The sequence below is a fragment of the Furipterus horrens genome, unplaced genomic scaffold (assembly GCF_987537825.1).
Source record: "Furipterus horrens unplaced genomic scaffold, mFurHor1.1.pri manual_scaffold_4, whole genome shotgun sequence".
NCBI classification, from domain to species: domain Eukaryota; kingdom Metazoa; phylum Chordata; class Mammalia; order Chiroptera; family Furipteridae; genus Furipterus; species Furipterus horrens.
In genome coordinates, this window is record NW_028327174.1 from 32676855 (window position 1) to 32748943 (window position 72089).

At 38.5% G+C, this 72089-nt stretch overlaps 2 protein-coding genes across 2 annotated transcripts in view; one reads left to right on the forward strand and one right to left on the reverse strand.

The window, feature by feature from the left end:
* Positions 1-18573: 18573 nt before the first annotated feature.
* Positions 18574-39976, forward strand: CMAS (cytidine monophosphate N-acetylneuraminic acid synthetase). Its single transcript, XM_090272908.1, has 8 exons — positions 18574-18918; positions 27868-28010; positions 28154-28309; positions 31196-31329; positions 32994-33088; positions 33467-33638; positions 34435-34588; positions 39418-39976. Exons 1-8 carry the CDS (start codon positions 18659-18661, stop codon positions 39606-39608), a joined length of 1305 nt encoding a protein of 434 aa, XP_090129034.1. The 5' UTR covers positions 18574-18658; the 3' UTR covers positions 39609-39976.
* A 20452-nt stretch (positions 39977-60428) lies between these two features.
* LOC150011488 (sulfotransferase 6B1-like) overlaps positions 60429-72089 on the reverse strand; it is an 18079-nt gene continuing 6418 nt past the window's right edge. Inside the window, exons 4-6 of the mRNA XM_090275482.1 lie at positions 66424-66518; positions 66094-66280; positions 60429-61688 (exon numbers count right to left, since the gene is read on the reverse strand). Coding sequence (XP_090131608.1) covers positions 61570-61688; positions 66094-66280; positions 66424-66518 — 401 coding nt within the window. The 3' untranslated portion in view covers positions 60429-61569. The remainder of the gene's footprint in view (positions 61689-66093; positions 66281-66423; positions 66519-72089) is intronic.

The window sequence follows — 72089 nt, forward strand, 5'->3', positions numbered from 1 at the left end:
TTTTATCATCTGTGGGAAAGATTTCTTCTCAAATTTTCTGCAATTTTTTTGCAAACAATACCTATAAATAAAGTTAACAAAAACTCAAAGGAAAGTGGCCTGTCATAGTGTAGATAGTCAAAGAAACAGTTCAAACTATTAGAACCATAAAGGTATTTAGTGCTAGAACCCAAAGGGATCAAAATAGATTTAGAATTGCAATCACAGTGACTAAGATACTGGTCATGTAAAATATGACCCAAAACAAGTGCTTCCTGTAGGTGCTCCCTTGACTCACACCTGTAGTGAGGTGGGTAAATATCTATTCAAGCAGCTAGCCTTGATTCACAGCTTGGCCTTGCCAAGGCACCTCCAAGCCCAGCACAAGTAGGATTCATCTGCCCATAAGTTTGTAGCTCATGCCAGATGGCCCTGGGCAGAACACAGGTGGTAGCTGACCTTGACCTATGCCTTCCAGGAGACCCCAGAGCCATTATAACCAGTAAACAGCTTCAGGCTATGTCGAAGCACCATGATCCAACCACTTCCACAAGCAACACACTCAAGGGGTGAACTCAGCAATCACCAGAGCCCTGCTAAAGTAAGTCCTGCTCTGCGGCTCCGTGGGGTGGGCCCCAGCACAGCTAATCCTCCATAGTGGTTGGAAGTCAATGATTGGTGATTGCAGCCAGTTCTTGCAGCTGATCAGCTTGGGGTTAAATCCCCCCTCCCCCATTGATGTTCCAACAGCAACCAGGGCTCAACTGCAACAGGAGGTTGCACACAACCCACAGGGTATGCACCTGGAGTGCCCAGCTTGGTGATAAGGGGGTCTGTGCCATTGGACCTTATAGGATACCTACTACATAAAGCCTTGGAGGCATAACAGCTCTACCTAACACATAGAAACAAACACAAGGGAGGCTGCCAAAATGAGGAGGCAAAGAAACTTGTCCCAGATGAAACAACAGAACAAAACTTTAGAAAAAGAACTAAACAAAATAAAGACAAGCAATCAACTAGATGCAGAGTTCAAAACTCTGGTTATAAGGATGCTCAGAAAACTTAGTGAGAGCTTCAACAGCATAAAAAAGGATCAGTTAGAAATGAAGGGTACACTAACTGAAATAAAGAATAATTTACAGGGAATCAGCAGTGGAGTAGATGAAGCTGAGGATCAAATCAGCAATTTGAAACATAAGGAAGCAAAATATATTTTGTTAGATTACTCCTTTCTGCCAGTGGACACTGCTGAATAGGCGTTGGTTGTTGAAGGCTCCTCTCCCATAGTGGTCATGTCTGAATCAGAGTCTCCCAAAGAGCTGAAACAGCTACAGAAGCTCTTTATTGGAGGTTTGAGCTTTGAAACAACAGATGAGAGTCTGAGGAGCCATTTTGAGCAACGGAAACACTCACAGATTGTGTGGTGCTGAGAGATCCGAACACCAAGTGCTCCAGAGGCTTCGGGTTTGTCACTTACGCTACTGTGGAGGGGGTGGTTGCAGCTGGGAGTGCAAAGCCACACAAGATAGACGGAAGAGTTGTGGAACCATAGAGGGCTGTCTCAAGAGAAGATCCTCAAAGACCTGGTGCCCTGTGGAAAAGATATTTGTTGGTGGTATTAAAGAAGACACTGAAGAACTTCACCTAAGAGATTATTTTGAACAGTATTTGGACCCATTAAAGGAGGAAACTTTGGAGGCAGAAGCTCTGACCCTTATGGTGGTGGAGGCCCATACTTTGCCAAACCACGAAACCAAGGTGGCTATGGCAGTTCCAGCAGCAATAGCTGCTATGGCACTGGCAGAAGGTTTTAATTACTGCAAGAAAACAAAGCTTAGCAGGAGAAGAGAGTCAGAGAAGCAACAGGGAAGCTACAGGTTACAACAGATTTGTGATCTCAGCCAAGCACAATGGTAGCAGGGCCTAACTGCTACACAGAAGACCTATTTTAGACAATAGTCGTGTGAATGGGCAAAAACTCAAGGACTGTATTTGTGATAATTGTATAGCAGGTTATTTGTTTCTGTTCTGTGAAAAGCGTAAAGCATTCCAACAAAAGGGATATTAATGTAGTGTTTGTTTGTTTGTTTTCTTGCACCCATGCTGCTGATTTCTAAATGTAATAGTCTGATCATGATACTGAATAAATGGGTCTTTTTAAAAAATGTGCTGTGTAAAGTTAGTCTACTCTGAAGCCATCTTGGTAAGTTACCCAACAGTGTGAAGTTAGAATTCCTTCGAGGTGATGCCAGGTTCCATTTGAAATTTATTTATAATCTGCTTGGGAACAGAAGCCATTGTCTTCAAAAACCTTAGTGTAGTTGAATTGATAAGTTACTGTTCTGTGACCTGGAGTTCACCATTAAAAGGAGCGCCCAAGCAGAGTCATGGAGTTTATTTGGTTATTAGTGATTGTTAGCACATCCTATGCAATATATCTAAATTGAATTATGGTATCAGATAAAATTGTAGATGGGAATTAAGTTTGTGTATAATCAATTATCATGTGAAATCAACAAGTGATTTAATATCCTCTTTAAAAAAATAGCAAAAAGAAAAAAATTCCCAAAAATGAGGATAGTGTAAGGAGCTTCTACAACAACTTCAAGTGTACCGACACTCACATCATGGGGGTGTCAGAAGGAGAAGAGAGAGAGCAAGAAATTGAAAGCTTATTTGAAAAAATGCAAAACACTTCCCTAACTTGTTGAAGGAAATAAACATAGAAGTCCAAGAAATGTAGAGACTCCCAAACAAGATGAACACAAAGAGGCTCATAGCAAGACACACCATAATTAAAATGCAAAACGTCAAAGATAAAGAGAAAGTTTTAAAAGCAACAAGAGAAAAGCAATTAGTTACCTACAAGGGAATTCTCACTAGACTTTTAGCAGAATCTTCAACAGAAACTTTATAAGTTAGAAGAGATTGGCAAGAAATACTCAATGTGATGAAAAGCAATGACCTAAAACCAAGATTACTCTACCCAGCAAAGCTATCATTTAAATTCAAAGGGCAGATAGAATTTCCCAAAGAAGAATAAGCTAAAAAAAGTTAATCACCACCAAAAAAATATTATATGAATTGTTAAAGGATCTTCATTAAGAAGACGAGGAAGGAAAAAACAATAAAAGTTATGGACAATAAGATGGCAAAAAATAGAGACTTCCGGTCAAGATGAGGGCATAGACAGACACGCTGTGTCTCCCTCCACAACTAAGAAGTAATAGAACTACCTCAAAACTAGAGACAACCAGAAATTCCAGAAAATCAAACTGCATGGAAGTCCAGCAAACAAAGATATAAAGAAGAAATACTCATCCAGACAGGTAGGCAGGGTGGAGTCGTGGCAGAGAGGACACGGTGCGGTGGTGGTGGCAGCAGCGGCAGCAGCAGTGGGCCAGCAGAAAGTAGTCACATGTTTTAAAAAGTCAGGAGGGACACCTGGGGAGCATTCCCAGATCCTCACCAGACCTAGCAGCTCATGGTCCCAGCACCAGGGAAAATCAAGCCTCATGTCTTCTGACTGTGCAGACCAGTGGGGATTGGGGTGGAGGCAGAAACTGCCGGTCTTAGCAGAGTCCACTTGTTTAAAGGGCCCCCATGGTCCTAGAACGTCCGCAGACCCACCCACTCTGGGAACGATGGCCAGGGCAGCAACTAGAGGGGAGCCAGTCTGGTGCGGTAGTGAAAGAGGTGCCTGGAAAAGGGGCGAGTGCTGGGAAGGTGGCATTGTTCTCTCTCGGACCCCTCCCCCACATACAGCACCACAACGTGGTGAAACGAGTTGCCCTGTACTGACGAATCCCTAACGCTCTATCCCGTACAACGTAACAGGTGCAACAGCTCTACCTGGGACACAAAGGCAAACAAACACAAGAGCCTGTCAGAATGAGGAGACAAAAGTATGGCCCAAAAGAGGGAACAGATCAATGTTCCAGTGGGAGAACTAAGCTATGAGGAAATAGCCAACCTAACAGATGAGGAGATAGACAACCTAACAGATGCACAGATCAAAACACTGGTAATAAAGATGCTCACAGGCTTGACAGATATGCTTGAGTACAACAAATGCATAAGAGAAGAAGTGAAGGCTATGCTAAGTGAAACAAAGGAAAATCCACACAAAACCAATGGTGAAGGGAAGGAGACCGGGGTTCAAATCAATGATTTGGAACATCAGGAAGGAAAAAACAGCCAATCAGTGCAGAATGAGGAAGCAAGAATGGAAAAAATGAGAAAAATTTTGTGAAGGAGATGGACATACAGGTCCAGGAAGCACGGGGGGTCCTGGGCGAGCTGGACCCAGAGGAAACCACATCAGGACACATCATGACTGAGATGTCAAAGCTGAAAGATAAAGAGAGAGTCCTGGGGGCAGCAAGAGAAAGGTGGAGAGTTGCCTACAGGAGGTTGCCTGTAGGACTATCAGCTGATTACTCAGAGGACACGTTGCAGGCAGGAAGGGACTGGCAAGCAGTATTCAATCTGATGAAAGGCAACCTGCAACCAGGATTACTCTATTCAGCAAAGCTATCATTTGTAATGGAAGGGCAGATGAAGTGCTTCCCAGACAAGGTGAAGCTAAAGGAGTTCATCATCACCAAGCCATCATTATAGGAGATGTCAAAGAGACTTACTTAAGAAAAAGATCAAAACTATGAACACTAAAATGACAACAAACTCATAATTATCAATAACTGAATCTAAAAAATAAAAGCAAAACCCAACCAAGCAAACCAGAATAGAAACAGAATCATAGGTATGGGGATCATTTGGAGGGTTATCAATTGGGAGGGGGAAGGGGGAGCAATGGGGAAATGGTGCAGGGATTAAGAAGCAAAATTGATTGGTACGAAATAGACAGAGGGAAGTTAAGAATAATATAGGAAAGGGTGACGCCAAAGAACTTACATGCACAACCCATGGACATGTACTAAGGGGGTTGAGATTGCTGGAGGGAAGTGGGGTACTGGGCAGAGGGGAACAAAGGGGAAAAAAATGGAACTACTGTAACAACATAATAAAATATACTTTAAAATGGCAAAAAATATAAATCTATCAACAATTGAATCTAAAAAATAAAAGAAATGAACAAGCAGAACAGAAATAGACTCATAGATACAGAGAACACTTTGATGATTGCCAGATGCAAAGGGTGTGGGAAGGATGAGTGAAAAAGGTGAAGGGATTTAAAAGTACAAATTGGTTGTTACAGAATAGTAATAGGGATGTAAATCACAGCATAAGAAATACAGTCAATAATATTCTAATAACTATGTGTGGTGCCAAATGGGTGACAGGTTTACTGGGACGATCACTTCATAAATTATGTAATGTCTAAGCACTGAGGTGTACACCTAAAACTAATATAATATGGTATGTCAAATGTTACTGAGAAAGAAAAAATGATGTAAAAAGCTTTAAAAAACACCTTAAATCTAGCTGAATAGATAAGATGTTATACAAAATTAGAGTGAAGTAAAAGTAAATTATAGTTGATATTTAATCAGCAACGCTAAGATCATTGTATCTTACCTTATTTAATCTTCACCTTTTTTTGAGGCGGTAGAGCATCATACTGGGTAAGACAATGGCCACTGGAGCCAAGCTGCCTGGCTTTGTTTCCTACCTCTGCCATGTATTCATAACCGAACAACCTACATGTGAGGACAATGGAATCTAGTCAGGCTTTCTCATCCCGGATGCCCAGGCGTGGGCTGCCAGAGATAAGAATTAGATAGGCATGCGCAATACACTTGCAGTTATATAAGCATTGATGTCATGTTTTGGCTAGTGGCCAGCTTTCTTTATACATAATATAGAAGAGGTGGAACCCCCATGGGGTGTTCATTTGTGGGAGAGTTGGGGCAGGGAGCGAGCGGACAAGCGTAGGCCGAGCAGCAGCGAGCACCGAGCAAGTGAATGGCTTGGGTGCAAGCAAGAATGCTGTAAGGTTGGCAATAAAGGAACTGTCAGAGACCCCAACTTTGACTTGCATATTTCATCCGATTGCTGGACAAAAAAGAATCTGCATTCATTGGCACGACACTACATGAAACCTTGGCCAAGTTATTTAATATCTCTGGGCCTCAGTTTTCTTCATCTGTAAACCAGGAATAGGGATTATAACTGCCTCATGGAACTGTTGTGAAAAGGGAATAAATTAATATATATTAAGTGTTTAGCATAGTCAAAAACACAAAGTAAGCAGAAATACATTTGAGGTCTTTTTAACTATTACCCTCATTATTATCATAACTGTTATTGTTATTTTACAGTGGAAAAAAGTATGGCTTAAAGGGTCCAAGTAAATTGCCGAGGCTCATACAGCCAAATGGAGCCTGGCTCTAAATCTTGGTTGGTAAGGTTTCGGAGCATAGAAAATAGAGAAGCAGAGGATATCCAAGTTGTAAATAAGCCAAGAACGCAACCCTTCAAGCTTAATTAGCTTTTTCTTAGGACCCTCACCATTCCTAGACCATAAAATACCCCTTTTCTCTATGGCCTCAAACATATTATGTTGGTAAATGTTCAATGACCACCTCTTTGGAAGAAAAAAATGATGTGTACATGAGCTCATTGAAATTTTTATGTGTATAGAGAATTATTAATGCACAATTTACAAATAAAATTTAAATATATAATAAAAAAGATTAAGTAGATGAGGCAAAATAAACTTTCTCAAGCTTTGTAGAGCTTTAACACTTAGGAATACATAAAGTTTTTTATATTTTATATGATATTTTATATATACCCAAAGACATGAGAAAACTTTCACTCAAATAGATTGAGTCTTGACCAGGTTATCAACACTGGGTAAGTTAAGAGCTGGTAAGAAATACTGTACTGATGTTAAGGTAAAGAACCAGGACAAAGAATTGTATTGATGTTAAGGTGATGAGACCAAAAATATGATACTCATTTGATACAAGTTCTCTTTCTGATTCTTATAGCAAGAATGAGGCAATGTGCCATGTAGAAAGAAGGTAATTTTAAATACCTAGATATTATGCATCTTATTAATATCTTGGAAAAGTTTAGAGAAATTAAAAATTATAATTATAATAGAAGAATATTTTTAATAACTAATTGCTGCAGTTTGAGTTGAAGAGCAGACTTTCACATAAAACAAAATAAGCAAACAAAAAACCCCTGCATTTCTCTTTGGAGAATATGCCTTATATGTTGGTGTGATTATAAAGGTGAATTTCCCCAACCAACCTTTGTAAGCAGAAAAAGTTTAAGACATGGAAACAACTGAAGTGTGTCCTTCAGTAGTGATTGGATAAAGAAGGTGTGGTGCATATACAGTACATTCCTACTCAGCCAAAAGAAAATATGAAAACTGCCATTTGCGACATCGATGGATCTTGAGAATATCATGCTAAGTGAAATAAGTCAGAGGGGAAAGGTTAAGAACCATATGATTTCGTATGTGGGATATAAAACTGAAAGCAACAAGTGAACAAACAAGAAAAACACACATACAAAAACTCAGACAACAGCATGGTGGTTACCAAAGGGAAGAGGGGATGAAGGGTAAAGGGGGTTAAATATATGGTGATAGAAGATTTGCCTTTGGGTTGTGAGCACACAATGTAATATACAGATGATGTATCATAGAATTGTATCCTTGGAACCTGTATCATCTCATAACCAATGTCATCCCAATAAATTTAATTTTTTAAAAAATAATAAATAAATGAACAAGTTCCTAGAAAGATGCAAACTACTAATACTGACTCAAGAAAGAAGAGATAATCTGAATAGACCTATAACAAGTAACAAGATAGACTTAGTAATAAAAACTTTGCACAAAGAAAAAACAAGGCCCAGGTGGACTCACTAGTTGCACATTTGTGCCTTTGAATAGCATCTCCCCAATTCCCCCACCTGCCTTTCTGCCTGTAGAGTCTTGAAGCTCTTAGCTAGTGTTTTTGTTCTCCTCTCTACACTGGTAAGAGTATAGCCCCCCGCCCCAAGAAAAGAAGAAGAACAAGAAAGAAGAACCTCTTTCACACAGCACAGACTAATACACAGAGCAAAGCTACATTCACACATGCACATACATAGCCAAGGACAAATATGACACACATTAGGGTGAGTGTCTGTGAGAGGAAGAGCGCTTTGACTGATGTTTAGGAATGAAAAGGGAAATAATGAGAGACAGGCCTTTCATAGATCAACAATAACAAAAAAATAAGGAACAGAGGACTGTCATCTCAAATATCAATCAGCACCTGAACTTAGGAAACAAAGTTTTCTGCAATCAAGTAATAGGGAGAACATGTCAGTATTTTTCAAATATCACCAGTATTTTCACAAGAGGATCACACTATAATAACTTTTATTTATTGATTTCCACTGATTTTTCTTTGGGCACTGTAAAATTCTCCATTTTCTCCATTTCCTGGACTTTGTAATGAATTTCAGATCAATTTTTTAAGTACTTGTCATTTTTCTTTATGCTTAAAGATATGGATGGTGAGTTTAAAATGGCTGCCTTTCTAGGTTTAATTTTGTGTCAGTGGTTAGAACTCAAGCACATTTTCCTAGTATAATAATATTATAAATGTTAGTGAAAGAAAGTACCAATGTATCACATGTGAAAATAAAAGCATGAATATGACTCAATGCATGAAGATTGAAGGAAGTTTACCTTATACATTTTAGTCACCATATGTCATATTCAATAATTTACATATCTATTCTTCTCTATGAAATGTTAAGATTCTTTACAATCGAAGTTGTGTGGGGTTATTTTTGTGTGTGGGGGTGGGTTTTTTTTTTTAATTGTATCACGCACCACAGTAGTTAGGAAATTCATTCTGCTTAGAACAGGCCCTCAATAAATATTTCTTGGATGATGAGGTAAATGGCTATATGCATATCTTGTGGCTAATAATGTATAAAGTGAAAAACAGAGTTAAGCCCTTGCCTATTCTGTCATCCCATCGATATCAAAAGGAGCAAGAAATTAAATATTTGAAAAAGGAGGCTTTCAATGCCATTCTCCCTTTCTCTTCCACAACTCAAGCCTACTCGGGAACACAGAATCATTTGACTTCATAGATAAGAAGGCCCTATTCATGGTGCAGGTGACCAAACACTTGTAAATATAAAGAAGAGTGGGGAAAAAAAGCTCTTTTATTAATATGACCCTATATATCCAAGAAACATTTTTTAATGTACCCAAAGTACAGAAGTACTCAGGTTACTGAACTCAAAAAAACATTTTGATGTGTTTCAACCTTTGATGGTCATTAAACAAATTCTCTAGTCCATAGGAATGGAGCCACCTAGTGGTAATAATGTACCAGCACCCTTTTAATTTGAGGTCTCAATACATTTCACCTTTAAAAGGCCTACAGTATGTGCCTTGCCTTTCCTTCATCTCTGGAAGAAGTATAAATAAGTCCTGGAAAGCAATTTGACTAAATAGATCAGGATCCTTAAAACTGCTGTTATCCAAAATAGACAGGAGGACGTTAAGAATAGTAAATAAATAGAGAAACCAAAGAACCTGTATGCATGACCCATGGACATGAACTAAGGGAGAGGGGAGAGATTACTGGAGGGAAGGGAAGTACCAGGCAGAGGGGGAAAAAGGGGAAAAAATTGGGACAACTATAATAGCATAATCAATGAAGTATACTTAAAAAATAAAATAATAAAAAGAGTGCTCAGATATCTTCTTATGAAATGTGAAACATGTGCCAGCTAATACATTAACATTTTCTTCTCCAATACATGAATATTTCGATAGCTCCATTTATCAGACTTTTATATGCTATTAACTCTGTTAAATGCTTTTAATACATTGTCACTTATTCTCAAAACAATCTTATTATGTGGTCATTATTATATCTCTGATATTGCTGAGAAAATTTACTCATAAAGGCTAAGCAATTTTTTCAAACAACTAGTAAGTGATAAAAGGAAGATGTGAACACATAGACCATTGAGCACAAAGCAAGTGCAGGAGACAGTCTGTCTTCTGGAATCTTTCAATCCCATGCAAAGGTCTGTACTCCATCCACACATCCCACTGTTGCAGTTCAAAAACATACAACGTATTAACTGGGGCGTTCTGGTATTTCTGGCTTCCTCCCAGGGTCACAGACTCCCACATGCTTGAAAGGAGCAATGCTGCCCAGTCCCATACCCGCACAGAGAAGGAGTAGTGCACATGACCAGGGAACTGGGCAACTTTGTGACAGCCCTTGTAGATTATTCACCTCCATCCCCAGCCCCCTGTTTCCCATTACAGAACCTTCAGAAATGGGACTAGACCTCTGTGCCCTGGGACTAGCAGCTGTCTTCTGCACAAGGAAACATCTAGGGACAAAGTTCAGATCAGACGACCCACCTTCTTTATCCTCTGATCAGGGGTGACACTCCTGTGTCTCTACTTGCTACATGGCTCCTTTTGGAATACCTCCTTCTTGCCCTATACCGGCCTTAATGTTTCTACAGCAAGTGCACAATGAACAGTGAAATTCTCTATCAGCCTCCTATCAGGAAGTGGTTTAAAAGAGCACCTGATATAATCAGCACTAGCTCACTCCGAAGGCCTTATGGTTTACATAGCTGTTCCACCATCTTGCCCAAGGACCCCATCTATATAAGACAAGGGAACGTGCTAGGTACAGAAACATCTGCTACTGGATCTTATCTATTCTAAATATGGTGGTCTCTCTGTTCTTTCCTCTCCCATTCAAGTCAGCCTTTAACTAGGAAATCATTCAACCCTCAGAGCACAGGGTTTTAGAATCCACCTTAAAGAGTTTCAGACTATGCATTTGAATCTCGCCTTGATCACTTGCTGTGGAACTTTGAACAGGAGTTAAAGTTACTTAGAGAGCTAAGTTTTCTTACCTGCAATTGGGGATGATGGTTAGGGTTGTCATGAGAATGAAGTAAAACAATGTATGTAAAGATTCAGCAGTCTGCATGGCACAAAGTTCTCAACAAATGTTGACTATGATTATGAATACATCCCTCTTTGTTAACATCATCAAAATGGGCATTTTTAATTATTTATCATTGTGGAGTATTGTACCAGACAAGCATTCTCCATTCAGGGTTAGGCAAAACCTTCCCTGGTTTTGTTGGCCTTAAATCTAGTCTTTGAGGGACCTGTCCCATAACTTTAGGGAACACTAAGCCCTGAGTGGCTCCCTTCCGGATGGCAGTTATAGTATATCTGCTGCTCTCCACCTTCTATTCTCTCATGCCCCTCACAGAAAAATGGTTGTGTGTGTCTATGAAGACCTGATATTTTGCTCCTTAATTGTGGACAGGCCTTCATCAAATGTTTTTAATACCACAAGAACTCTGCCACCTTCAAGCCTCACCTTATTGAATCTTCCCATAGTGTTTAAAGACTGAGGTAGCTGAAGGCCCTACTGGTTCGGAGCTTAATATTTCTGAAGCACCCCACCTCCCCCTTTTTTTTCCTCCTTCTAAAATCATTATCAGCAAGGGTTTGGTAGTGAGAGAGAGATAAGGGTTCAGTGAGTCCTTCAAGTCTTGCAGATAATCTAAGCTTCCATGGGAGCATTTCCCTGCAGATTAACTCTTTTCTTCTCTGTTTCATGTGACTTTATTTTCTACAGTTACTTTTCAACCTGCTTTTTTTGGAATAATTTTTCTACCATTAACATAGCCATGTTTTCAAAAATTATTTCTCTTGCCACAATTTTTTTTTAAATTTATGTTTATCCCAGGTATTAAATGTCAATTCGAATCTTAATAATTATAAGGCCACAAGTACCAAACCATTAGCAACTTGTGACTCAATCAGAATTCTTTCACTCTGCTTATTATTTCTACTTGAGGGGCCTTGAGTTCCAGCAACAGGGTCTGGTCACAGTTCAAATTTCTCTCCTTCAGGGGCTGCCATCACATCTTCTGGGGATGCCTATGATTCGGTGACTATGTGAGCTCTATTGGGGCTTTAAAAAATACTGTACCACTTATTGCCTATTTGGAGTTATTAGTCTAGTTTTCTGAAGATTCTTCCCAGAAATCTGGGGCTGAGGTGGATTTCCTCCTTCTATCTTCAGCTATAATAAAAGAAAGGGGGAAGAAAGAATGGAGCCAGGGAGGCCCAACTCCTAGGTTATGGTGATTTTTAAAATATGTCCATAAACTCATTAGTGTGCCCCCCCTTCTAAGTAAAGCCCAATTTTCCTCCCTTTGAGTGTGGACTGGACTTAGTGACTTGCTTCAAAAATAGAATGAAACAAAAGTGACAGCATGTGACTTTGGAGACTATGTCTTTAAAAGGTACTATAGTTTCCATCTTGGTCGTTCTGCTTTTCACTTTTTCTTGAATCACTTGCTGTCGGGACACCAGCTGCCATACTGTGAGCTGCCCTATAAAGAGGCTCATGTGGAAAGGAGCTGAGAGAAGCATCTGGCCAATAGCCAGCAAAGAACTGAGGCCCTCAATCCAAGAGACGGCAAGGAACTGAGACCTGCCAATAGCCATGCGGATGAGCCATCTTGGAATTGGATTCTCCGGCTCCAATCAAGCCCCGAGATAACTGTGGCCCCAGGTTAGAGCAGGGCTGAACCCTCATGAGAAACTCTGAGCCCCAATCGTCCCTCTAAGTTACTCTCTAACCCTTAGAAACTGTGAGATATATATGTTTGTTGTTTTAAGGTCCTAAATTTTAGGGAAATTTATTATGTAGCAAGAGATAACTTATACATAGCAAGTAACAGCTGCCAACACATCCAGATAACATAGAATCTTAATTTAGATTCAAAGAAAGATAATCACTACATTGTAATCCAGCAATTTTGTTTATGGAAATCTTTTCCAGGAACTCTCACCGGGTTTATACACCAAGTTATTAGGGATTATTACCTTACATAAAAAATGTTGAGCAGTAAGAGACTGCTAAATAAATTATGGTCTGTCAACTTTAAGTAATTTTAAACAACATTTAACAATAAGTTGAAAGACCTTATAATGATACAAACAACAACAAAAGAATATAAAGTTGCATGCATATTGCACTTACAACTCTGTAAAAACCTATTCATTAAAAAACTAGTAAGAAAGTCTTAGCTTAGCTCCAGAAATAGAAGTGAAGTATTTAGGGTCTGTAAGACTCTAACAACTGCAACCACTGTGACGCAGTGAGGACTTTCATTTCCGTATGCATATGTAAGACGACCTTTGAGGACTCGCAGAAATATGAAAAGAATGAGACCTTTATACAGAACTAAGATTCTTGCATCACCAGACACTGTTATGGCTTCATTCCTACCCATGTGCTGGTGAAATTCATCAACATTAACAAAATTAAAATGAACAGTACAATTCACTGAAATTTCATAATGGGCCATGGTCTGAGGTAGGCACTTTTATAATATCTTAATTAATTCTAGGGTAAAAATGATTCCTAAGCCAGAACTGAGATATAGACATGACTGTCAGATGATGCTACATGACACCCCTTCCACCATTTCTATTCATATTAAATTAATCTACATATTAGCAGAACGAAGCATTCTAGTAGCCAATGTGACCACAGAGGCAAAGATAGGAGTGATTCAGCCACAAGCCCAAGAATGCCAGCTGCCATGAGAAGCTAGAGGGAGGTGGCCTTGCTGACACTTTGATTTTAGTCCAGTGATATTGGTTTTGAACCTCTGGTCTCCAGAACTATGAGAGAATACATTTTTTTTGCTTAAAACCACCAAGCTAATGGTAATTTGTTATAGTTTTCATAGGAAACTAACACATTAGTGTTTTCTTGAGGATTTTTGTGTTGATACTCATAGGGCATATTGATTTGTAGTTTTCTTGAGATATCTTTGAATACTGGCCATGTAACCCACATAGCTAAACTTGTACCCATAAAATTTATGTTCTCTTTTGTTTCTAGCCAAAGCTAGTCCTTCCACCTAAAATTTGACCACCTCCCCTGAAGTCTACTCAAAAAAAAAAATTGCTTCAGCAATTCTTTCCACTTTCTTCTGCATCATTAATTTTTCCCTTTCCACTTTCTTTTGCTACAACACAAAGCTGCTATTATGTCTGACCTCTTAATTAAAAAATAAAATAAAACCCTCTTCTGACCCCACTTAACCTTTCAACTACTATCTTTTTCCTTCTTGTTCTTCATGCAATTCTTTATTTAGTTGTCTGTGCTTACAATCTCTACATTCCCTCTTCTCATTCCCTCCTTAATCCACTCCAGTCAGGGTTTTGCCAACACCAAGACAATGAACCTGCTTTCTTTAAGATTCTACATTGCTATATACAAGTTCTTTTTCTAGCACCATCATAATATTTGATATATGTAATTGATCACATTTTCCTCATTCTAACATTTTTATTAATTTATGTTTCAGGCTATCACCCTGGTTTCCTCTCTGTTTAGGCCATTCTATCTCAGTGTCCTTTTCATTTCCTTAACCTCTGCATGGTGGAGAGACCCGGACACACACCGTGGTCTTTTCTATCAACTCTTTTATTCTAGCTAATATATAGCCTTTCTCTTTTCTACTACCATCTCTGACTACATGTCATCTAATATTAAGGCTTTTAATACTACAGTAGTCCCTCTCTATATCGTGGTTCACTTATCGCGGCCTCACTATATCGCGGGATTTTTTAAAATACTGTATTTAATTATTTATTGTGGATGTTTTGCTATATCGCGGGATTTCGTGGTACTGTTTAATGTTGTTAAAGTTATGGAAGTTTAAGAGTGTAGAATATGTTTAAGAACATAAATAGTGTTTATAAAAGTGTGGAAAAGGTTAATAAGGGAGTGGAAAAGGTTAATAAGGGACTGGGAATGGTTTATAGTGTGGGGGAAGGGTTTATAAAGCCTTAAAATACATATAAATACTAAAATAAATGTAAGGTTCCTACTTTGTGGATTTTCACCTATCGCAGGGGGATCTAGAACATAATACCCGTGATAAGTGAGGGAATACTGTATCTATATGCCGGCGACTCTGAAGTTATATTTATATTCTAGACTCTCCAGTGAAGTCCAGACTAATATATTTAATAGCCCACTTTAATATCTCTTTGGATGTCTAATAGGTGTGTTATAAAGGACTTGTACAAAACAGAATTCCTAATTCTGCCACCAAACTGGTCCTTCTTACTCTTTTCCATCTCAGTGAATAGAGCTCCCTCTTAGTAATAGGTCAAAGATGCTGCTGTCACTCTTATCTCCCTCTTTTACTCTCTCCCTTCATCTGAACTGTCAGAAAATACTATTAACTATATTTTTAAGATATATTCAGGAATTGAGCACTTTTCATTAATTTCAATGGATTTCCAGTGCCCTAAACTGTACCTGATGCACAGCAGGCATGCAATATTAATTTTTTTAAAGAATGAATGAATTGTGTTATGTGCTTGCTCTCTATAACTTTTTTGAAATGCTAGGCCCATAATACCTTTATGTGCTATAATCGAGCCCATGTGTTCCTCTATTCTCATCTTTTCCACTAACCAACAAGTATCACGTGCTCCAAGTGTAGCGACCTACTTCATATTCCCCAATTGATTATGTTGTTTCATTCTTCTTTGCCTTCCTCAATGCTGTTCCCTCAACCTAGAACAGTCTTACACTTTAAGAATACTTCAAGATTCATCTCAGCCAGCAAAAATATCATTCTAACATAAATATTTCTCTGCTGGTGCTTGCCTACTTCAGCACACATAAATTCTACCACAGCACAAACCACACTCTGCTGATGTTGGCCTGTCTCCCCATCAGAGCTCTGAGCTCTGTGTCTTGCTCATCTTGCTTCAGTATTCTTAAAGTACAGCACAGAGCCTGGCTCCCAGAATGCAATAAATGTGTGCAAATGGATGAATAAAAGGATTCTTACGCATATTGCATTTGTTCATATATGGAATCATAAAACGAGGGATAATAAAATATATTTTTACTATAAATATTAATGAATGATTCTTTGGTGGCATTTGACACTTACCTTTAATGGAAGAATGAGCTGAATATTTGCTTTGGGAGTGGTTTATTTTTATTCCTCCAAAGAAATCCAAAGGCAAGCAAACATTTCCTCTTCCTGGCACAGGTCTCTCTCTTGCTCTCTCTCTTTTTAAATTTTATTTTATTTTGAAAGAACTCTTAACATAAGATCTACTGTCCAACCAATGTCAAGGTGTACAATACATTAGTATCAACTATAGGTACAATGTTATATGGCAGATCTCTAGAGTTTATTCATCTTGTTTAACTGAAACATTATGCCCATTGATTACAATGAAGAAAAATATATTAAATGAGTATATTCTAATTTTATTGAAAAATGTTTGTCAACCTTTCTGTGCCATATATTGAACTAAATGAATCACCTGCTTTTGCTACTTCTCTCTCTTTCTCTCTCTCTCCCTCTCTCTCTTTCTCAAGATTGAGACAGCCAGTTGTAAGCTCTAACCAAAATTGTACTGTAACAATACAAAGAATTAAAAGATGTTTTATTATCATAAGGTTGCAACTACTATGTACAGAAGTATGTGGAGGCAGCGACTGGGAAAGTAATATGAAATGCAGTTCAATGACATTTACTGAGTACATACTGTGATCCACACATTGTTCTGGATGTGATTACAAAGAAGGAACAGTCCCTTTCCTGGAGGAGTTCACAATCTCATTGCATTTACTCAAATTGTTGTAATCTCCTGTGATAAGTAACTGTGTGCCATTTTCTCTGTTCCCAGCTTGGAGGACACCAATGTGCCACCAGAGTCAAACTGCTTAGGTTTCAGTGGCCCATTAGAGTTTATGAGTTTCTAGGGAATTACAGTGGAGAATGGTGACTGTATTATGAGTGGGAACTAAGGTAGTTTTTTGGGTGAAGAGAAGAAAAGAGCTTTTGGTATGTAAGAAGCAAGTATCTTTCTCACATAGTTACCAAAAAAAAAAAAATATATTGGTGTTTCTGAAGCACAATAACTGCAAATGTCCTATTCAAAGAGCCAGTGTATGGGCAAACTGACGCTTGAGCTGTAGTTTTGGGGATGATTCTTGGAATCTGGCTCCTTCTTCAGATACAGCATTGGTATTGGTTCATAGCCATCCTTCCCCACATCCAAGAAGAACACAGCTTTTTCTACCAGAACCAGTCCCAGAAAAGGCTGGGCCATCTCCTACCTCACAAGCAAAAAGATCTAAAGTTTTCAGTGCTTGTTCTAGGACCTAAAACACTAAAGGCTTATTCTCTATCTTTCACAAAAGACCAAGACCTGAGAAGCAAAAATGTCTTTTTACTCTCCTTGAGAAGGGACAGCATTGCCACCACTTCCCAATCCTTCTGGATGTATTAGCCTCTGTGTAGGACAGACAAGGAAATTCTCTACTTCCAGACACAGGCCTGCAAAAGTGGTGAAAAACAAAATGTTTGTTAGGTCAGAGGTACCCTCCCAAAAATCTATTAATACAGCAGGTGTGTGTGTGTGTGTGTGTGTGTGTGTGTGTGTGTGTGAGTGTCCATGTCTTTGAACCTCTCAGCTGGATCAAAGGATTTAATGATGCCACCAGGGCTCTTTCTTTTTTCTCTCTGCATATCTTGGCCCTGATTTCTTCAGTGTGAACATCAGTCTGCCAGCCCATTTCAAAATAGCAACTTCCCTACCTTCTTCCCTTATCCTGCTCTGAGGATTCAGGTTTATTTGGCATTTAGTACCCAAAAAACTCAGCAAGAGGAAGATTCTTTTTTTCTCAGGGTCTCTGGGAAGGATTCCAATGGGCTCTGCCTGTTCCCAGACCACAGCTATGTTCAGGAGGATCAGGTACTTAGATTGACTAGCTAGGGTCACACACTTCCATTACAATGCAGAGGATATGAGTGGAAGGAAGCCCCACCAGGTAAGACAAGTACCAACTCCTAAGAGGGAAAGAATTTTAGCAAAAAACAAAAACAAAAAAAAAGAGTAAAACCAAAAAACCAAAACCAAACAAACACATGAAAATAACTAGAACAGCTGTTTGTTATCCTAAGAGGAATAGTCAGGTTGGCTTCCAGACTTGTCGCTGGGTAGTTCGTGATGCTGATAAGAAACTGCAGAGGCAGAAGCAATTTGAGCCTATAGGGAGAGATGAGTTTTTAAAATGTTGACTTGAAGATAACTGCAGGACATTCGAATGAAGTAATCTCTTGGAAGTAATGAGTGTCAGGAGCATAGTAGAAAGATATATGTTGAAAATATAATATTTTAATATAAAATTGATTCGTGTTAGGATACATCAGGGTATACTGTGGGAAACTCACCACAGTTTTTACGTGGGTAAATTCTTTAGCAAAAGATCAATAATCTATGCTGACTCTTTTAGAAGTGTCCGTACAATTTTATCCCCTCACCCTCCCACCCCCCTAACCGCCCCAGATGCTGCACTTCCAGTCATCTCAGGATTCTGACTGCTAGGCTTGGGTTTGGAGTCCCGGTTACTCGGCCTAAGAGACCCCGGCAAGGCAGTCAGAAACTACAATTCCCAGCCTGCTCTGCGAGGGGGGCGGGATGAAGCGGGGGCGGGGCGGGGAGGGGCGGGGCCAGGAGCAGCCACCCGGCGATCGGTGAGGCGGGGTGATCCAGCGGCGCTGAGCTGAGGTGGTGAGAGAGGAGATCCCGGATGTGGAGAAGCTGGGGAGAAGGCGTGTGGGGAAGATGGACTCGGTGGAGAAAGGGGCTGCCACCTCCGTCTCCAACCCGCGGGGGCGGCCGTCCCGGGGTCGGCCGCCGAAGCTGCAGCGCAACTCCCGCGGCGGCCAGGGCCGAAGTGTGGAGAAGCCCCCGCACATGGCAGCCCTAATTCTGGCTCGGGGCGGCAGCAAGGGTATTCCCCTGAAGAACATTAAGCACCTGGCGGGGGTTCCGCTCATTGGCTGGGTCCTGCGTGCGGCTCTGGACTCGGGGGTCTTCCAGAGGTGCGCATGTACTAGAGCGGGCAGCGCGGCCTGGGTGGGGGTCCGGGGTGGGAGTCGGGCCACGGGAGAAGCATGGGCTGCGGGGGGCAGTCGCTGCTGGAAGGGGTGTGCGAGATCCGGCGTGTCTGGGCCCCAGCTGAGAACCCAGGGAGAACGGGCTCCAGCTTATTCCTTGTTCTGTAGCTGCTAATGGTCTGACCTGGGACAGTTCCGGTCCCCGCCCTTGTGAATGCCACCCATAAACGCGGAAATTTTATCTTAACCGTCGTCCGTCCGCAGCTCTTGTTGACCTCACTGGGTAAAGGAGGCCACTCCCGTGAAGTGACAGTGATAATATGTGAACTCTTTCAGGCAGGGGCCATTGGGGATCCACGATGGCTCAGCGTCTGATACCCACTTGGTGCTGATCCATTAGGGAGGCATCAGGTTCATTAATGGAGTGGGGTGTAAATGTGAAGGCTTTCGAATTTTAAGCTCAGCTTGGAGATCCTTTCCTGACCTTTGAAAAATACTCTACGCTGTCTGCCTGTGAGTCAGCACAATCTAGGGCTCCCCACATTTGTACACAGGCGAGAGACAGTGGGAAAGGGTAGAGCTGGCTGTTATATAAGTTCGTAAGTGGTTGTATCATACCTTTGGAACCTTGGCTGCCCTAAGGACAGTTTTATTGTGCATCATATAGAGACATTGCCAGATGCCATAATGGTTTGGAGTTACAAGCTGATGTCATTCATAAAAGATGGGAGATAGAATTCTGTGCCAAGAATGAATTTACACATAGTAACTTCAGCCTAATTATATTTGAATGTGTTATTGTGGTGAGTAAATTATTTTAACCTTCGATGTTTGGGTTTTGGTTTGTAAAGAGATGACTGTCTTTGAAGCATATTAATTACCCAAGTTTATAGACGTGATTTTCATTTACTCCATCTTGTTTAAAAAGGACATACCAAAAAGTATAAATTACTAATTTCTTTATTGTTTTAATCCAAAGGAAGCCTGGGTGGAGTGAGGTAAATAGGAGCTGGCACCCAGGAGATAACACTAATGTGGCAGGAAGTGTGCAAAGCAGAGATAGAGAAAGACGTGGGGATTTGGTTCAATTCAGTAAACACTTGCTGAGCCCTCATTTCTGCTATATTCATCCAGAGGAATAATACCAGGGTGAATGTGACATGGTTCTTTCCAGTGAAGCCCACAGACTTCTGAAAATGTTTATCTCCTTATTAAGCGTATACACTGAAAAATAAGGACTGAGAAGGTGCATCCAAACTGCAGCGATGTAGTAAAATGAGCTAGAAATCAGAATTACAGGTTGAGAGGAACCCTCATTGACAACTCTTTGCTTGCATATGTGAAGAAACCCCTTTCTAACTGGCTAACCAAAAAACAGTAAGGCTTGTTTGAAGTACCGTCAGATTCAAGGGAAAAAATTCATTCAGCAGATACAGGAGTGGGCAAAAGTTTACAGTTGTGAGTATGCAAAAACACAAGAGTTTATTCTTGTGTTATTATTTATTAAGTATTGTATTATTTTCCATATGGGCAACTATAAACCTACTTTTACCAACTCACTTTATTTATTAACTATTATTTTGTGACAGGCACTGTTTTGTGTCCTTAACCATAGGTTATAGCGATAGCAATAGGGCCAGTCCCTAGCCTCATGGAGCTTGCATTATAATAGGGAGAGACCAACAATAGACAGACAAATTAAGGTACATTTAACAGGTGGTAATAAATATTTTAAAATTAAAGTAAGGTGATGGTACACTCTGTCACCAGAATCCTCTGTTTCTTTGTTCTTCTACATAGGCTCTCCCTTTAGGGTGTCAAGGTGGTTGTGTTGAGAACTACAGAACTTTCCTCACACGTAACAACTCCGTCTAAACCTCTGTACTCAACCAAACTCCAGCATGGTTTCTAGCAGCGTAAGTCCATGTTCTTAGGATGGTCCCAGCCCCCCTTAAAAATACCTGCCTGAGAAAACTCAATTCTGCCAGGAGCATTTACTTTTCTTTTAACATATAGCTTCTGAACTCCCCTCTTACAGCAGTTACTTTAGAAGGCTTGCAATTATAAATCTCTTTTCTGCCCTTTGAGATCTCAATTTACCACCCAAAACTTTCCTCGAAGACCTGACAGCCATCTCTGAAATGTGAGCATTCTGACAGATAACTCCCTCAGTCCCAGTCCCTGGGGAGGATAAAGGTGCCTTGCTTCAGCTTGCACCTTGCCTCCTGTAAAGTTAGGAGTTTGCTTCCCTGGGTAAGCACCAGTTAACAAACCCAGAATGGCCTAGTAACACCCCTCAGTGCCTTTCCCTTAGCACACCCCAGCCTTGTTTAGGGGAATTTAAGTTGAATTCATGCTGGATTCTTTTCCCTATTGCAATAGTTAATGAACAAGTAAAACCTGTCCTTGCTGCTATAACTAGTGTCTGGTTTTGTTTATCCTTGACAGTATTCCTCGTATTCTGCCAGGGTTGAGTCTAGTCAAAAAGAACCTTCCTCTTTACAACTTTAACGTCGATTCCATTGGGTCTCATTGGGTCCCTTGCTCATCCCTGAACTAGTCACTGCGTCTCTGCAAACACAGTGCTTGTCTTGGTATAGTTTCGCCCTGTCTTCCACTCCTGGAGCGAACAATGAAGCACCTCTGAAACAAAGACAGTGAGGTTCATCAAGAGAAAAATTGGAGTGCAGTTACCAAAAGAGAGAATAGATGCTGTAAGTCAAAACCCAATAAACAGCCATTACGGCAGACATTGGGGATTTTGCTATGAAATTATTGGGAAACACATGCGTACAAGTATATTGAACAGTGATTTTCCTGTTTTCATTTCCTGGAATGCATTTGTTTAAAACTCCATGAAAGAATAAATGACTGGATTATTGGATTAACTTTTTCTGTGCCAGTTTTATTTAATACATCTAGGCTACAGTATAAACTCCTTAATGTTTTATACTTTCAGTCACCTATGGTATCTGTCACTGTACCAATAGTAGTAATTAGAAGTCATAAAATTAGTACTTCCCTTACTAGCAAAAGAAATATCATCTTTCTGAGTCCCTTTTCTAACTTAAAATATTGTCTGTTAATGTGATTTTCCTCTGTAAGTCACATAGCTGCTTGCTACCAGGCATCCTGTCTAGGGATCTGGAAAGTTTAACTCAAAAGTTAATACAAGGAACTAGCTCCACTTCCTCCGTGAAGCTTTTGCTAATCCCCTCTGTGGAAATTAATCGTGCCTTTGTTTCCCCATGTGTGGTAGTAGTGTTCATTCCTTTATTTAATGCATGCGCTGTGCTGGGAGGTAAGACCATAGACCCTGGAGTCAAGGTGTATGGACGTATTAAGTGCAAATTTGGGTCAATCAGTGTCTCTGTGCCTCTGTCATCTTCAGAATAGACTTGTGTCTGTATCATAGGCTTACTAAGGGAATTAAGTGAGATAAAGTATATACAACCCTTAGATTAGTGCCTGGAATACAGTATGTGATCTATCCTTGACATTTTTCCCTTGCATTGAAGGGTTTTACAGTCTTCATCTCTTCCTTGGACCAGTTTTTTTACTGGTAAAATGGGAAAGTTGTAATTATTCTCTAAGTTTTTTTTAATGCTAACATTCTTTTGAGCGAGATTTGGCCTAGGGTGAACCCGGCTCTACTAAGAGGAAAGCTTCTTGTGAGTAGATACTATCTTACTCACTTTGGTTTGCTTTGTATTTCAGAACTTCAATTAAAATGTGCTGGTTTGAATTTAATTGACTTATTCTGAAGCTGCAGTTATCGAGTTTAGAGCAGTCTACCTGCCTCTCATCTTCTCCTTTGTTTCTTCAACAAACATTTACTCCAGGAAGGAAATGAAGGAAGTCTGACCGATTTGTGTTTTTCGGGACTGGAATATACCTTGGAGATTATTTTGTTCAAATTAATGATTTGACTCTACTGAGGCAGATTTTTCTGGTCTGATCAGAATCAAAGCTCGCAATACTTTGAAAGTAACTAACTTGGATATTTAGCAGTCAAGAAAAATGCTGGGATAGTTTTCTTTTCATTTAGTAAAAAGTTATTGTTAGAGCTGAGTTTCTAAAAGCTTGGTTTTCAACAATGGCTCAGTTCTAAGTAAAACTCAGAACAAATTTGTTTTTTTAATCTATTGCCTAACATACTTGTAAGAAATAAGCGTTTTTAGGGTATAGACTTAGGACTAATGAAAGGCTTATGTTATGTTTAAAACGGCTGCCTATGATTTGAAATAACTTTTATAGCCACCATGGTTGAAATTCCAGTTTTTCCTGTTAGATGTAGTATGACTTCAGGCGAAGCTAAAGCCTTTGGCATTCAGATTTTGACATTTACTCTAAACTTGTTTTTAAATTTTATGTGGCCTGTCTGTTCACTTGCTCATTCTTTCTCTTTTGCCCTTCCTCATCTGATTCCCCTAAACCAAAGGAAAATGATCTATTTACTTAGACCCTTTAATAATAGATGACGATCATTGGATTTTAAGTGCCATTGCCTTACGTAACACATACAAATTAGACATTTGGACCTTTGCTGGTCTGAAAACAGAACTTCAATTTTCCTTCCAACAGAGTCAGTGTGAGGATTAAGTGAGACTGTAGATGTTTTTTATTACCATTTCTATTTTATTATTTTGAACCATGAACATTTAGTTAATGTTCATTCTGTGTTGTGGTTTATAGTTAATCCTCAAAACAACCGTATGTGATAATTACTATTATCACCTCTATTTTACTGAAAATTGAGGCTTTGGGAGATTATGGGTTTTGTGTAGTTATATAGCTAGTATTAGTGGAGTCAGGACTTGAACCCCTTCCTTTAGAGCCCATACTCTCAACCACTTGCTATTTCATTTAAAAAATATGTATTAGCACCTGTTATACAGCAGGCACTATAAAAATATTTTGTAAAAGGTAAGAATTATATAAAGGTTAGTTATTGCTTCCTTACCTCTCTTAATGACTTAAAGGGAATTATAGTACTGTGTCGACCTCTGTCTCATGGTCTGGATATCCCCAGTGTCCAGGCTAGTGCCAGAATAGGACTAAATAGACATTTCATGAATGAAATAATTAATGAATGATAAAAGACAGTAAAGAAGAAAAACAAGCAAACAAACCTCTTCTAAAACCTTTGTTTTTTAAATTTATCTTTTAAGCACTTAATAACGATCACTGAATCCTGTGTTGTTGAATTTTCATACAGAAGAGATCAGGATAATAAAGTAAATAGCTTCAGTAATTTATTTCAATTAGTGATGTAAATTATATGCCAAAAGACCCATATTTTTGGTTTTACTTTTCACCTTTAGCTATATTCTATTATCTTACCATCCTCCTTCACCTCTATTTTAAAAATTCACTAGGTTTTCAATAGTACTTTACTTTTTATATACCTTTGACTGTGACACTTCTCTATTGAAAAATCTATCCTCAAATTTTTTCATATTTTGAGATGGAGGAAGATGGGGTGAGAGTAACAGAAGTAGATATGAGATACCTGATGCCTAGCCAGTGCCTCATCTTATTTAATAGGATTCCTTAGAAAAAATTGGGGGGTAGGGGGTGGAGATTAATTGACTTTACTTCTAGATTTAAATTTTCCTCCTGCAGATATTAAAGGGAATAAATGAAATAAAGAGATGTCAGAAAATGTTCTTTACTTTCTTTTCACTCTAGGCAGTTAAGTGGAGATACTGTATTTGACACTTGTAGTTCCTCTTCAGAGAATGTTGAATGAAGAGGATAAAGAAAGTACATGCATATATCAAAGACTATAAGTCATTAAATTATCTTTGTGTAATACGCTGTTAAAACATTATGGGTAGAGACTTCCACCAAGATGGAGGCATAGACAGACACGCTACATCTCCCTCCACAACTAAGAAGGAATACAACTACCTCAAAACTAGAAACAATCAGAAGTTCCAGAAAATAAAACTGCATGGAAGTCCAACGAACAATGATATAAAGAAGAAAAACTCATCCAGACAGGTAGGAGGGGCAGAGCTGGGGCGGAGAGGACATGGTGTAGTGGTGGCGGCAGCAGCGATAGTGGCAGGCTGGCAGAAAGCACAGTTACAGGTTTAAAAAAGTCAGGAGGGACACCTGGTGAGTATTCCCAGCTCCTTACCAGACCACGAAGCTCAGGGCCCCAGCACCAGGGAAAATCAAGCCTCATTGCTTCTGACTGTGCAGACCAGTAGGGGTTGGGGCGGAGGCAGAAATGGCCAATCTCTCAACAGAGTCTGCTTTTTTAAAGGGCCCCCACAGTCCTAGAACATCCCCAGACCCATCTATCTGGGAACAACAGCCAGGGCAGCAGCTAGAGAAGGACCAGTCCCATACGGAAATGGGAGAAGTGCCTGGAAAGGGGCACGTGCTGGGCAGGCAGCATTGTTTCCTCTTAGACCCCTCCCCCACATACAGCACCACAATGTGGTGAAAAAGGTCACCCTGTACTGATGAATCCCTAAAGCTCCGCCCCTTACAATGTAAAAGGAGCGACAGCTCTACCTTAGACACAGAGGCAAACAAACACAGGAGCGTGTCAAGATGTGGAGACAGAGAAGTATGGCCCTAAAAGGGGAACGGATCAAAGTTCCAGTGGGAGAACTAAGCGACGAGGAGATAGCCAACCTAACAAACAAGGAGATAGCCAACCTAACAGACACAGAGTTCAAAACACTTGTGATAGAGATGCTCACAGGCTTGAGAGATATGCTTGAGTATGTCAAATGCACAAGAGAAGAAGTGAAGGCTATGCTAAGTGAAACGAAGGAAAATCCACACAAAACCAATGATGAAGGGAAGAAAACCAGGGTTCAAATCAATTATTTGGATCTTAAGGAAGAAAAAAACAGTCAACTAGTACAGAATGAGGAAACAAGAATTGAAAAAAATGAGGAAAGGCTTGGGAACCTCTGAGACAACTTTAAACATGCCATCATACGAATCATGGGGGTGCCAGAAGGAGAAGAGGAAGAGCAAGAAATTGAAAACTTATGTGAAAAAATAATGGAGAAGAACTTCCCAAGTTTGGCAAAGGAAATAGACATACAAATCCAGGAAGCACGGAGAGTCCCAGGCGAGCTGGACCCAGAGGGGACCACACCAAGACACATCATGATTAAAATACCAAAGGTAAAAGATAAAGAGAGAATCCTAAAAGCAGCAAGAGAAGTGGAGAGTTGCCTACTAAGGGGTGCCTATAAGACTATCAGCTGATATCTCAAAAGACACTTTGCAGGCAAGAAGGGACTGGCAAGCAGTATTCAGTGTGATGAAAAGCAAGGACCTACAAGCAAGGTTACTCTATCCAGCAAAACTCTCATTTAGAATTGAGGGGCTGATAAAGTGCTTCCCAGATAAGGTAAAGCTAAAAGAGTTCATCATCACCAAGCCATTATTATAGGAAATGTCAAAGGGACTTAAGAAAAAGAAGATCAAAACTATGAACACTAAAATGACAACAAACTCACAACTATCAACAACTGAATCTAAAAATTGAAAACAAAATCCAAGTAAGCAAACCAGAATAGGAACAGAATCATAGGTATGGGGATCATTTGGATGTTATCAGCTGGGAGGGGGAAGGGGGAGAAATGGGAAAATGGTGCAGGGATTAAGAAGCATAATCAGTTGGTAGAAAATAAATGGGGAAGTTAAGAATAATATAGGAAAGGGTGAAGCCAAAGAACTTATATGCACAACCCATGGACATGAACTAATGGGAGTGGATTACTGGAGGGAAGGGGAGCAAAGGGGAAAAAACATTGGAACTACTGTAACAACATAATAAAATATACTTTAAACAAACAAAAAATAAACATGGCTAGAGTAATATTCACTTCTTCCATTTATAGCAGTGGGAATTTATAAAGGTCCCTGACACTCTTCAATAGAGACTTAACACACCTCTCCATAATGGCATTTTGTTTTTAGTCATCATTCATTTCAAGTCTAAATGAGCAGCTGTGTTAGCTGCAGTTAATAGAGCTGTTAAGCTAAAATCTCCTGAGCCAATCTGGTCATGTTCTAATTGTTATCAATGGGCTGGAACCAGCTGATTGTGTTCAATTATTTACATACCCATTAATAACTGGCAAAAATAGTTGCACATTTTTGTTATTTTTGAGCCCAGACTTATCATTTAGTCTCTTCTAAGGTTAAAACTTCCAGTTTCATGGTTTGGCAAAGCCAAGTTCATTTTTTTAGCAAGTATATTAAAATACTTTATAAAATATTTTAGATTTGAATGAGGAATAAGAAGGAAAATATGTTTAATTTTCTTTAAATTTGAACTTCTAGAACTATTGTGCTTAATATACTAGTGGCCCTAAAAGTACCAAGTGTCTTTCTAATTTTATGAAACTATATCTAGAGCTACATAAATGATATTTATATAAATAATGCTATGCTATATGCAGTATAAATAGTTCTATATATAAATATAAATATATCCAGGACATTTTATTCAGATATTTTAAAATATTGCTTATATTCAAAATACTTCATAATTTTAAACATTTTATAGTACAGTGGTACCTGGGTACTCATTGTTAATTCATTCCGGAACTTGTGACAAGTGCTGAAAGCAATGAGTACCGAACAATCAAGCATTTTCTTTTGCGGGATGGTGTCGTGACTCATGAAAGTTCTAGCAAGTGAGTCCAAGCAAGCGCCAGTGCTGAAACATTTTATTCTCATCAAAATGCAATGAGTACAGGATTGACAAATTCTGAAGCTGACTAGTACCGAGGTATGACTGTACTTTGGATCCCTAACACTATTTTGATGGTACAAAAACTATTCTAACATTATGTAAGCTGTATTTTTGGGTTTTAGAGCTCCTTTTTATCTTTAATGATTTCTTTTAGTGATTTGGCATTATTTATTTATTTATTTTTAATATCTGTACAGTGTGTGGGTTTCAACGGATCACGATGAAATTGAGAATGTGGCCAAACAGTTTGGTGCACAAGTACATCGAAGGAGTTCTGAAGTTTCAAAAGACAGTTCTACCTCATTAGATGCCATCGTAGAATTTCTTAATTATCACAATGGTATGAATTTAATAGTTTATTCAAAATTTTATGTAATTTCCAACTTGCTTATCATTTTTGAAGACTTGTTTTACCATTGCATTTAAGATTTCTGGCTTGCAAAGTACCTTATTCTGATGTCCTTTTAATTTGTCTTTTTTAAGAGGTTGACATTGTAGGAAATATTCAAGCTACTTCTCCATGTTTACATCCTGCTGACCTCCAAAAAGTTGCAGAAATGATTCGAGAAGAAGGATATGATTCTGTTTTCTCTGTTGTGAGACGCCATCAGTTTCGATGGAGTGAAATTCAGAAAGGAGGTAATCTGTTACATCAGTCTTTATTTTAGCTCATTTTATGGAGAATCAGTTATCAGTTTTTTCATATGCAAATATTCTTTAGGAGTAAGGAGGGTAAAAAGGGAGCCATCAAAGAGAACATGTGATTCTTAACTGTAGTAGGTAATGGTAGTAGGTAATGACATTTCTAATCAGTTCTGAATCTTTTGATTACTGAGGCAAGACAGTGAGCCCAAATTAATTCTTTGCTTTACTTTTTACAAAGGGATATTTTAACACTTTATTTGCCTTTTGAGATTGACTTATAATTTTTCTAGATCAAATAATTTTATGTTTGTTCTAGACATGTTTGATAAACTCATATGGATGCCATATAGAATTGTGAGAATAGAAAGCATCCACCAAAAAGTTTTGGAGGACCTCAAGAAGGAATTGTGAAATTACTTCCCAAAATATGTAACTCCTTATGTAAGAAGACATTCATAGGGTTTAGCGAGAGCCTGATTTCTAGCCAGATGAACTATTTAATATTTAATATTAAATATATTTAATAAAATATTTAATAAAGAATAGAATCACCGACAAATAGATAAATGTAACATATTTCAGGAAAGGCATTGGTTCTTTGACCTTTGTTGAATGTAGCAAAGCTGACAAAATTGTCTCTAACATATGTGTAACTGAAGATGTCGTTTTTTTCAAGATGTATCTTTAACATGTCATTCCATTATCTTCTAACATCCATTGTTTCTTATAAAAAATCAGCTATAAATCTGACCATTGTTTCTCTGAAGAGGATTTTCCTCAGGCTACTTTTAAGATATTTATCTTCAGTTTCCATAGTTTGACTTTAATTGTATTGCTGTAGTTTTTTTTGTGTGTGTGTTTATGGAGTTCACTGAATTTTTTTATATCTATAGGTTGATATTTGTCAATAGGATTTCAAAACTTCTCTTTAAACATTCCTTCTGCCACTTTTTCTCTCTCCTCTCTTTCTGGGACTCCCATTTTAATGAATTTTAGACTATTTTAAGGGGTGCACATGTCTCATGGTCTGTTCTGTATTGTTTGTTCATTTTTTCTCTTTGTGCTTCATTTTGAGTAATTTTTATTGACTTATGTTTGAGTTTGTTGATCACTTCTGACTTGCCGAATGCACTGTAAATTCTTTCCAGTGAACTACTTCAAATACTGTTTTTTGATTGTAGAACATACCTTTAGGCTATTTTTTAGAGATTCCATTCTCTTGAAATGTTTCATGTTTTCATTCTTTTAAAAAAATCTTTTTCTCTAATTTTTTAAAGATGTTCATGATAGTTATTTTAAAATCCTTGATTGCATATTCCAATATCATGTATTTCTGCTTCTTTATCATATTTTATCATATGCCAGACATGGACACTGTAATATATATTTCTTCTGTTGGGCTCATAGAATAAGGGGCTAATCACTTTGATCTAATTAGGAGTTGGGCTGGGTTACAGCTATAATTTCAGTTCACCTCTTCCTGCAGGTGTCTGTCAGGTATCTTGTATGTATTGATAGTAGCCCTGTGCTAACAGGATGGTCGGGGTCTAGCACTGTGAAACTATAATGATATTTCCTTGCCTTCCTGCCAATTCCCAGCTTCCTGTGCCACAGCACACTCAGCAAAGTTCTGTCAGGGGAATCATAGGGTGGAAAGAACTAGCTCTGTGTTTGAGGTTCCTACAAATAACAATCTGGGACACTAGTCCACAGGGCCATTAAAAACTCTTCTAGTTTCTCCTTATTCCAGCAGAGCCTCTCTGCGTATGCCAACCTTGATCTTTTGCTTACCTCCTCCTCAAACTAAACAAATATCCCAGTGAGAATCCAGCCACTGATCCTGTTCATCTAGGAAAGACTTGTCCCTCTCTGTGCTCTTCTTCAAAGTACGACTTGAATTATATAATTTTTGCATATTTGCTTATTGCCTGTCTCCACTACTAGATTGCACAGTCCAGGGCAGTAGAGAGAATTATGTTCACTGCTGTGTGTCTGGTTCCTATAAATCATTACCACATATTTAATATATGTTTGCTGAGTATTTTCCTAATTATGTCAAAGATTGGGGTGGAGTTGAGCACAGCATGGTTTAGTTAGGGAAGTACGTAGAGGTTATTCCTAGGAGCCTTTTTATGCAGAAGTGACAACCAAAAGTGCAGAAAGATTCTGAAGAATTACCAGCTATTAAACACACACACAACACAAGTGCAAACATACACATCCACAAACACAATTTAGGTAAAAAGGTAAGGTAATCGTACTGAGTGCTCATTTATTATGTTATGATAATTAATGTTGATTTTGCTGAGCCTTCATTACCAAGATTAATAATAAATAAGCACTACTTATTATTATGGTTAATATCTTTTTTAACCACTAGTAAGAATGCATAATATATAAACATTTCTGTCACTAAAGTAGTTTCAGTAATTTAGTGGGGAAGTCTTTCCTTTTCTATAGTAATTCAATGAAAGTCATTTCTAAAGAACATGAGGTAAATAATACATACATTGTATTTCTATGGAAACAAATAATGAGAAATAGTTTAAAGGGGTCAAATATTGAATATGAGTATTTTATAACAAATCATTTTTTGAAGCTATTATACTTTAAGGCTGCCTTAATGTCCTCCCAACGCGTTAATTTATATGGCTACCTTAAAATCCTATTATGCAGAAATCCTCTATGAAATACTTTATTTTCCTATTATTATTATTATTAGAAAATAAAAATAAGTCATCAGATTATTAGAGATTTTATTAAAATCCTTTTATTTATCCAGATACAGAAATATTCTATATCCTGAGTTTTATTTTTATGCTAAATGAACACTTTTTGTATCCAAAGCAATGTGGACTTACTATCCCTTTTTGCTTTTAGTTCGTGAGGTGACTGAACCTCTGAATTTGAATCCAGCTAAACGACCTCGTCGACAAGATTGGGATGGAGAATTATATGAAAATGGCTCATTTTATTTTGCTAAAAGACATTTGATAGAGATGGGTTACTTACAGGTTTGTGCCTTCATTTCATAAAACCTTTTAGATGTGTGTATACTTTGAGTTTTAGGGAAAATGTATGGTCCAGTTCATACTGGAAAATATCAGCCCTGGAGGAAAGGCAGGAACTGACAAGACTTATTATCTGAGGCATTTATCCTACACGCTTACCCCAAACTGATCCTTGGAATCCACTCAATAAATATGCAAGGAATTCTGCTACAACTATAACATTAAGATAAGAAATGAATCAAGTGTTGAATGTTCTACACATATCCTGGTAGTCACGTTATTCCATTCAAAACTCTGTGTTTAATTTACGGTTATGTTACTGTCAGGTTGTGGTTGTACAGTTGAATAACCTCTCTTGCTTTATAAAAAAACAAACAAAAATCCAGTATAGTAGAGGTGAAACAGCACCAAACTGGGCGTCATGAAAACCAATTATAGTTTTGTCTCTATCCCTATGTAACATTGAATATATTGTTTTATCTGTTTTTGCTCTTCTCTTACAATAAGGAAGTTGGCTGTCTCTCTTATCTTTAGAGCCTACATGGTTACATCACATAGTTATAGCTATTATTTATTCAGCACTGACTATGCACCAAGGACAATATGAAACACTACATATGGTGTCTCTTATAATCTGCATAGCAACAGAATAAAGCCCAGTTTTTCCGAGGAAGAATGGCAGCTCTGAAAAATGAACTGATTGGCTTAGGCAAAAACAAATAGTAAATGGTACTATCAAAATTTGGATTCAGATCCTTATGTTACTCAAAAAATAGCATTAAAAAAAAACAACCTCTTCTCTCTATAGTAGAAATTCTAATGTGAGTCATGCTCTGACTCATGCTCTGAGGGAAAAGTATTTTTCCAATCTTCTGCTTGGTGGATTGGCAAACTGTAGACTCACTATTAAGTTTGAGTGTTAAGGAAAATAAATTTGACAGAGATACCACCCTCCCTAACTATGGTTTGACCCTTCCCTAAAGTGTGGAAAATAATGAAGTGTCTTATCATAACTAGATTTGTGAAGAGACTAGCAATTCTGAAAAATGAAATTTTTCACTAATTAATCTTGATATTGAAATGGATGTAATCATAGGAAAGGTTTCTCCTCTTGTTCCCTTATTCCAGGATCAGGAAACCATCCTTACCTTTGCTCACATATGACCCAGACAGTATTGCCACTCCCATCTGTAGTGCAGGGATCTAAGGTAATTCTGTACAATACATACGGCAATTATTTTTTCCTCCCCTATCTTGGCACTTAGTTTTAAATAGGAACAAATTTCAAAAACATTTATACTGCTTTTGAATGATGATGAGAGGGACACATTAGAACACAAGATTCCTGTGATCAGAATACTAGAAGATGGGTATTATTTCTACGTTTTGCAATCTTAAAATAGAAATCTATTCAAAGAAAAATGAGAACTTGCACTGTATAGATAAAATGTTAAAGTTATTTATGTGCTTTAACTATATGGGAAACAAAAAGAAAAACTTTCTCCTCAAAAAAAAAAAAAAAAGAATGTGTTGTATGTCACTATATTACTGGGTTATTCATTTTTCTCTGTACTGTAGAAATGAATTCATTGTTCTGTTATTAGAAGATTTTGATGTATGTGAAGGCATGTTAGAAACAGTACTCATGGCATTTGTACTGTGTTTAGGGTGGGAAAATGGCCTACTACGAAATGCGAGCTGAGCACAGTGTGGATATAGATGTGGATATTGATTGGCCTATTGCGGAACAAAGAGTGTTAAGGTAAAAACAAGACTTATATGGCCTTTGCATGAGACCCTCACATTATTTTTAGTAGATATGTTTAATTGTACTTATAAACACTGATTTGTGATACTCCAACCATCTGAGCATCTGTGTAATTAGTTTGCTCATGTGAGGAAGACATATACATAAAATATTCCTTTAATGACTTATTTAGTAAGTTGAGAAACACGTAGTCCATTTAGACCACACTATTTAAGCTCTACTATAAGGTGAGGTGTATATGTGAAGTAAAGATGAAGGGTAATGTTTGAATAATTGAATGGGAATATGTTATTAAGTTTACTGGCATTAACCAGATGAGAAGGAGTGATTAGTATTGCACTTGTATTCAAAGGTCTATTTGGTTTCTTTTAGATATGGCTATTTTGGCAAAGAGAAGTTTAAGGAGATAAAACTTTTGGTTTGCAGTATTGATGGATGTCTCACCAATGGCCACATTTATATATCAGGAGACCAAAAAGAAATAATATCTTATGATGTAAAAGATGCTATTGGCATAAGTTTATTAAAGAAAAGTGGTATTGAGGTATGTGCCCCTGAATATAGCAATGTTTTTTAAGGTTATGATTCAGGGTCAAGGAATATGTGAGGGAAATGAGATATATATTTTTAGTATTATCTATTAAAATATCTGATATTTAGCCTTCACATACCTAGAAAATTATCATACTTTTTACTTCTAAGTGAGTAAAAAGTCAACCAGCAAGTAATATTTATTGTTTATTTAGAAAATGTGAACATAACATTTTTAAATAGGTGCTATATAGTTGCCATAGGATCTTGCAACAAGAAAGATTTAATAAACAGGTGTCAGTGTTTTAGAAACTAACAGCAAATATCTTACAGACTTTAAAATGTAGCTTATTGTAGCTTATTCTTATGATTAAAAATTTTAATTTAAAATAGCATAATATTTATGTTTATTTTCAAAAATTGAAGGCTGTGATGATTTCTCATAGTTTACTAAAAATCTCACATATGTGGTCCTAAGCTGTACAAGAGACAGAGCATAGACTTTTCTTTGGATAAATTGAATTATAGGAGAATCTTAGATTGGCTTCAGACAGTGTATGTTGTGTTTTTTACCTGTAGATAGAATCCTTTCCACTGTAGGAAACAGTGTCTTTCACTTTTACGGTATTACTAAATATAAAACACTTTAAAACTTTATTATTTTAAAATAACAGTTGATTTTACTTAGTTTGTCCTTCAAAAGGTCAAAGGACTACTCAGTTGTGACTTGTATTGTATATGAAGTATTACCTTTTCCTAAAAGGTTTCTGTTTCCTTTATTTTCTCTCATTTTGCCTTTTTTTTTAAAGGTGAGGTTAATCTCAGAAAGGGCCTGTTCAAAGCAAACACTCTCTTCCTTAAAACTGGATTGCAAGATGGAAGTCAATGTACCAGACAAGCTCGCAGTCGTAGATGAATGGAGAAAAGAAATGGGACTGTGCTGGAAAGAAGTGGCATATCTTGGTTGGTATCTTTTCATTCAGCCATAATAAAATGAACCAGGATTTTTTAAAAGAAATAGAAAATAAGAAAAAATTCCCAGGATTAGCATTATTATAAGGAAATAGAAACTCTTTTGCACCACTGACAAAATTTTTAAATTGGGATAGCCTTTTTAGAATTTACTTTGATAATTTTTATCAAATGTAGCCTCATGGTGTGATTACCAACACATGCTATGGAGTCAGACCACAACACTGACTAGCCAGTTTTGGTAAGGAAAGCCTTCGTTTCCATATCTGTAAACTGGAACTGTTAAAATTTCCTATTGTTGATGTAGACTTCCACCAAGATGGAAGCTTAGATGAACACGCTCAGTTTCCCTCTACAACTAGAAAGGAATACAACTGCCTCAAAACAAAAGATAACCAGAAATTCCAGAAAATAAAACTACATGGAAGCCCAACGTATGAAGCTATAAACCTGCGGTGCTTGCCTGGACGGGTAGGAGGGGCGAAATCAGAACCAGAATGGGAAGGTCGGGCAGAGCTGTTTGCGGTAGCAGTGGGGAGAGCGGCAGGGGGAGCAATCCCGGCTGCAGTTGAGCCCTGGCAGCTTGCGACCCCAACGCAGGGAAAGGCAGCCCCCCCCGCCCCCATTGCATCGGACGGTGAGGTCCAGAGGGTGGGAGGACAGATCCTGGTCTCCCAGTGGAGAATAACGGCAGGAATCCATCTTGGACCCCCACCCCCACTCAAAGCGCCACAGCATGGCAAAAAAGGTCGGGATCACCGCCAGTCGCCAGATAGTGACAAGTACATGGGGCTCTACCCCCCACAGCCTACCCAGGAAGCAAAGCAAAACACAAATCTGTCAAAATGAAGCAGACAGCGATTGAAATCCCGGTGACGCAGCTCACCAGGCAGCAGATGAAGAACCTGACAGATGAACAAATAAGAAACCTGTCAGAGGCTCAGTTCAGGGCTATTGTTATAAGGTGGCTGACAGAATTAACAAAAGATTTGGAACAGGACAGGGAAGGAAAGAAAACCACTCATACTGAAACAAATGAAAACACGTACGAGACAAGTGGTGAGGAAATAAAATCCAGAGATCAAATCAACAAACCAGAACATAGAGAAGGAACAAACAGTCAACCAGTGCAGAAAGAGGAAACAAAATGTAAGGAAAGTGAGGAGCGGATCAGAAACCTCTGGGACAGCTATAAGAGATCGAACATTTGGATTATAGGATTGCCAGAGGGTGAAGAAGAAGAACTAGAAATTGAAGAATTATGTGAAAAAAATAATGAAGCAGAACTTCCCGAACTTGGGGAAGGAAATAGACTTAAAGGTCCAGGAAGCACAGAGAGTTCCAAAAAAACTGGACCCAGAGAGAACCACTCCAAGACACATTATAATCAAATTGTCAAAAATTAAAGATAAAGAGAGAATCTTAAAAGCAGCAAGAGAGAAGAAAAGAATCATGCACAAAGGGGTCCCAATTAGACTATCAGCTGACTTCTCAAAGGAGACTGCAGGCAAGAAGGGACTGGCAAGAAATATTCAAAGTAATGAAAATCAAAAACCTACAGCCACGAATACTTTATCCAGCCAAACTATCATTCAGAATAGAAGGGCAGAGAAAGTGCTTCCAGCACAAAGTAAAACTGAAGTTCATTAGATCCAAACCACTATTATATGAGATGTTAAAGGGACTGGTTTAGAAGGAGGATCAAAACTATGAACATTAAAATGAAAACTGCATCACAAGAACCAACAGCAGAAGCTAGGGAATCGAAACAAAGGCAAACTAAATAGGCAACGAGAGTGGAAAAAGAACTATAGGTACGGGGAACATACTGGGGGGAGGTCAGCAGGGAGGGGGAAGGGGGAGAGGGAGAGAGATGGTATAGGAATTAAAAAGCATAGTGGGAGGGAATGGCATGGATAGGAAGAGGTTGAGAAGAACTTTATGCACAACCAGTGCAACCAATGGACATGGACTAAAAGAGGAGGACATCTGGAGGGAGGGGGGCCACTGGGTGGAGGGGAGCAGAGGGAAGGGAAATTGGGACAACTGTAACAGCATAATTAATAAAACTTTTTTTTTTTAATTTCCTATTGTCATTGGTCTGTTTTAGAGATTAATGACATAGCTGAGTAAAGCGTTTAGCATATTTCTAATACATAAAATACACTGAACATTTTTAGCCATTACTAAATGTACATAGTTTTGACCCCAAAGTTTCAATTCCAGGAAAGAAATTGGACAAATGTACTAATAACGGAGGAAAAAAAGAAATCACCTAAATATCCTGCAAAAATAGAATATCCATAAAATAAAATACCTTATGCAACCATTAAAAACAGTGCTGTAAACTATATTCATTGACATGGTCAGATGTCACAAGATTTTTGCATAGTATTAAGAAAATATATTTCTTAGATGTCTACTATATGTAGGCTTTGAACTCGTTCCTGAGATATAATACTTACAGAACTCACAGTCTAATGATGTCAGTACTTTAAATATCAATAATGGAATGTTATTAAAGTACATAATAACTATAAATCATGTATGAATTAAATATTTACCAGGGTAATAAGGTCCTCAAACATAGAATGGTTTGGAAGCATATATATGATCTGGGCACTTTGGACTACATGTGGAGATTCTATGGATAAAAATACTGTAGAACCTCTGATAGAAAATGACCCATTTTTATAAGAAGAAAACAGTTCTAATGGAACATATAACAAATCCCAGCTATACTTCTTACCTGTGCAACCTTCAGCAAGCTTCTCTAAGCCTTGGTTTTCTTATTTATAATATAAACACAAATCAAACTTTGTAAGGCCATTGGGAAGAAAATCAGAAATGATAAAATGCATAACATAGTGCCTGCATATGAGGTCTGTCAAAAAAAAGTCCAGCCATTGTTAATACAATGAGAAAGATTTGCATGACATCGATGTAGCCCGGCAGCCAAGGAGAGTGTACTGGAATGCACATGCGTGAACAATGACGACTTCACTGTACTAGTTAGTCGGGGTGGTAGATGCCATTGAGTGAGCATGTGCACTGTGTGGTCATTACATTTAAAATGACCCAGTGAGTAGAGCAAGAATCTGCATCAGATTTTTGTTAAGCTTGAACATTCCTCCACGGAAACTATCCAAATGAGTCAGAAGGCTTTTAGGGACGATGCTGTGACTGCAGCACAAATAAAAGTGTGGCACAAACCTCCAAAGATGGTCAAGAATCTGTGGAAAGTGATCCACGTTCTGGAAGGCCTGCAACAAGCAGAACACCTGAGAACGTTGAACGTGTACAGGCTACAGTCAACAAAGATCAGAGACCGTGAGATCCCACGGTGCCTACTCTGAAGGGGACTATGGTGTCATTGTTCTATGTCCAATGTTTCTGGTGTCTTATACCTTCTCCAAAAAATGTCGTTTTCATAGTACATGGCTGGATACTTTCTGGATAGACCTCATATAGTAAAAATAAGTATATTACTTATATAGGTAAAACTATAGAATTATGTATGCCAAAATGTAGTGACTGACTACCCATAAATAGTGAAAATTATTATGATTTTGAATATTTTTGCCTTTATTTTAAAAATGTTTCTACCTATATGATATAAGAAGAAATCATAAAAAGTAGAGGTCAGAAAATCAGGAAAATAGAGAATAGACTTCAAATTTTTATTTAAAATATCAGAGCAGTGTTTTATATGGACCACATAAATACAATATAGAATAACATATCCTTTAAAATACTGACATTTTTAAAGTAAAATTTAGTAAGTAAAGCTTAGTTTGAGGGATGGATAATACAAAGAAATACTTGAGTTTTCATCCGCTCGGTGAAAACAGCTTAAATTTCAGTACATTTAAAAATAAGAGAAAAATGTAGAAAAAAGTAAAACAAACTCTTTTAAATAGCACTTTATTATTGGTTTTTCTCCATAGTATAATAATAGTCATATTTAGAATGGTCAATCTAAGGTACTGGGAGCTTCTGAAATTCATCCTATCAAAAAAGGGGGTGCGGATTATGAGGATGGGGATTGAGAAGAAGCAAGGTAGAAGAGAAGGGATGTAGTTATGTCAGATATAATGGTGATTTTTCAACAAATAATTGATATGCAGATAAGAGCTATTACAGATTAAAAGAGACTTAAGATACATATCAACAAAATGTAATATGTGGACCTTGTTTGGTTTCTGATTTACGTAAATCAACTATAAAAAGACAACTTTGAGACAATTGGGGATATTTGAATATGTACTAGACTATTAAATGATAATCTAATGTTGATTTTGTTTGATGATATATGTCACTGTTTAAAAAATATATGTATCTATTAGAGATAGTGCTAGAGAGTTTTGGGGTTAAAATATATCTGGGAATTTTTTCTCCCTCCCCTCCAAAAAACTAGGTGGCTGGGAATAGAGAAAAAATATTGATAAATGATCCAAAACATTGATAATTATTCCGCATGAAGTTGGGTTCTTGCATATATCTTAACTTTTAAATAATTCATAATTTATATATAGAATTTCTAATAATTGTAATGTGCACGACAAACAGAAAGTATACTCCATTCTCCTTCTTTAACTGATAAGGGTTTATTTGGAATTGCTTCAGGGAAAACCCTCTGCTTCAGTTATACTTTTAAGTACTTTAACATATTTTTGTTCAATATAATTTTTAGTATTTTTATATGCAGTGCTTTAGGTTCCTAAAGTTACCAGAATTTACTTATTGGTTGCTGTGTGCATTATTTGGGAAGAATATTCTGTCTCTTTAAATATTCAACCAGTATTTCTTTTACTTGATAGGAAATGAAGTGTCTGATGAGGAGTGCTTGAAGAAAGTGGGCCTGAGTGCTGCTCCTGCTGATGCCTGTTCCACTGCCCAGAAGGCTGTCGGATATATTTGCAAGTTCAATGGTGGCCGTGGGGCCCTCCGAGAGTTCGCAGAGCACATTTTCCTACTAATGGAAAAGGTTGCTAATTCCTGCCAAAAATAGAAATTAGTATAATGTTGGGAAAGAAAGAAACAATCTTCTTCAGCTACTTTTATTTTTTTTGATTAAGTACAATTCCATGTTCTAATGTTATAGAGAATGTGATTTGATTTGTGATATATCTTCATATCTGTGAAATAATTGTGCTGTACTTTTCTCTTTATGCAAGATAATTATTGATTGATAACTGTCTTCTCACATTTTTAGTAAATGCAAGGAAGAACATGATCAAAGTTGACTTTGTATTGTACCCTGTAAAACTGTGTTTGTGTGCTTTTAATGATGCTGATATTTTATTGATATGGGGATGGTGTATCTGGTGAGACATGCTCTTCTATTAATAAAATTACATTTCACAGACTCGATGAAAACTGGCCTGTTGCTATAGAAGAAACCAAACGTGCCCTGATTTCCTTTAAACACTGACCATGCAATGAGTGTGAGAAACAAACCGCTAAAGTACCAGGTGTAAAACTCCTGATTACACTTTCTGCATGTACATATGCACAGCATATATACACAGTGCAGATATCCAAAGAAATGCTGTAAAGGTTATATATTGACTTGGATAAATTGTTTGCAGTTACCTCTGAGATCATAGTGATTGTGTACACTTAATTTGCCTCTTATCACAACATTCTAGCCACCACAAATTACTTTTATGCCTAGTTAAATTCTAAGAATGAGGCATTATCTCAAATATGGACACTTACCTAATAAACACTAACCATTCCCTGTGGAACATTTGCATCTCTTTTAAGTGAAAAAGCAATTCATGTAAAACTGGCAGGAAGCAATTAAGGGCAAGCTATACTGGAAGCTGTTTTCCATTGTCAGGACCAGATGGATTTGTACAGTTCAGTCTACCCCTATAGGCCACACAGAAGTTGGAAGAAAAGGATTATCTTTTAACTTTTTAAACAACTTGTTCTGGTTTTACTCCTGACTTTCTGGCTTTTTCACTTGTTGACTCTACTTCCTCCTATCCCTTAAATTTACACCCTTCAAAGTTTCTAGCCCCAGTACTTTTTCTTCCCAGAGGCCACATCTCTGTTCAGATTCAGCAGTAGCCAACATGCAAATGACTCCACAATCTAAGGACCCTGAAATCTAATCTCTGCTGTGAGTTCTGGTTTTGTCTCAAACTCTTCATGTTATTAACCAGGCTCCTGGACTTCACATCTCAAATTCTTTCATTGAGACATCACAGTCTTTCATAATTTCTCCTTTTCCTCTCTAGTCACATATCGAATTTTGAACTTGATAGAACTAGTCCAGTGTCCTTTCAGTTGATCCAATGTTATTGCTGGGTTTATTTAACTCTCCACATTTGCTGTTATCTTTAAAAGATCTTTCAGCCCCAAACTGGTGTGGCTCAGTGGGTTGTCCCTCAAACCGAAAGGTCACCAGTTCAGTTCCCTGTCAGGGCAAATGCATGAGTTGCAGGCCAGTTCCCTGGTTAGGGGTATGTAAGAGGCAGCTGATGGATGCTTCTCTCCCTCTCTCCCCTCCCTTCTCTCTCTTAAAAAAAAAAATTTTTTTTTTTTCTAGTGGCTCCATGCTGACCACAGAATGTGGTAAAACATTCCCCAGTCCAAGTGTACTCTGGACACGACCTAATATTTCCAGTTCAGTTACTGCTGATTCTTGTGGGTCCCTTGAGCTATTCTGTGGAATTCTCTTACAATACCTTTATTAGCGTATTCTTAAATCCTACCTTTAACCACTACATAAATCATTCTCAAAAAACTCCTGCCAAAATATGTCCCAAAGTAAATATGCATAGTATAGATTACACTGAATTCTTTGTTTCATTTTAGTGACCCAAAACCAAGTACAAGAAGACAGTTAAGTGTTCGCTGTGACTCCCATTTCCTGTGTTCCCAATTGTAGTGAATCTTAACTCAAAAATATATGTTCTACCTCTATGTGTAAAGATCTTAGAAGTTGCCAACCTATTCCTAGAAACAAGAAAAATTGGAAAGACTAAAACTCTAACTTTTTTTTTTACTTAATCAGAGAACTGAGGTCAGAAGGCGAATAACCACTCCAAAATTTGGGGAGACAGGTACATCCCGAGAGAGACCGCACCTGACACTTGTTTACCTGGAGTACAAGCTGCTGGGTGCCATAGCTAATCAACAGTTAAATAGTACTTTTGGTGAACTGCTAGAGGTTGAGTGTGGACTGTTCTGAGGTTGAGAAACTCCTGGAGGCCAGTCAGGGGGAAGTCAGGGTTGGGGAAATTTTCCCTCCAGAAATACCAGCAAGTTCTCACAAGGTGGATCTGAAGATATGAGTAAATTTCCCCTACAGCCCTCATAGAAGAAGGAGAATAGCCATTGTGAAATCCTCTCAGATTCTTCTTCCTATCGCAGGCCTATCTCCAGTAAGAAGGACATCTCCCCAGACGGCAATACTGAAAACTTATCCCAATTGGGAGAAGGAACTCTGCTCTATTCCAACCCATACCAGCCTTCCTCTCACCTAAAGGGGAAAAAACCCCACAGTCAGCAGATAGGAGAGAACACCAAGAAAAGAGACTGTGAAAGCTGCAGGCAGGGAAGACAGAAGGAAGAAAGCTGTATTTCAGGCAGAGGGACAAAAAACACTCCCATATCCCCAAAACAAGCCCAGTAAATGCCACGACGCAGGCTCCTTCTCTTTCATACCCTGCACCATACTCATACGTTGCCAGTATAATAACAGTGGTATGCAGCTGAAAGGCCATACAACACAAACTTTTACTGAGGGGAAATACAAAAGAAACCCCAAAGTCAAAAACAAGGACTCTGGGGCGGGGAGGGGAGAGATGGAATTGAAGTCTCTGGTACAAGAAACATTAAATACAGCCCAGGTCTCAGAAAGATTAATGAATCTTCACACTAAAGACCAATTTGTCTTAGTATTTATTACCCACCTATATATCTGACTTTCAACAAGAACAACAATAAAAAGTTATAAGTCAAACTAAAAGGAAAGAAAAAAAAGTCTGAAGAGACAGTAATCATCAGATCAGACTTAGATATCACACAGATGTTAGAATTATCAGACAGGCAACTTAAATAGCTATGATTAATATATAAAGGGCTGTAATGGAAAAAGTACACAACATAAAAGATCAGATAGGTAATATCAGTAGAAATATGGTAACTATAAGAAAGACTCAAGAAGTCAGACAGCAACGGAAATGCAGAATGGATGCATCAGTAGAGAGGAAAGAATAGGTAAACTTAAATATTGGCCAATTTCATTTTTTCTCTTTACATCTGAATTACATATGTTACATTTTATTATATTTTTTCCAGCTTTGTTGAGATATAGTTGACATATAAACATCGTGTAGGTTTAACGTGTAAAATATGATTTGAAATATAGCTAAATACTGTATACATTACAAAATTATTACCACAGTAAGGTTGTCAACACATCCATTTCCTCACAACACGGTAACCATTTCTTTTTCTTTTTGAAGTGGTGAAATCATGTAAGATCTTGTCTCTTAGCAACTTTCAAATATATAGTACAGTATTGTTAACTATAGTCACCATGCTGCACATTTGATCTCAGTAACTTACTCATAACAGAAGTTTGCCCTTTGGTCATCATAACCTATTTCCCCTACCCCCTCGCCCCTGGCAACCACCAATACACTCTGTTTATTAATTCAGTTTTTTTTTTTTTTTTAATTCCACTTATGTAAGATTGTAACAGTACTTTGACTTACTTCACTTAGCAAGTGTGTGTACATGTTTTCTTCATCTGTTCATGCACTGACGGGCACTTAGGCTATATCCATGTATTATGAATTTGTCAAGTGGGGTAGTGCAAGATGACACCATGGGAGACCCCTGAACTTGCCTACACCCACAAACATACTTGAATATACAGCTACACATGAAACAATTTCCTTTGTGAGAAACCCAGAAACTAGCAGAGCAACTCCTATATATAAGGCAAATGAGAAAATACCCACATTGAAACTGGAAGGAAAGGCTGAGACCCACTGGCCGTAAACCCCAGCACAGCGCCATTCAGTTGTGCAGCAACTCCCAACTTACAGCTTCTCCATGCGGAGTGAAGAATTTGGACTCCATATTTAGCACGCCAACTTTTAAGACTCCCACCCAAGGGACCAGTACCCAAAATGTGTAACTCTGAAAGCCAACAAGGCTTATGTACAAGAGATGCAAAAGACTACAGCAAACAAAGAATGTTAATGTGCACGCAGACACTCACCATGGCTACCCCCCACCACCCGGGGCTTCATGCAGCCATAGCAGGCAAAAACATGCATCTTAGTTTCTTCCTAGAAGACACTTGACCACATACTTTACCAGTGGCTGCCTGAGGGTCCAGAAAAAAGAGAGTGGGGGATGGGGAGAGGAACAATGAACAAAGGCAATGAGTAAAACAGGTTGCCCAGATGGTAAACTTGAATCCAACTATATAATTACTTTAAATGTGCATGGTCTAAACACACCAGCTAAAAGACAGCAATTATGATATTCAATTAAAAAAACTAAACCCAACTATGTACTGTCTACCACAAACCTCCTTTAAAGACTCAAAAGTAAAGAGATGGGGTGAGGGGAGTCACGCTAACACTAATCAGATGATAGAATCACACACTGTACCAGTCATCTATTGCTATATAATGAACTACTCGCTTAAAACAACCACCAATAATTTTCTCACAAATGTGGATCATTAATTAGGGCAGAGCTCAGCAGGGTTGTTTGGTCTTACCTGGGCTCACTCTTGTGACTGCAGTGGCTAGAATAGATGGATGGTCCAAGTTAGTTTTACTCACTTGCTGGCTGTTGTTTGGGCCTTTTCTCTTCCTGAGATTTTTTGACTTTAAGGAGACTAATCAAGACTACTTAACAGAGCAATCTCAGAGCAGCAAGATGAGATTGGATGCTCCCAAAACCTCTTGAAGTTTTCCTTAGAAGTTACACAATATTACTTCGGCCCCATAGTGGTTAAAGTAGAGCAAGTTGCAGACTATCCAGCCCAGATCAAGAGATCAAGAGAAAGAGGTTACTTACTAATGGATGGAGTTCTATTTTAATCCACTATATCTGTTGATATATTTGGGTGTGTGAATTGGAGAAGCTGGAAAAATAAATCCGTTTGAGGGTTTAATTGTAATATTATGTATTTTGCACTTTGGAAAAGTTATTCGATCTCTCTGTGCCCTAGCTTCCTTACTCTAATTGAAGCTAATAATAGTATCACCTCAGAGTAAAGATTAAATTAGATAATACAAGTAGTATATTTAGAGGAGTACCTGGCTAATGTAGGGTCTCTGGATGTTGATGATGATTACGATGATTAGGACGATGATGGTGTTAATGATGGTGATTGATTTAGCAATTAATATATTTGGATTCTAGCTTTGACTTTGTCATGAACTAGCTAAATGACATTTTTCAAATCATTTAATACCTATAATATAGTTAATTTAAATATGAACTGAGGGACATAGACTAACTCTGTGGTCCCTTCTACTTCTCCTGTTGCCAAATGTTAAACCTAGAAGAAATATTTCACAGAAAAGAAATATATACCACATTTATGGTAAATGTAGGCATTTACGGCTCTGGGGATGATTGGCTACCAGATTATCATACAGAAGTCTTTTAAATTTCTTAGTACATCAATGAACTTAGGAAGAAAATACTTTTTTTTAAAAAAAGTATCTTTTATTGAATATGTTGTTACAGTAGTTCCAGTTCTTTTCCCCTTTGCTACCCAGCGCCCAGCACACCCCTCCCCACAACAATTCCACCCCCCCTAGTTCATGTCCATGGGTCATGCACGTAAGTTCTTTGGCTTCGCCCTCTCCTACATTATTCTTAACGTCCCCCTGTCTATTTTGTACCAACCAATTATGCTTCCTTGTCCCTGCACCATTTCCCCTTCTCTCCCCCTCGCTCCTCCCAGCTGATAACCATCCAAATGATCCCCACACCTGTGATTCTATTCCTATTCTGATTTGCTTAGTTGGATTTTGTTTTTATTTTTTAGATTCATTTGTTGATAGTTGTGATTTTCTTGTCATTTCCATGTTCACAGTTTTGATCTTCCTTTTCTTAAGTAAGTCCCTTTGACATTTCATATAATAATGGCTTGGTGATGATGAGCCACCTAGCTTCACCTTGTCTGGGAAGTATTTCATCTGCTCCTCCATTCCAAATGATAGCTTTGCTGGATAGAGTAATCTTGGCTGTAGGTTGCTTTTCATTACATTGAATACTGCTTGCTGTCCCTTCCTGCCTGCAAAGTGTCCTCTGAGAAATCAGCTGATAGTTCTATAGACACCCCACTGTAGGCAACTCTCTGCCTCTCTCTTGCTGTTCCCAGGACTCTATCTTTCACCTTTGGCATCTCAATCATGATGCATCCTGGTGTGGTCCCCTCTGGGTCCGTATCACCTGGGAGCCTCTGTGTTTCCTGGACCTGTATGTCCATCTCTTTCACAAAATTTGGGAAGTTTTCCTCATTTTTTTCAATTCTTGCTTCCTCATTCTGTACGGTTGACTTTTTTCCTTCCTTATGTTCCAAATCATTAATTTGAACCCCATTTTCATTCCCTTCAGCATTGGTTTTGTGTGGATTTTCCTTCATTTCACTTAGCATAGCCTTCACTTCTTTTCTTATGCATTTGCCGTCCTCAAGCATATCTGTCAAGCCTGTGAATCCTGTGTCTGTGAGATTGTCTACCTCCTCATCTGTTAGGTTGGCTATCTCCTTGTCGCTTAGTTCTCCCACTGGAACCTTGGTCCATTTCCTCTTTTGAGCCATACTTCTCTGTCTCCTCATTCTGAGAGGCTCCTGTGTTTGTTTGCCTCTGTGTCCCAGGTAGAGCTGTTGATCCTGTTACATATAAGGGGCGGAGCCTTAAGGATTTGTCAGTACCGGGAGACCTGTTCCACCACGTTGTGGCGCTGTATGTGGGGGAGGGGTCTGAGAGGGAACAATGCTGTTTGCCCAGCACTTGCCCCTTTTCCAGGCATCTGTCCCACTTCTGCACCTTACTGTCACCCCTCTAACTGCTGCCCTGGCCATTGTTCCCAGAGCGGGTGTGTCTGCGGATGTTCTAGGACCATGGGGGCCCTTTAAACAATCAGACTCTGCTGAGAGACTGGCAGTGTCTGCTTCACCCCAACCCCCACTGGTCTGCACAATCAGAAGCAATGCGGCTTGATTTTCCCTGGTGTTGGGACCATGAGCTTCGAGGTCCGGTGAGGAGCTGGGAACACTCCCCAGGTGTCCTTCCTGACCTTTGAAAACGTGCGACTGCGCTTTCTGCCAGCCTGCCACTGCCACCGCCGCTGCCACCACCACACCGCATCCTCTCCACCCTGCCTCCACCCCTCCTACCTGTCTGGATGAGTATTTCTTCTTTATATCTTTGTCTGCTGGACTTCCATACAGTTTGATTTTCTGGAACTTCTGGTTGTTTCTAGTTTTGAGGTAGCTGTATTCCTTCTTAGCTGTGGAGGGAGATGCAGCGTGTCTGTGTATGCCTCCATCTTGGCCGGAAGTTGGGAAGGAAATTCTCTTGCTTAGACTCTTAATTCTGAAGGACAGCTATCAGTAAAATAATTTTATCTATGATAACTTCTTTTTAAATTCAACAGTGGAGGATCTATCATGTTAAAGACATTGTGATATTCCTGAAAATAAAGAAAAAAAATAAGACACAAGTTCACCATCTAAGCTTCAGAAAAAAATTAGAAAAATGGTATTAGGGGAATGGAATGAGAGATGAGTCTAGAGAGGTAAATAAACAGAGACCAGGTCATACAGAATTCTGTGAGTTACATGAAATAATTTTTATTTTAGTCTAAAAATAGGAGTAGAGAGGAGTCTTTAAAGGGCTTGAAGCAATAACAGCTTTTCAGGAGGAGGTGAAATTTAAGCTGAGACTTAATGGCTGTAGAAAATTCATTGGTGTCAAAGGACAGTACTAGAGAAATGGGATTTAACATGTGCTCAGAAAATGAAAGAAGCCCATTGTCTAGAGGACCTATGGATCTAGAAGAAAAGGGTGAGGAATAAGACCAGAAATATTGAACCAAATTAGGGTTCATCTTTGAAAGAAAATGCTTAATCTCTATGTTGACTTTAAAATGCCTAATGCCTTTCCACTTCATTCTATTCTAATTACTTACCTACTTTGTGTTTGTTATTTCCCTTGTAAAACCTTAGAGCAGTGGTTCTCAACCTTCCTAATGCTGCGACCCTTTAATACAGTTCCTCATGTTGTGGTGACCCCAACCATAAAATTATTTTTGTTGCTACTTCATAACTGTAATTTTGCTACTGTGATGAATCGTAATGTAAATATCTGATGTGCAGGATGTATTTTCATTGTTACAAATTGAACATAATTAAAGTATAGTGATTAATCACAAAAACAATATGTAATTATATATGTGTTTTCCAATGGTCTTAGGCAACCCCTGTGAAAGGGTCGTTTGACCCCTGAAAGGGGTCGTGACCCACAGGTTGAAAACCGCTGCGTTAGAGTGACTCCAAACTTCCCACAGAATAAGGCAAACACTTCCCAGTCCAAATGTTATAGTTCTCATGAGAAAACCAGCAGAAAGCTAAGCATTGGCCTTCCTCTCCTTACCCCATTCTTGTTCATCATTCTCTTAAAGTCCATTGTTTCTTCACAGCCCTGAGAGTTTATCTGGGTGTTCTTTTTCTTTTTAACGTGTATCTTTAAGTTGCAGAAGGTCATAAAGCCTAACTGTTTTGTTGGTATCATATGACTTCAATGTGGTGACTATTGTAATGGGCCATGCCGATCACCCTTGGCATTGGAGGACATACTCCCCACCTGCTAGGAGTGTTGTCAACAGAGAAGCCTCAGCTGCCAGCCCTTTTCAGCACTGCGTCAGCCAAAATCGTGTTGCTCCCAAGGTCACCCCCTTCCTGGGTTAGCCCACATCCAATGACTGGATGGATGTAGAGGATAAAAGTTCTGACCCCTTGCCCTAATGAGAGACAACACTGAGGAGCCTTTCTAGCTTCAGAGCTCCCTGTAGGCTCAGCTGAAGCGTGTTCTGAGACTCCTCAGTAGCTTCTCCCTGCCCTCTGCCCAGTCCTCCTCCCCTGCTTTCTCTTCTACAGGCGTGATCCTTAGAGCACTCCCTTATAAATCCCCTGGACACTAATCTCCCTCTTGGAGTCTACCTCTCAATCTGGGACACCAGGAAATACTTCTTGAGTAAGTGAATGAATATACGGAAAAATAGATCCTGTACCAATCTGATATGGAAATATCACCTTTGAAGACTGGGTGCTCTTTTCTGCTTGAGCTGGTTGGGAAAATTGTACCACTGCTAAAAACAGTACTAAAGAATTTTTGTTTGTCCACATTTCATTGATGATATTCCTCATGCGGGACTATTTCATGATTTGTTGTTGAATTAGTCTCTAACTGTAAAGATAAAGTAGATGCAATGTTAAGTATTTGTATGCTGGGGGAAATACTTTATATAGTGGTTAACATTTTGGCCACTGGGTGTCATCACAGATCTAGTTGTTTTTTTTTTTTAAATGGAGCTTTAGCCCAATTGATGGGAAATAAGTAACCAAGTCTAATAAAATTTTTAAAAATATTTTCATTGTTCGACCATTATACATTGAACATGAATATCCACTAGAAGAAATTATGTATAAAGTACAAATTCAGTATTTTTTTCTTCACAACAAATCTCATGGAAATAAAGTTTCTTCTAATGATTGTAGTGGACCTTGAGTGAGTGGGGAAATAGGGCAGGAGGCTAAGGCTGGATGACAATGTGGAAATGTTGGGGTCCTGCTACCTGCTGCCACCCTCTAGGCAAAATTCCAGAGGCAAAGGTTTGGAGATAAAGGAAGAGTCTTTATTTAAAAAGCAGCCACTTAAGCCTATCAAGTCACAGCTTTAATCACTTAAGCTTACCAATTAAGGCTAAACTGTAATACCTGAGTTCTATCAGTCCCCTGTTAGTTTCTGTAGGGTTAGTTTACAAACTAAAATAATATAATACACAAAAGCTACACAATTTTGGAAGAATGGTAGGCTTCTGCCTCAGAGCCTGTTCCCTCTAGAACACCCAAAGAATAAACCTGCCACCCTCTGCCAGGCCACCTCGATCCAAGGCTGTGCCCAGAGTTCATTCCCATACAAAATGTCATCTGTTGGAAAATGCAGGCAGCTTCAGCACAATTATCCAGCCATCCTTGAAGAAAAAGAGCCTGAGACCCTGACCCAGAGCCAGAGCCAGAGTCTGAGCCTGAGAGAGAGCCAGCGCAGGAGTCAGAAAAGCTCATAAGCCAAAGAGCTGGCCCTTTTTTTATTTCCATTAGCTCTGGAAGCCTTCAGCTTCTCAGCCAGTCCCATCCTAGACTGCTTTCCATTGCCTCGGCAAACTCCTCCTACAGCTTCTACTATTCTCCACAGTGATCTTAATCAGATCTCTCTGTAGCAGAAACAGATAACCATTCCTTATTAGAGAACCAAAGCCAACCAAATAGAGAGCTATATTCCCAAAGTGACCCACATCTGTCCCCTGTCTTAACTTCATTTAATCCTCACAAAGTAAGTACTTTTGTTTGTTCCATTTACAAATGGAGAAATTGAGTCACAGAGAGGTTAGTAACCTCAAAGTCAGATATGAGGTGGCAGAGCCAGAATTCAAAACAGAGAATATTCCCAGAGGTAGCAGATTATACCTTTGGTGAAGGCCAAAGCAGTGTTTTCAAAGTTTGGTGGTCCCTCAACCACCTTCACCAAAATGGTGTGCAATCATTGTTAAGTATAATAATTGTTAACATATGTATTCCAGTCACATCCCAGAGACACTGAATCAGAACCACTGGAATGAGGTCTGGAAACCTGACTTTAGTTAAATTTTGTCAGGTGGGTTTTACTCACACTAAATTTTGAGAATCCTTTGGTTTGAGGAGTGAAGTTGGGGAGACCTCCTTCCTGGGAAGAGAAGAGAGAGAATGTGTTTATGAAAGTGTAGCAGGAATGGAATCTGGGTTGAGGAGCCACCCCAAACCCTCTTTAGTAGGCACTCTGCTCAGTATGCATTGGAGACCGTCTTCCTGATTACTAGCCAGCCTCAATGGTCTAGTCCCATTCCAACACTCCTGCCTCTGGATACACACCTGTTCACCTGTGGACATCTCCTGTAACTTAGGGGCTCTCAAACCTGACTGCACACCTGGCATGGCGGGGAGGTTTAAAATCATAGAGAGGCCTGGACCTAACCCAGACCAATCAGATCAGAAGTTCTGGATATGGTATTTTAATCAAGGTGCTTTTTTCCCCAGGCCATTCTCAGGTGCAGCCAGAGTTGGTAACTACTGTTTTTGAGCAATAGTTCTCACATGCAATCTTTAACAAATACCTTAGAGGTGACCTGCATGCAGTTCTGCAAAATACACTTTGAGAAACTGTCTTAAGAAATCAGAAGGCAGAGCGGAGAAAAGAATGCCAAGAAAATGAAAAAAAAAAAAAAAAAGTTTAAGACCCTTGTAGGCAATAATAAAGTATGGCTGGTTTTCCAGATCTGGAGACCAGGCAGTCTTGGACCCATGTCAGAGACTAAGCAAAAGGGGTCTGTCAAAGGGCCAACGAGTTTAGCCTTCATCTCTTTTTCCTCATGCCTGACTCACTGGGCCAGAAAATCGTATTTTGCCAAAGATGAGACCTGATGGGCTACATGGGCACTCTGAGTACCCTTCCACCAGAACAGCTGCACCTTAGGTGTATCCGTCATTGGTGAGAGACCCCTGCCTCCCAACTGCAATCCCTGCAGCTCCGTTATGGACCCCATTCCTGATCCCGTACAGCAGGATTCAGGCCTTGCACTTGTTTTACATCACCCTCCACTTCTGGACGTAATCTCTGAAGAGGCAACACCTTCAGTTTATTCGTCGGTATCTTCAGGATCTGGTACAGCACCTGAAATCTATTCTAAAGGGTTTCCAATCCTCTTCCTGTAAATATAGGGAATGAACACCTCTTGATGCTTGCTTATCAGAAGCCTGAAGTACTGGCAGGGGGAAAGCAACAGAGCAGGGATTCGGGGTAAAGACAGGACCCAGTGAGTCTGGGGACAGGACGTCTCTACGTACAGTTTCTTCCATCCTCTGCCTGCACCCACACTCCTCATCCTTCCCATTTCTCAGGGATATGACCTCCAGAGAGACCGTTCAGGGCACAGAAATGTGCTAACATGGATGTACCCTCAGGGGTCTTTTTGCATACTCTCTTCATTTTACAGAAATAAACATTACTACCCAAGTTCTCTTTCTTTTTTTTTTTAATTAATTATTTTATTTATTTATTTTTACTGTGTGGTTGCCTCTCACTCGTGCCCCTAACTGGGGACCTGACGTGCAACCTACTAATGTGCCCTGACTGGGAATCGAACCAGCGACACTTGGCTCGCAGGCCGATGCTCAGTCCACTGAGCCACGCAGCCAGGGCTGTTCTCTTTCTTTTAATGTCAAAGTTTTCACTTCAGATCAGAGATCCAAGCCTTGGCCACACTTGAGAAAGCCAACCGCTCTGATAGAAGCCAGGCACCTCATCGAGCCAGCAGATTGCTGTCCTCAACAGTGGAGATAACAAATGAGGCCTGGCTAGGGTACTTGTGAATTGTCCTTTCTGGAACACAGGGCGCATTGTTTAACGGGCATCATAGAAAACACAGTGACAAGGGCTGTCACTGCTGCTTCATCACCCTCAGGCCTCAGTCTTATTCACATTCAATAAACCTCAAGGAATTTCTACTTAGGTTTCATGAGTCTCAGGGGAGAAACTGCTTCACCCCACCCACTGCCCACTAGAGCCTCTACTAAAGCCTTATAACCTCCGTTACTAATCAGAAGCTGAACTCTCACCAAACAGGAAGGATATAGTTGACCTTCATTATCCAAGCAAGGGAAGAATGAAATAAGATAGTGATGTGATTGGTTAGAACTGCCTTTTGGAACAAAGTTAATATTATTAATTTGCACGTTTTTACCTGATGATTTTTAAATATTTCTGTCTGGAGTGAATAAACTTCTTTAGATCATTTTCCAGCTCAGCTGAATATAACCTAGCAGAAAAATTTAGCTGATCATACTAATTTCTTTCAATTAAAATTCTCTTTGGGCCAATTACTCAAAAACATACACTCTCGCCCTAAAATCTAGCTAATTATCACAAGAATATTTTGTCCCTCCCTGCCTGCCTGCCTGCCTCTCCCTTCACTTGACATTTATATAGATCCTGGTAGACTGTGAAACTTTCACAAAATGAAGGCACAGTCTAAATAATTGAGAACATCTAAAGACATGTATTTCCTCATCTCTTAGGGCTACTTTGATATTATAAATTAATATAAACCATTGAAATAAATAACACATTTGAATTGAGCAAAGTTATATTTTTAGAAATATACAACTTTGGGTGGTGAATACCCAATGCAATCCCCTCGTTGGCAGCCGTCCGTCTCGAGAGACGATGGTGTAGCTTCTTATGACACTGGAGTGTCCTCTCCAGTGAAGCTGAAGCTACAGAGCCTGGGCAGGGTGATATGGAGGGTCTGCTGTTGCCCATGCAGCAGACCCCCCCTCTCTTCGCAGCTGAAGGGTCCAAGGGAAAGACGGAGTCAATACAGCTTGGCTTCAGGTGCGCCGCAGGAGTTGCCGGTGTTGACTACAATGTCAAACCGCCTTAGGGACTCCGGCTCCGGATTTTCTGTCGGGGTTTACTCCCTTAGCCTTTCCCCTGAAGAGGTATGCCGCAAGGCAGCGGAAGTTTTTTGGAGTCAGAGTTTTCCTTCTCTGATGTGCCCTGACTGGAAGATCGAACCAGCGACACTTAGCTCGCAGGCCGACGCTCAATCCACTGAGCCAAACCAGCCAGGGCACCCAATGCAATATACAGATGATATATTATAGAATTGTACATTTGAAAGCTATATAAGTTTACTAACCAGTGTCACTCCAGTAAATTCAATAAAAAGCTAAAATAAAGTAGACATAAGTCATAACTTTAAAAATATATATACATATATATCATGGAGATAGATTGGCTCAAATTTGCACTTTTATTATTAATTATAGCTTGAGATTTCTCTCTTTATCCCAGGAGTAATGATAACCCAGTTGGTGAACAATTAAGAATTAGTAAACCTCTTAGCTATATATCAATAGTCAAATAGGTTTTAAATTACTAATGGTTACACTGAAAATAAAGAAAACAAAAAACTGCACAAATTTATTTGTATCTGTGCAGTTAGAGCTTGAGATTATGCTCCTCACCCTTCAGAAGGGTAATAATTCAAACTGTCTAAATGAGGCACACTGAGTGTTTACCTGTAATTAGTTTTCCTAATTGGCACGGGGGATGGAGGGGAGGGGTAGGTGGATTGATGACTCCTTATTTACTTCGTTTTAGAGCTTTTCATGTACAGTAGCCATAAGGGCCTTCTCTCACATCCTCATTTACTAACTCCTTAAAAAATTCCATCTGGGTTGTACCTGTGCACTTAGAGAAAGATCAACAATTCTTTCATCAAACTAAAGTAAAAATAAATCAAACCAATGTGAACATTTTTAAATGCTATATTATTCTTCTTTGACACTGATTTTCAATTATCCAAATTTAATCAATATAAATATGTGAATGAGCTGCTTAAGATAGAATGTATTTCTACTTTATAATCTTACACATTAAAAGGAAAAATAGCAAAAAAAAAAAAAAAAGGAAAGTTTAAAAACACATACACAATTTGTGAATACACATAGATCTCTCCACCAGATTTATTTGCCCTACATGGTAGCTTTAGGCTATTCTTATCATTTATAATTGATTTTTGCTTACCTTTATGTATGAAGAAAGACAGAATAGAATAAAAGTTATTGCAATGCAAGAATCAATAGTATTTTGGCTCTGGTTTGTTCTGGAAAGTGGAAAAAAAACCCAAATACCTAAATATGACTCTAAGCATTTATGCCTACAGAACCAAGCCACTAAGCTGGTAGGTAGCCAGAAAGGTGTTCATTCTTTAAGTCATTCATTCACTAATTCACTCTCCCACTCAACACATCCTCATCGAACAATACACTGCCTCAGTCACTGAAGAAACTTTCTACAAGTTCTGCATTTCATATGCAATAAAATCGGGAAGGAAAGACTTGCATAATGTGAAACAGTTAAATAATAGAAGGGAGTATGTGATTAGGTTAAAACTAATTTAATGTAGAGATCAAGTAATAGATTAACTGAGTTTTCTGGAAGGTATAGAATTAAACTGATCCATGAACTCCATTCACAACCAACATTTATAAAGCATGAGTGCCATGCTGGGTTAGGTGTGGTGAAGGATACAAAATGAGCAGGACATGGACTCCAAGAGTTAGACCTTACACACTGGAATAGGAGACAGGCATTTATGTAAAAATACAACACACGAATGGTTAAGTGTGAGATGTAAAATCTAAGTGAAGAGTCATTGGAGAACCAAGGGGGTGAAATAAAAAATAATGGGGACAAGGGACAGAGAGTCAGAACATTGAAGAGCTGGTACTAAAATGTCTTTAAGGCATAAACAAATACATTGAGATTAGAAAGTGCCACCTAATAAAACCTTAAAAGAAACATTAAGGTTTAGCAGTTACTTATTGACTACAGAGAGGAGGGGTTAGAGTAGAGAAATGAAAGAGGAAGAGTGAAAAATAAATGACAGGGGAATCATCGGGGAATAACAGGAGCCAGTTTGGATGAGGAAATGAATGTGAGTTGTTTTTCATCCTCAAGGAAGTGGGAAAAAATAAAAAGCAGTGTGATAGGTCAGAGTTCAGGCAGAGAGATCCAGAATTTATCTTTGAAAAGGGGAAAACCCAGCTGGGCATGGATATCCAGGAAATTAGTCTGCAGCACATCCTCAGCAATTACCATCATCATGGTGATGCTCATTTCCATAGTGCTCTGTAAATCTAAACTGACTCAAGTTCCCACACCTCCCCACCTTCTCCAACCCTTCACTGGGCCCCAAGGAACAACACAGCAGTCAATTATATCCAACCAATTACTGAGTGTCTACACAGACATTTCAAACAGTATGGTCAGAACAGAAGTCCTGATCCACAGCCCACTCCACCCTCCCCACCACCACCCAAATCATTCTACTACCATGATGAAAACACTCAGCAAAATGGGAATAGAGGGAGCACACCTCAACATAATAAAGGCCATATATGAGAAACCTGAAGCCAACATCATACTCAATGGGCAAAAACTGAAAGCATTCCCCCTGAGACCAGGAACGAGACAAGGATGTCCACTCTCTCCACTTCTATTCAACATAGTCTTGGAAGTTCTAGTCACAGGAATCAGACAAGAAAGAGAAATAAAATGTATCCAAATTCAAAAAGAGGAAGTAAAACTGTCATTATTTGCAGATGACATGATAGTGTACATAGAAAACTCTATAAACTCCATGAAAAAACTACTTAACATAATAAGTGAATTTGGCAAAACATCAGGGTACAAAGTCAATATTCAGAAATTGAAGGCATTTCTGTACACCAACAATAAAATATCAGAAATAGAAACTAGAAAAATAAAAACCCATTTACTATAACAACAGGAAAAATAAAGTACCTAGGAAGAAACTTAACCAAGGAGGTAACAGATTTTTACTCAGAAAACTGAAGAAAGAAATTAAGGAAAATACAAATAAATGGAAGCATATACCATGTTCATGAATGGGAAGAATCAACATCATTAAAATGTCCATACTACCCAAAGCAATTTATAGATTCAACACAATCCCTATTAAAATGCCAGTTACATATTTCACATACCTAGAACAAATACTTCAAAAGTTTGTATGAAATCAAAAAAGACCCTGAATAGCCACAACAATCTTGAGAAAGAAGAACACAGTAGGCGGAATCACAATACCTGATGTCAAACTATACTACAAAGCCACTATACTACAAAGCCACTATAATCAAAACAGTCTGGTACTGGCATAAGAACAGACATATAAATCAATGAAACAGAATAGAGAGCCCAGAAATAAATCCAGGTCTATATGGTCAACTAATATTCAACAAGGGGGGAAGGAACATCAGATGGAATGAAAAGAACCTCTTCAACAAATGGTGTTGGGAGAACTGGACAGGGATGTGCAAAAAAAAAAAAAAAAAAAGAAAAAATTAAACTAGACCACCAACTTACATTCTACACCAGAATAAATTCAAGATGGATCATAGACTTAAATGTAAACCGTGACACCATAAAAGTCCTAGAGGAAAACACAGGCAGGAAAATTTCAGATATCTCACATAGCAATATTTTCACTGATATATCTCCTAAGGCAAGAGAAATAAAGGAAAAAATAAACAAATGGGACTACATCAGACTAGAGTTTCTCCCCAGCAAAAGATGAAAAGGGAACCAACCATATGGGAAAACATATTTGCCAATGATACCTCAGACAAGGGATTGATCTCCAAAATATACAAAGAACTTATATGACTCAACACCAAGAAGACAGACAACTCAATTAAAAAATGGGCAAAAGACCCAAACAAACACTTCTCTAAAGAGGACATACAAAGGGTCCATAGGCCCATGAAAAAATGCTCAACATCACTAGCCATCAGATAGATGCAAATAAAAACCATGATGAGATATCACTTTACACCAGTCAGAATGGCCATCATCAACAAATCAACAAACAACAAATGCTGGCGAGGATGCAGAGAAAAGGGAACCCTAGTGCACTGTTGGTGGGAATGCAGACTGGTGCAGCCACTGTGGAAAATAGTACGGAATTTCCTCAAAAAACTAAAAATGGAACTACGTTTTGAACCAGTGATTCCGTTGCTAGGGTTATACCTAAAGAATCCTGAAACCCCAATTCAAATGAAGTTATGCACCCCTATGTTCATAGCAGCCCTGTTAACAATAGCCAAGTGCTGGAAACAGCCTAAGTGCCCATCTGTAGATGAGTGGATCAAAAAACTGTAGTACATTTACACAGTGGAATACTATGCAGCAGAAAGAAAGAAGGAACTCCTACCATTTGCGATAACATGGATGGAATTAGAGAGAATTATGCTTAGCGAAATAAGCCAGGCAACAAAGACAAATACCATATGATATCATCTAATACAGGAAACTAATGAACAACACAAACAAACAAGCAAAATTGAACCAGAGGCGTGTAAACAAGAGACAGACTAACAGTTACTGGGGGAGGGGGGACAGAAGGGGAGTAAGTAGGGGAAGTGTTTAGTAAAGGAGCTAGTATAAATAATCTATGGACATGTACAACAAGGTGGGGATTGACCGTGGGAGAAGGGGTGTGCTGGGTGGAGGCGGGAGCAATGGGGGAAAAAGTGGAACAACTGTAATAGAAAAAAAAATCAATCAAAAAAAAATTATTCTACTACCATGCCTTCACATCTAAATAAATGGTACCATCAGATAGTCAAGTGATTAGCCAAAAATCTAGGCTTCATTTCTTTCTCTCTCTCACTCCTATATTAATAGGTTAGCTGGCTCAATATCCATACTATATCCCAAAATTGGCCGTGTTTCATTACTGCCACTTCTACAACCACCGTACAGCCCCCTACCCCCTCCAATGACCCTTAGATCTGATGTCAGAGGGGCAAGTCATTAGGGAAGACTCAAGTCCCAAGCCAAGAAGCTTCTTGGCTTCACACAGAAAAGAATTCAAGTTGTGAGCCAGACAAAAGGTTAAAGTGTAAAAGTAGGTTTTATTTAGAAGAGAAGACAAGCAAGAAAAGCCACTGCAAAGACAGAGTAGCAGCCTCTCTTTGTTAAGAGAAGGAATAGAGACCCCAACCATTTCTAGAAGCTGAGCTTTTATCTGTTTGTAGTCTCTATGGAAAATTGCTGGTATGAGGAAACAGTGGAAAAAAACTTTGAAATTAACTTTAACCTTTACAAGGTGTATTTTGTCGTCTGTTTCCCCTTTATGGTATAGGTAAATGATAAGATATGACTAGGTAGCTATTAATGAATCTTTGCAGGAATGTTCTTTGTCTAGAGGCTCTTTGTGGTGGCTTGCATCTCGAATCGGCTGAGTTCTGTGACAGGCAGCACGTACCAGACCCCTGAGATAACATTGTTTGACTTCAGATGATTTGTATAGTTCTCCTTCCCCTTTCCTGTATTAAATGCATCCTTCATCTACTGGTCAGAGTGACCTTGTGAAAATTTCCATCAGAATGTCTCCCCTGTGGAAAATCCACGCCCCCCCCCCCCCACTGTCAGCATGAAATCCGAACTCCTTGTCATGCCTCCGAGCACAGGGAGCTCCGTTCACCATCACACTGGAACTCCTCTGTCACTGCCTCAGAGTCCTCTGCCCCACAACCCAGCTAAGGCAGCTCTTCCGTCACTGTCTACCGCATTACCTTGTGTTATCTTCTTTATAGCACATATCAGTGTCTGTCATATCTCAGATATTTTCTTTATTAAAGTTTTTAATTAAAAAAATGTATATATTTACCCCCACTAGAATGTAAGCTTCTTGACAAAGGGATTCTTTCAAGTTCATGTGTCCCTACAGTTACAATAACACTTGACACATAGAAGGGGCTCAAAAAATATTGTTTTACCATCTTTAAATTTTAATTATACAGTTCAGTAGCATCAAGTATATTCACATTGTTGTGCAACAAGTCTCCAGAACTTCATCTCAAAAAGCTGAAATGCTATACTCATTAAACAACTCCCTGTTTCCCTTTCACCCTAGCCCCTGGCAACAACCATTCTACTTTCTGTTTCTATGGATTTGACTCCTCTAGATACCTTATAGAAGTGGAATCATTCAGTATTTGTCTTTCTATGATTGGCTTCACTTAGCATAATGTCCTTAAGTTTCATCCATGTTGCAGCATGTGTTGAAATTTCCTGCCTTTTTAAGGCTGAGTTATTCCATTGTTTGTATATACCACATTTTGTTTACCCATTAATCTATCAACAGACATGGGCTATTTCCACCTCTTGGATTGTGTGAGTAATGCTGCAATGAATGTAGATACAATATTTTTCACTGACTGAGAATAATCTGGGAACTAAGGGTCTTAGTTACACCTTTAGCGATTTCCTATCAAAACTTGATTTCAATAACCCCAAAGGTAACTTACAGACCCAAAATACAATAATACCATCAAATAAAGGCCTAGTTGCTTCCTCTTGATCTCAATGATCATTTTAATCTTTTCTAAAGATTTTATTTATTTACTTTTAGAGAGAGAGGAAGAGAGGGAGAAAGAAACATCAATGTGTGGTTGCCTCTCACATGCCCCCAACTGGGGACCTGGCCTGCAACCCAGTCATGTGCCCTGACTGGTTATTGAACCAATGACCTTTTGGTTCACAGGCCAGCACTCAATCCACTGAGCCACGCCAGCCAGGGTAGATCTCAATGGTCATTTTAATCTTGTGAGAAGGTGATATAGCCTTAGGAGGTGTGGTTCTTTTAGCACAACAGTCATTGTCTTTTTCACCTGCCAATCTCATCCAATCCTCCTCACCTTACTCTGACTCCTTTCTCATTCTCTGTGAATCAACATCGGGGAAGGTTAATGTGATTTTAACTCCTACATGAAATGAGGACTTGACCAAGGTCTAACCTGGTTGCATTTATATTCACTAACCTCATTTATTTGGGGAATGGAGATATTTTAGTAAATCTCTGTGTATATCTTTTTTTAAAGAAAGAAAAACACAACATGAATTGCCAAAAGTCAAAAGGAATACATTTTATTTGTAACAAATGTGTATATGTAAAGGATTCATTAAGATCTAATACTGACTGAATTGTAATAAACTTGGCACAAGAAACTCCAACAGGTTTGTTACTAAGAATAAGATTCACCATAAAATTGGTGTTGGGCTGAATTAGCTCACTCAACCCATTGATTTGGTTTCATAACTTAATGTTGTATACAATATACAATTTTGAATTCCCATTAGCCTTGAGTTTGATACTATGGCACAAACATAAACAATATGACATAGATGTTCATAATGAATGCAATTTCATTTAGGCAATATTCCTAAAATAAGTTCACTGAAATATCATTACAATGTCCTCTAGGTTAAAGCTACAAAATAATAATTGTTACAGAAGAGAGAGAATTACAGAGATGAGATTAATGCTAGAAATGCTGCTGGGAGAAATATTACATATTCAAAATACTGTAAAAAATAATACTTCAGGAAAATTATACTTCTCAAAGCTGGAAATAAATTTTGTAATTTAAGTGACTTTATTTAAAATAAAGGGCACACCAAGATGCTGGAATGCCACACCAGTGGTAATGTAATGTGAAAGGGTATCTTTTCATTCTACATTTCACCAAAATACCAGATTGTGATCACCTGATATAATTTACCTATTAGGTGTTTTCACCTTAGAATGATTATGTTTGTCATTGCTATGACACAACAGAATATTTCTACATGATCACCAGAGAATATTGAAATAACAACATTTGTCTAAAAGACACGATGGTCAAAAAGGCAGGAAATAGATTCATCTCAGACACTATTTATTTTAGATAATCCCTCACCTCCTTTGTTGTACATTAGTGCAGTTTATAGGATACCCATAGTAATATGCTCTCTGAATAGAAATAATCTCCTTGCCTTATAAATATCCTGAAAGCAGATATATAATTCAGCTATTCAAAAATTGTATACTTTCTTTTATTAATAATTCCATGTTACCATCAAATATAATAATAATAGTCTCTCACACATGGCACTTAATGCATTCATAAAGTGATTGCTTCTCACTGAAGAAAATGTCTGCTTTCCACATCGGTAAAAAATATTTGTGTATTGCACAAGCACTGTATCGCATAAAATGGAAATTGGTTTCAGTTTCCATTTGTATTAGGAATAATCTTCAAAGTGTCTTGCTAGTTCACTGTGCTTCATTTTCTCTGTGAATAGTTCATCAAATACTCTCTTCTGCTTTGAAGTAAAGTAGTTTATCCAATCTCCCACTGCTCCTGGAAAAATTGGAAATGTATCAGACAAGAACCAATTTAAATGTATAGTAATCACAAAAGAAATCTCTCAGATTTATAATAAAATATGGACAATTTCACCTCTTAGTGATAAGATGATAAGGGAATTATTCTTTTCTTCATTTGCTTATCTGTGGTTTCTAATTTCTTTAATAATAGTTGCATGTCAGTTTGTATAGTTTAAAAAGTTATTTCTTTAAGAAAGAAAGATTAAAAATACATAAATGTCCTAGGTTTTACAATAGCAGGCAAAAAGTATCTCATCTAAACCTAATCAAAACATAAAGCAGATAAAGTGAGTATAATGATGCTTCATTTACTTCCTTATCTGTGCACCTCCAGAGCAGTCGCTGAGCTGATGACATTACAGGGTGGTTAATTGGTCTCATTTTCAGGAAGTTTATTTTACAATATTGATAACAAAGAGTTGAAAATATAATCAGTTGCTTGCATGGCATTGCTTCTAAAAAACCCCACTTGGGGCATAAGGTCAGTTTCAATATTCTTTGGTCCTTCCTGGTCTTCCTTCCAGTTTCTGATATCAATTCACCTAGACCACTGCTGTCTTCTTTGTTTGACCTGACTTTTTTTTTTGCTTGGTTTCTGATTTATTCTTTTATTCTTTTCTTTTACTTAAAAAAAAAAAAAAAAAACCTTTTAAAAAATAAGATAGTAACTATATATCGTCGTCGGCAGCCGTCCGTCTCGAGAGACGATGGTGTAGCTTCTTAAGAGTCTATCTGCACCACCGAGAATGGCTGTGCAGTCCGACTCGGGAGTGACACGGTATCTGTCTCCTCCTGTGTTGAATCGACATCTTGCGATGACGCTGAAGCTACAGAGCCTGGGCAGGGTAATATGGAGGGTCTGCTGTTGCCCATGCAGCAGACCCCCCCTCTCTTCGCAGCTGAAGGGTCCAAGGGAAAGACGGAGTCAATACAGCTTGGCTTCAGGTGCGCCGCAGGAGTTGCCGGTGTTGACTACAACGTCAAACCGCCTTAGGGACTCCGGCTCCGGATTTTCTGTCGGGGTTTACTCCCTTAGCCTTTCCCCTGAAGAGGTATGCCGCAAGGCAGCAGAGGTTTTTTGGAGTCAGAGTTTTCCTTCTCTGATGTACCCTGACTGGAAGATCGAACCAGCGACACTTAGCTCGTAGGCCGACGCTCAATCCACTGAGCTAAACCAGCCAGGGCAGTAACTATATATGTAGGTTAGAGAAAATACATTTAAGCAAAGAGGATAAAAATTTAGGAAATTGTCCTCAGGTAACATGACTAACAAATTGGCTGGTATGCATTTTTCCAGATGTTCTTCTTTGCAAACATATAAATGCATATAAACTACACTTTAAGTCACACAATTATAACCTAATTTTTCCCACTTGTTATAGTTTGATCATCTTCTCTTATTAGTATTTATATGCCAACAATGAAAGTTATGGTGAGTAGTGTAACAGTGTTTGGATTCAAATCTTCACTCTACCAGCTACTAGTTGTGTGTCTTTGGATGAGTTATTCAGGGACTTGGTGTCTCAGTAAAATGTGGATAACATAAATATTATCCTCAAAAGTCTGTTGTCAAAATCCAGACAAACCAAATAATGTCCCTGGCACATAGTAAAGCACTCATTCAATACTAGCCATTTTTACTCCATAGATTTTATGACTCCATAGTATGTAAACCCATGTATGGATGTGATTTAATATGTTTAACAGTTTCTTATGAATAATATTTTAAATGCATCCTTCCATACTTCTATAATTCTCCCCCTAGAGTTTAGTATGTCAGAAACCCTAGGACTTCCAACACTTATGTGGACTATCCTTGCTTGTCACCTTATCTCCCTGGCCATCATAGTCATTTTCTAGAGTATCAGCTCTATTTCTGAGTTTAAAGTAAAGACAGCTGCAGGCACAAATACGCCTCTATTAAGTGAAGAATATCTATGTGCTCCGAGGATTCTGAATCAATGACTTCAGAAGCTCCTTTGAAACCTTTACTTTCAGAGGATGGATCCCCTTCCTCCCACCCCATCCATCAAACAAAAGAAATAAAAGTGAATTGTCTCTATTGACCCATCCTTGTGTTTAGTTCCTCACATAGTCCAAATTTACCAACTAGTGCTCATGGTGACTAGTATCAGTGAAGATGTTTCTACTGTCAACCTTCTGTGCTTCGTTAGATACACTATGAAGAAACCACTTTTAGATAGAATGGAAATGCATTAGAACAAATCTTGTCAGCTACAACTATGTCGATATGATTTCTCCTGGAAATATTTCCTAGGGTCAGAGATAAACCCTATTATCATTACAGTAAAATTTCTCAAGTTAGTAAGATAAGATGTATGAATACTGAGAATTTGCTAATCAGATCTCAAGCAGCAGTGATAAATGAAGTCAGCAGTAGCACTGGATGCCAGTAACCATCATTTCTCATTTCTCATCATCCTTTTTACCATGGTCCATCCTAATCTCTTTCTGTTTCTCACCCTTTTGTTCATTTTACCTTCCTTCATGCAGCCTTTTCTAAATTCTTTCTGTCTTTGCTTTACCTTCTCTTTCCCACCTCTCCTTTTTCTTGACCCTGTCTCTCTCTCTCAAGCTCCCATATTGTCTGACTCCCATCCTCCACTATCAAATGTCTTAGAAGAGTGCTCCTTATTTGCTGCTCCTTTCTTTATTTCTCACCATTTCACACCCTTCAACCTGGCTTCCCTCCACATTCTCAGAATTCATGAATGATAAATAAATGGTCATCTATGACTCTGGCTTTCTTCCCAATTCTGGCTGATCTTTTTTCTTGGCTTATCTTGGGGCTGTTTCATTGCCATTGATGTCAGGTCCCCAGGTCCCCCCCCCCAACTTCTGTCCTTTTCTCCAGGAGTCCTTCTCACTTACCCCAAACAACTTTACCAAATTACACAACCTGCTGATGGCTCACTGACTTCTCAGGTGAGCAGCACTCAACAGTGACTCACTGCCACTGCCCAGATTATGATCATTAATGTTTCATACCTGGACTACTACAACACCTCTTTGCTGGACTTTCTGCTTCTGCTTTCATCCTTTTCTAATTAATTTTCCACATATGTCTGACCATGTTAGATCCCTTATTTAAAGTACTAACAGACCATGGAGAAAAAGACCTTGTGTGATGTCTATCAAAGCTTTTGCTATCTGTCCCTGTTCTCTTCATCACCCTCATTCTGCTTTACACATCATGCGCCATTCTAGCACATGAGAGACTACCTGCTCTTCCTAGAAAATATTATTCAAGACCTGGCAAGGTAGCTCAGTTGGTCAGAGCATCATCCTAATACACCAAGGTTGTGAGTTCGATTCCCAGGTAGGGCACATTCAAGAATCAATCAATGAATACATAAATCAGTGAAACAACAAATTGATCTCTCTCTTTCTCTCTCCTCCTCTTCCTCCTCCTCCTTCTCCTCTTTTCTTTCTCTCTCTAAAATCAATAAATAAAATGTAAAAAAAAAAAAGTAAAATACAATCCAGTTCCATGCTGGTTCTGAGCTTTTCTTCTTGCTGTTAGATTTTACTACCCAACCTCCTTCTAAGTTACATGATAGGAATTTGTGGAGATTTATTTCCTTCTCTTTGTGTCCCCATGCAGAAGAACATCCTTAAATGACAATCCAAGCTGTCTCTCCACTGCTTACTTATGTATAGCAAGTTATTTAATTGGTGAGTTTGGGAAAAGGCACTGTCCACACTTATCAGTTCCTTTCTGTCTCCTGAAGAAAACGTGTAATGTAACATGTGACTGCTCCAGTAGTGGGACAGGACTACATTTGATTGACTATGATTTAGAGTGTGCTTATAAAATTCAGGATAACTTATTAGCAAACACACTGGTTTGCAGACCGGAGACACATTCTTTGAGTAATTTTATGATTTCTATCTATTTGATACCTGTGTTTTTCTCTGAGTTGGTTCCTAACTGGGCATGGAAATCTCAAAGTCCGTAAAGAATGCAATTCAAGAATTTCATTTAATAAACATTCACTAATGGATGATAATGTGTCATCTGTTGTGCAAGATGGGGTGCACTATGGTGTAATAAGGTTAAAAAGGTAAAATAGCCCTCACTGGTGTGGCTCAGTGAATTGAGCCCTGGTCTAAAAACCAAAAGGTTGCTGGTTCGATTCCTAGTCAGCGCACAGGCCTGAGTCATAGGCCAGATCCCCAGTTGGGGGCATGCAAGAGGCAAACAAACAATGGTTTGCTCACACATGGATTTTTCTCTCCCTCTCTTTCTCCTTCCCTCCCCCTCTCTCTGAAAATGAATAAATTTTTTTTTTAAGGTAAAATAGCACTACTTCCAAATATAAGCCCCAGACAAAGCACCAGATCCTTTTCTGACTTACCTTTCCTAAACACCAAACTCCTATTAGATGTGAGGGCACAGATGGTCTTATTCGGGTCGCAGTTTTCTTTGGCTGCATTATTTTTCATTTCCTTGAATGATGATTTCCAAGCAATCTGATTAATTTCACTTTCACTCACATTTATACCAAGGAAAGTAGTTATTTTCTTTATGCTTTTAGAAAGATCCTGAACAATAAACAAATTTAAAAAGTGTTACTCATCAAAATACCAAATTCATTCCCTGAAACCCAGAAACAAAAATCATTGACTTCCCATATTAACTTAATTTGCATTTAATTTTTATTGTTGAAATGTTAGGAAAGACTTACTTTCTTCATTTCTTCATAGAATATAAATAGAATGTTTTTATCATTTTTTTGGTCTTCCCAGCTTAAAACATGATCAAACCAGGATCCATACACAACTAGAAGAAAAGGGAATTGTTGTGTTAATATTTATTTATTTTTATTTTTTGTATGTTTTATTGACTATACTGTTACATTTGTCCCAATTTCTTTTCCCTTTGCCCACCTCCACCCAGCACGCCCCTCCCTCCAGCAGTCCCACCCCCCCTTAGTCCATGTCCATGAGTCCTGCATATAAGATCTTCTCTACATCCTGTTGTGTTAATATTTAAGCATTATGGCTTTGGGCTTTGGGTTCTTCCCACTTCAGCAAAGTTGTCAAAGCAAGGCACATACAAATTAGACTCTGGAATGAAGACGTTTTCCTTAGAAGAGCTCAATTTCACTATTGTTCCAACCAATTACAATATTGTGAAATGAAGCTGGACAGTGATATCTTTTAATAGGGCTGTGTGCATTTTTTCTTATTTTTAGTAAATGGTTTTTATTCTCAAGAGAAATGACAACAGAAATACAGTGATATAGATTATCCCAATATGTGTTCTGATAACTATGCTTTGGAACTTGGGTGAAATGGAGAAACAATGAGGATTTATCATTTTCTTTTTGTAATGTGACATGCTTTTCATAATTAAAAAGTTTATAAACTTCCCACCATCACCACTACGAAAAAGAATTCTATTCAAGTATCTTAGTTCAAGGTTGAGAAATATAGGCTTAATGATTTATCAGTAGTTGATATTGTCTCTTTAATGCTTTGTTAATTTGACAGACTTAAAAAATCTCCAGGGCTTAAAAGTAAAATATTATCATGCAAAGTAACCTCTACAGCAATGGTGATTAAAAACAGTGAGCAACTTCTTATTACCACAAAAAGTTGAATAGTTTGACAATCTAAAGCATAGAACAAAAATTTTAAGTACTACATATACATCTCTCCATGAACTTTATCATACAGAGATTTAATACTGGTTAGTTCCCAAGTCATAAAAGAGCTACTCTACTAGCAATTTCCTAAACATCTGCTGACTATTGATTCATTTAATAAACATATTTTAGAAGCCAGACATTGTGCTTATATACATTTTGACTTTAAAGCTTTAAATAAATTAAAATATAATTAGTTTCAAACTAGTGCTATTTTTCATGGCTTTGGCTCCTGAGGAAGCAAAGGGCAAGAAAATAATTGTAACATATTTTTGAAACAAGGATTTCTGGGACTACTGTGGTATAGTTAGAATCAGCCCAATTTTCTACTATCCCTTGGACCCAAAAGATTATATAATAACTGGTTCTTAGAAGAGCCATCCAGATGCTTCTCTAACCAAAAGGTAGGTAGGGATAGAGACCCAAAGTCACACTTTGTGTGTGGGGTGGAGGATGGGCTGGGTACTATAATTGACCTTGCCCATTATGGTTATTTAATAGAAAATGTATTCCAATGTATCCAAAATAGATTTAAGAATACATTTTTGGATCCTAGCCTGATCATAATTTGAGAGCCAGGTGTTCAATTATTAACTAATTAATTTATACTGTACCTTGCTCTAAAAGCTATCCAAAATAATCTATATAAATAAATTGGCTGCCTGTTCCTTTGTCACTAATGTAGGAAATTACAGTTTGGGTTAATTTTTTTTTTTTTTTTTTTTGAGAGAGAGAGTCAAGGACTAAGATCAAAGGCAGTACAGGACTTGGAAGGTAGGAGTTTAGGTAGGAGACAGCAAAGAAGATTCAGAGACGCACCAGATAGGCTGGAGGAAGTGTAGGGCAGGGCAGGGCAGGGCAGAGCAGAGCAGGACAGGGAAGGGAAGTGAAGGAAAGGACAAAGTGAGGGAGAAGGAGGAATGTAGGGGAAGGGAGGGAAGGGAAGAGAAAAAAGGGAAGAGGAAGGGAAGAGAAGACAGGAGGGGAGGGGAGGAAAAGCAAGGCAAGGAGGGGAAAATGCAGGGTCAGGAAATAGGGAAAAGAGTACAGTGGAGAGGAGAGAAGGGACAGAAAAAGAAAATATTTTTTAAAAAAACAACAAAAAAAATCACAGGGGCTCAACAGAAAATGGAGACAACAGAAAAAAAGAATTAGTGAACTTGAAGATAAAACAATGAAAATTATCCTGGGTTAATTTTTTAATCAGAATCCTCACTGTCTAGGTCATGAGTAGACCTATGGCTTTGAAAGAAAACGTAGTTTCCAAAAAAAAGATCTGAAATCTTGCTTTTGTGGGAAATGCTTTTCCCAATATCCTTCACTTCATTACAAAATTATTCCACCACCTCCTGACCTTAATTAACATATGACTGGACAGCCTTCCTGCTATCCAAAAGTAACTCTCCTTCCCCTGAAATGGCCTTGAATACAAATTGCCCTTTCTCAACCAACTCACATATTTTAGGGAGAGTGAGTCAGCAACATCTGCCTTCTATGGACTTCCAGAACTTCCCCTCCTAGATAATCCACGCTCCTTTAACATGTCCTTTGATTATACCACTCTTTCCATCCTGGTTGCAGTCAGAAATTGACCTTCTGATCTCTTTCCTACAGTCACTGAAGACTTTGACTTTGGATTACAATTTTCTGTGTCGTCTCAGTTCCTGCTACCAACCGCAGTAACTTTAATGGACCTTTCTGCAATGCCCTCCTTTGACTAGTTTCATCCTTTTCTACCTTTACTTTCTTCCCTTTGTACATCCCCTTAAGAACTTTTTCACCAATACCATCAATTTTCTTGTCCCCTTAGAGTTTATCTTAATCACCCCTCCCTGCCAAAACATTCAGTACTGGATTGAAACACTCCACCTTCTTTATAACTGACCTATGATTGCTGAGTCCTGCTGAAGAAATTCATAGCACTCTGTATTTACACCACTGCGAATTCATTTTTCCAGCCTTAAGGGCCCCAAGGCTGCCTGGCAAACCAATTTGTCCTGCATTATCACATTATCCTCTTCAGCTGTTTCAAAACTCCCATACTTTCTGCACACCTGCTGTCCCACTCTTATAACCAGTTATAATGAGCATCTTAGTGTCTGGGCTCTAGAAAGCATTTTGATGATAGATAATCGTGCAGAAAACAAAACTCACTGGTATGAAGTGGCAGAGGAACTATAGTTTTAATATAAACCTGGAGAAGGGCTGGCTATAGTGGATAAAAAGTAGAATGCTAAGATATTGTTTCACTGAAATATTAATCTTCCAGGACATTACCAGAATAGAACTTATAGTTACTGTTTCATTTAAAAACCTAAATTGTATCTGTTAACTGTCTGACGGATAAATTAGATGATTAAATAAATCTATCGCTATCTTTATCTTTACTGTACTGTCTTGTCATATAATGTGTAATTATATCTATGTTTTGAAGATGGGTTTTGGATATCCTGATGCCTCACTTGTAAAATAATCTTTCTAGATAAATATCTACTTTTAACATTTCCACCTGAATGAGAAATTATTTAAGTCTTTGTGTCTTTAAAAGTCACGTCTAATAGAATAAGTCAGTAGATTTTTCCAGCAAATTTTAGCCATTACTTAGTTTGAACCTTTAAATAATCCTACAAAATATATTATTTTTCTAGTCCTATTTTATATTAGGAGTCTGAACCTTAGAACGGTTAAGCTATTGTCCAAAATCACACATGGAATGAATTATTATCAGGACTTGATCTCAGGTCTTCTGGCCCTATAGCCTGTTCTTTCATGTTGTCACTTGCAAGAGAAATAACCCTCCCCTCAAAAGTCATTGAAGAACACCCCTGAAACACAGTCATATACAAAACACACACACACACAGGAAAACAAACAACCCTGTCTTATAAGTAGTAAAATGTTCTCATCCAAGTAAATTTTTTAAAAGCTTGAGTGATTCAGTGACTGTTCCCGGTGTCTACAGGGTTGGTCTAGCCTGGATTACCCAGCTGTAGAAGACTTACAAGTCACACCTCTTTACAGCTAAAAAAATCTATTAACTCACCTAAGAAGGTGTAAAAGAAACACCTGAAATGTTTTTTTCCAACTTCACTCTGCCTTTTCCCAGATACTCTCCTACAACGGCTGATATTGTGGTAACAGAGGTAAATGCTCATGACACTAGTTTGCTCCCCTGCATATGGCCTGGGTTGGCCTTTCTGTGGCTACATTCATAGAAAAAGAATCTCTCAAACAGAATCAATCAGACCATACCCTGCTGCTGCTTGGCCTTCTGGGCATTGCAAAATTATGGAGACATGGTCAAATCAGAGCTCTGGCAGCGGGGAGGGAGGAATGGTGAACCACAGTGTGTAATAAGGGGGGACAAATACGGCATTTTTTTCCTTGAGAAAAAGCAGGCCCAAGATCTGTTTTAAAAATATAATTTATGTATTTATACTCCGCTTATTCCAAAAATGGAATTGAAGCAGAGTGAGGCATGGTAACTATCTTCAAATATTTAGAAGACTAACATGTGAAAGAGGAATTAATGATCGAGCACAATTTTGTGGCTGAACGAGTTATGTCACAGTGAAAGAGCAAAGATTTTGGAGCTGACACCTGAATTTATATCTTGGCTCCGCTCCTTGTTAGTTACACATCTATGGACAAGTTATTTGGTCTCCCAAGGTCAGCATTTTTATCACCTGTAAAATGACAATAATAACGTCTACCTCAAGTGGTCTAGTGAGGACGAAAAGAGATCACGTTTGCATAGCACTTAGTGAAGTGTCTGCATGACATGGTAAGAATTATTTTTAACATTTAGAAATACCAAGATGAAATGTGTTCTTTTAGAGCAAGAGTGTGGAGTGTGAACCTGTTGTCAAGGTTAAGAAACTCAAGCTTAGCATCTACAATTCTTAGAGATGTTATAAAGGTGATTCAGTCAGTAGGTGGGTGTTTTAAACAGATGACCTTTAGTGCCCCTGTCATTTCTGAAACTTTATGATTCTACTACATGTGTGCCATTAAATGAGGAAATACAGGAGATGGAATAGTATATGGATAGCATATTAGCATATTCTTCCAAAGGTAATATAGCAAAACAAAGCAGTAAATCCTGCTGCTGGTGACTTCCCAACATCTTCATGTTAAGGTTATACTTGCTGTGGTCTCTATTAAATTAACAAAACATAGTAATTTAATGTAAAATACTGAAACTAGCAGTTAAGATCTACTCTAAGCCCAGTAAGAGAGAAAATTCTGGATACACACCATTTCTAATTCATATCTCTTTTAAATTCAGTATTATCTTTGGGTGTTATTTTTGTTTACTATACTTTGGGAATTCAGAAGGTTTTTTTTAAGTGCTCCAGACCCCACTGAGTCATTTAAAAAAAAGTGAATTAATTCAAAGGTCATGCATGATAGCAGGCCCAACATATGCTACACAGCTCAATCAAATGATATATCATTGTGGTAGTCTCAGGATAGATTACCTTCCGTAGTTTTTATGAAACCAGGTGCCAGATGACTAATTCTTTCACATTTTGTTTTATTGGGGGAATTTGAGGGTTTTTTTGTGTATATTGTTTCTTCGTGTTTTATTTTCCATGCAGGTATATAAAAGGCAAGTTTCAGGCTACCTGTTTAGGTTTCAGGTGTATCTCCATTTGGTGCATAACTATTTCACTGAAAAGACTGACGCTATATGAAAAACA

Bases quoted from the DNA above. Each gene is read 5' to 3' on its own strand.
- CMAS (XM_090272908.1), top strand. From the start codon at position 18,659: ATGGACTCGGTGGAGAAAGGGGCTGCCACCTCCGTCTCCAACCCGCGG. The intron at 18,919-27,867 runs GTGCGCATGTAC...ATATCTGTACAG, and splicing joins GACTCGGGGGTCTTCCAGAG to TGTGTGGGTTTCAACGGATC. The intron at 34,589-39,417 runs GTTGGTATCTTT...TTTACTTGATAG, and splicing joins GAAAGAAGTGGCATATCTTG to GAAATGAAGTGTCTGATGAG.